This window comes from Lontra canadensis, unplaced genomic scaffold, assembly GCF_010015895.1.
Source record: "Lontra canadensis isolate GAN:19392208 unplaced genomic scaffold, GSC_riverotter_1.0 scaffold50, whole genome shotgun sequence".
NCBI classification, from domain to species: domain Eukaryota; kingdom Metazoa; phylum Chordata; class Mammalia; order Carnivora; family Mustelidae; genus Lontra; species Lontra canadensis.
The window spans coordinates 11,136,117-11,208,205 of record NW_022631044.1 but is presented as its reverse complement, the minus strand read 5'-3'; the positions used below and the strand labels follow the sequence as shown (position 1 = coordinate 11,208,205).

General features: G+C 42.1%; 1 long non-coding RNA gene across 2 annotated transcripts; it reads left to right on the top strand.

Annotated features, from left to right (window-relative positions):
* Positions 1-25,980: 25,980 nt before the first annotated feature.
* On the top strand, positions 25,981-70,137 carry LOC116877241. Of its 2 annotated transcripts, none has more exons than XR_004384591.1 (6): positions 25,981-26,032; positions 43,970-44,058; positions 51,936-52,045; positions 53,595-53,721; positions 56,619-56,669; positions 69,834-70,137. It is a non-coding gene; the product is annotated as an uncharacterized LOC116877241 (long non-coding RNA). The 2 variants fall into 2 exon arrangements; XR_004384590.1 differs by lacking the exon at positions 25,981-26,032 and adding an exon at positions 29,735-30,211.
* The last annotated feature ends 1,952 nt before the right edge of the window (positions 70,138-72,089 follow it).

The window sequence follows — 72,089 nt, the reverse complement described above, 5'->3', positions numbered from 1 at the left end:
GTCCTGCCTCCTCCTCCTCCTTCTGTCCTCCTCCTTTTCTCCTCCTTCTCCTTCCTCCTCCTCCCCTTCCTCCTCCCCCCTCTACACCTCCTCCTCCGCCTCATTTTCTTCTTCTTCTCCTTCTTCTTCTTCTTCTTCTTCTTCTTCTTCTTCTTCTTCTTCTTCTTCTTCTTCTTCTTCTTCTTCTTCTTCTTCATCATCATCATCATCTTCTTCATCTTCTTTGTCTTTTTTAACTAGCTTCAGAGCAACCAAAAGAGTGTCATTGCACGGGAGGGGGTCCGCGTGGAGAAGAATGGTTGGAGGGAAGGTGAGGAGAGAGAAGAATAAAGTGCAACTGGGAGGTCTTTGAAAAATAAATAAATAAAATAAAAGCCTCTTCAGGTAACAATAGTGATTCAGATTCTTTTGGAACCGAGTTTTTCAAATTTAAGTATTTCCCCCATCCATCCATAAAAGTCCATATATAGAGAAGGTATATAACTGGGTGAATGTGTGTTGTGGAAATATATATGTATGATTTATATATAATGGTGTGTATAAAGCTTTTCAGGGTTGGCTGTAGTGTAAAAAGTAATGACTTTATTACCTCTGAAAGGTTCTGTGGTTCACATTTAACAGTCTTCTGAATTACAATTCATTACACAATTGTGTGCTCTCTAACACCGGCACCCTATCAGGGCCGCTATCTGTTGTTATTCCAATAAATAACTGGCAACATTTTATTGATTTTCTTTTTTTAAAAAAATCATAGGAAATTAAGCACTTAGTTACAAGTAGGTCTGCTATGTTATTGCACTTGTTTCAGATTCCAGGGGGTTCCTTCCGAAACCACATCTTAAAACATACATTAAAAACCCAGTTTTGCAGCTGCTTTCCCTAGGTGCCAAAGGAGAGGTAAGCAGCGACGTTTCCACCATTAACATATGTTTAATTTCACCACCATAAAATGCCCAGAGTGAAATAGGAACTGCCCTTCGCTCCCGCCCCTCCCCCAGCCTGATTTCACCCAGTCCAGAAAACCTGGGGCTGTGTATTGGCATTTGATCCCTCTTCGTCGCGGACCGCCACTGCCGGTCCCTCGTGCTTGCGGGTCAGAGTGACGCCCCCTCCTTCATTGCCGCTGGATGCTCGCTAAAGCGCTCAAAAGTGGGAGGAGGGGGAGGGTTTGTATGCGTGTTAAAGAAAGAAAAATGTGTTGTTTTAAGAGGTTTAAAAATATTACATAAGTATTGATTAATGATGCAAGTGCTTTTGTTGAGGGGTGAAAGGTCACTTTAAAAGCGCACACTTGGATACACAATAAGTATATTTACCTTCCCAAAGTGGCTTTTAGAAAGTGATAAATTATGACAACGTTAAAATTATTTTCTGGCCATTCAGTTAACTTAATTTGGAGCTGTGGAACCTTTGTTAATTACGCTCCGTGGTCTCTTTCCCAAACCTTTGGTGACGAGACTGAATGTAAACTCCAGGCCACAGACGACCCCCTCCTCTCCCCTCCTCCCCCTTTTTATCTTGCCCGCGGAGGAGACTCCCCAGGACTTCCTGCAGTATATATTCTGCCTCTGATCTCCGTACTTAATAGCCAAGTCCTGGTTTATGCTTTATAATGTGTTGACAAGTTTTCTAACAGACTTTCTGAAATAATGCACATATATTCACGTCGGTTAGAAACCCACCGTATTTTTAGAGTCGAGTAGATCTATACCCTAATGCAGAGAGAGAGTGTAAATCATAGAGGATTTCATAGTCCTTTCAGTAGTTTTCGGTATGAAGTATGAGCTGCGTGGCCTCCAGACGTAACCTTTTAGAAAAAAAGGCAGTGCTTTTATTTTATGGTGTAAAGTGCTTTTAGCTCCAGGGCTCTGAACGTGAATGTGGTCAACAAACAGCTCCAAGAGGGAGACTTAATACAGTCCCAGCCCTCGCGCGGAGGATCGCCTGGTGCGGGGGACTCGGGCGGAGCTGGAGAATGAAGGGTTAAAGGTCTGTCTCGATGGAAACTACAAGATTAAAATAAAATATTCACTGTTTGCCTTTAGGGGGAAACACCTTTATAGGATTAAAGATAAATAAATGAATGATTGAATGAATGGTTAAAAATTGTTACAATCAGTCCCACCTTACTTTGGACTTCTTTCTTTTTCCTTTTTTCTTCTCTTTCTTCTCTTTTTTTTCTTTCCTTCTTTTTCTTTCCTCTTTCCTCCTTCTCCTTCTCCCTTTCCCTCTTCTTTTTCCTCCCCTCCCTCCTCTCCCTTCTTCTCCTTCTCCTTCTACCCCTCCCCCCTTCTTCTTTTTCTTCTTTTTGGCCTAATAGCAGCTCAGAAAATAGAGAATGGGCAGTCAGCTTGATAAAAATAAAACTTGGGTTTAGATTCTATACTTGACATAGGCTTTGCATTTCGAATACTTGAGGGTGGGAGTCTAGGGTGTCTTTAGGATGAAGAAAAAATTGATTTAAAAAAAGGGGGGGTTGTGTGTGAGAAAGGGGGTGGACTTTATGTGGGTGCCCTAAAGGGAAAGGTGAAAAGAATGGGCCACAGACCCCTCTTCTTCCTAGCCTTCCTCAACCCCCATCTCTCTATAACATTTCTTCCCCCTTTCTTGCCACTGTGATCCAGAGCTGAGGACCTAAGGAGGCCCCTGGGGAGTAGTGTCTACACCTTATGCAAGGGCAGACATCCCCCAGAAAGTTCCTGGGGGAACAGTTGGTTTGGCATTTCTCTAGAGGCTCCCTGGGCCTTTAGCTGGCTGGCACGCTACTTCATCCACCTGATTGTCCTGTCCCAAAAAAAGAAAGAAAAGAAAGAAGGGAGGTAGGGAGGGAAAGAAGGAGGGAAGAAGGGAGGGAGGCAGTGAGGAAGGAAGGGAGAAAGGGGGGAAAAGAAAGAACGAGAAAGCTGAATCTGCTCTAAATAAGTCTATACTTGCCCCTAGACTGGGCTGATGTGTGCTGAGTCAATAATGTATGGGTAGGGGGAAGCAATCTCACCATTTAAGTAGGAGGCCCCTTTGAAGACAAGAGGGAGTTCTGGTTATTAACACTGCTAGGTAAAATACTTAATTTGGTTCCCTACCATTGACATTAAAGACAGGTGTTGGACAATAAAGCCAGTCCAATGTACTGCTTTAAAAACATATAAAATTAATATACAGTAGATGCTCAATAAATGGTTTTGGAGTGAATAAGTGAATAAATCCTATTACCATGTGAATGAAACCAACATGACCATTCAAATTCTACTAATTTGCCCCAGAGACCAATAAGGCTTTGATCAGGCAACCCTATTATAAGAGCTAATTTTAGCCTAAAAGTGATTCCTACCGAGGATGGTGACTTCAAAAAGATCACCCCAAATATTAGAGCAACTGAACAATTAAGAATACAGTGCAAGATAGTTCCATGATCTCCAGCAGCCTACATAATCAGATATCTTCCAAATAAACCAGTATCAAGAATCCAATATCGAAAGATTCATTTTTTTAATACTGTTTTTTGGATCTGCACAAATCTGGTTTCCCAAAGGAGAGCACTTCTAAAGGAAAAAATACAATCAGGACAACCCCCCCCCAAAAAATATAGATATAGATATAGATACAGATATATCAAACTTAATTTTCTGCACCCCTCTTTGATTCCTTTTCTTTTAACAAGGGAATAATTTTTTCAGGACATGTTTTTCACACCCAATCACAAAACAAGCCTCACCTATTTGCTTCTTTGGGCAGGGGGAGGGATAAATAAAAGGAAAAGCAACATCACACACACACACACACACACACACACACACAGACACATCTGGTCTGACATTTTGTACAGCAAGTTTCAGCCCAATGTGATTTAAAACAATGTGAGTTAAAAACCTCTTAAAATTTGGGTTTATAATGGAAACGCTGACAGACTCTTAATTATAGCAGCCCTGCCAGACACGGCTATAATGAAATAGTTGTGCTTTCATTACTATAGAGGCACTATAGTTAAGGGTCTGTCAGTGTTTCTATTATAAACCTCAAGTTTAAGAGGTTTATAACTTGGGCGATTTAAATGGCACTGGGTGGAATTTAAGTTATCAGTCCAGATGTGAAGTTGTTTTATAAAAGACAGAATAACTTAGCTGAGAAAGCTTTTGGAGAGTTCTCCCTCTCTCTCTCTCCCTCTTCCTCTTCCCCACCCCACTCCTTCCCTCTTATCCTCTTTCTTTTCCTCATAGAACATCACAGAAATGTTTTTAGTGGTTTCAGATGGTCTTATTGTCAACTTCTAGCTATATAACTTCACTGTCTAAAAGGAAATTTTATAGGCAGTTAGTCCTTTATTTGGACAAGTACTCTTTGCTATTATTATAACTTTTTATTATTTTATCATCCTAGAATATACATACATATGGACAGAGAGAGGGAGGAAGAGAGAGAAAGAGGAAGAAAGAGATGGAGAGAAACAACTAAAATTCAGACTATATATCAAGGAATGTTGCAACCTCAGATACATACACAGATTCTGTGTTACTTTCTGATAAAAAGTATAAATTTACCAAAGAGAAATAAAGCACTTTAGATCTCCTTTATCTAGTCTATCAACAATGTGATAAAAGTAAAAGAGGTGTTAACATCTTATTTCAGAAAGTTGTGTCTTCCTGGTATCAACTGATTTGCTCAGAAAGTAACAGTCAGCATTGAGCTACCCAAGGACCATGTGTACACAAACATGAGATATTTCTCTGCTTGACTTTGTTCACAGATAAATGAAGGATGTACCTTGGATTATCTAATGAGTCAGAGTTTTGCAGTATGTTCTATTAACCTGGTATACTACCAATATAATATGTAATTAATGTTTGTTAGTGAGGATGTGGCTGATTCTATCATAAGAAAAACAAGGATGGGGGCGCCTGGGTAGCTCAGTGGGTTAAAGCCTCTGCCTACGGCTCCGGTCATGATTCCAGGTCCTGGGATTGAGCCCTGCATCGGGCTCTCTGCTCAGCAGGGAGCCTGCTTCCTCCTCTCTCTCTGCCTGCTTCTCTGCCTACTTGTCATCTCTGTCTGTCAAATAAATAAATAAAATCTTAAAAAAAAAAAAAAGAAAAGAAAAACAAGGATGATGGGTGGTAATGGGCGTGATGGTGGAGGAGATGACAATGATGACCATGGGAGTGAGAGATTAGGGATGGTGGTGCTTTCTCAAGTTAATATGTCCATGAGAGGGCAGTAAGAATGAGAAGAAAGATGAAGGTAAAAAGCTCAAGCCCCGGGCGCCTGGGTGGCTCAGTGGGTTAAGCTGCTGCCTTCGGCTCAGGTCATGATCTCAGGGTTCTGGGATCAAGCCCTTCATCCGGCTCTCTGCTCAGCAGGGAGTCTGCTTCCTCCTCTCTCTCTGTCTGCCTCTCTGCCTACTTGTGATCTCTGTCACATAAATAAATAAAAATCTTAAAAAAAAAAAAAAAAGCTCAATCCCTTGCTTCTCCAATTCTTCTTGTTTGGATGAGTTCAAATGAAGTTTTCAAATGCACGTTGCCCTGTGCCCCTCCCCCACACACAACAAGGTGTGGCCATGGCTGGGTGTTGTTAGCAGGCCCTAAAGACTTCATGCAGAAGGACCCACCAAGAACTGTGGGGCCACAATGTCTGCATTCAGAAATCTTTCACTTCCAGAAGAAGAGCAGTTCATTTTCCTCTGTTCCCTCTTAAGAAAATCAGACCACCGAACCAGGCCATCAGCTATCATTAGAGCCTTGATAATTCTCACCTCATAATAGTTTTAGTTGGTCTCTTCTGGCATTAATTAGGTGACAGAAGAGAAGTAGTCATCAAGACATGTCACCTAGCTCCAGTTCCTTCTCTGCCAATTTCTTATAAACCCCGCAAATGTGTAGCCCCACAACCACTCCAGAATTATACCAACCCTTCTCAGAGATCACTGAATAGTTGGAACTGTTCTGGTCCCTTTTTCAGAAATTAAGACACCTTTTTTTCTCTAATAGTTAATCATTGGTATTTGTTTTTCCTGCCAAATTCGGCAAAAGGAACTTTTCCGGTAGAAAATGCCTATCCTTATTTCATCTTTCTTTGGCAGCCTGGTAGAGGATAAACAAATCTCTCTAGTCTCCCATTTCTGATTGTATACAATTTGCCTGTTTTCTTTCTCTTGCTCTTAGAAAAAAAATAAAAATTCTTTGCCCAAGGTCAGTTATCTAAGCCTTCAGGTTCCTATAACATGAAGAATCTCGTCCTAAGAATTGTTATTCTTTTTTTATGGAGCACCGCACCGAGACATGAGACATGGTCTGTGCTCTTGGATGGCTTTTATTTTTAAGGCACTAGGGTGCACATAACACAGGCACAAGCTATCACATAAAGTTCATGAGTCACACACGCCAAAACCATACCGATGCACACTATCATCCTTGCCTTATATAACCTTTGGCTTCACATTGCTGATTTGAATAGTTCTAAACCTTTTGCAAAGACCTGTTTGAGGGAACACCGCTCTGGTCATTTCTGACACAATTTTTTTTTTTGGTAAGATTTTATTTATTTATTTGACAGAGAGAGAGAGCACAAGTAGGCAGAGAGGCGGGTAGGGGGCGGAGCAGGCTCCCCGCCGAACAGAGAGCTTGACACAGGGCTCGATCCAAGGTCCCCGAGATCATGACCTGAGCCAAAGGCAGAGGCTTAACCCACTGAGCCTCCTAGGTGCCCCCTGACACAAGATTTTTATTTTCTAGAGAAAGAACTTGTTTTCCCAGAAATGACAATGGTAAATAACGAGGTCTGGTCATGAATATCTGTGATAATCTATTGTTTTCCATTTTTATGATGTTCTAAAATAACAAGTTATTTTTGAGAAATGAGTTTTCTGTACTACATTCGTTTTGTAGGCAATACTATAGGCTATTTCTAGCATGCATTTGTGAATGCATGTTTCACTCTTTAAAACGACACTGTTTCAATTCCCTAACACAGAGTGGGCATTTAATACATTTCTTGAATCAAGGAATGAATTCCACAAATGCATTTTCAGATGCTGCTGCAGGTGAGAAAGATACAAGTATTTTTGTGTCTGCTCATTAATAAATTAAATATGCATACAGTGGAAAATTATATTATTTCACTTTTTAAATAGTTAAGAAGTATAGGCCATTTGCACTAACTGACACATTATAAACTGCAAGCCCATTTGTGTCAGGTGGAAACAATTGCATGTCTCTCTGTGTATATTTCACATAATAACTTATGTCATAAAAACCACCGCCACTGCCTCATGGCTCACTCGGGTCCTGGGTTGTCAGTGCTTATAGGGCAGAGCCTCTGTCATTTTCATCATTTCTCTCCCTCAGCACAGAGTAGGACCTTAGGAAAAGGTCTCGTATGTGAGTAAAGACTTACAAAGTAGACCACTCAGATTTTCAGGAACTTCAAAATCCTATCTATCCTGGATTACAACGTTTTCTTTATTGCTCTCAGTTCTCATATTTTGAAATGCAATAAAATATTCAAATAGCTCAAATCCAAATGCATTATAACACAGAGTAACTCTGGGAAATTAATTCTGGAGCCCAATTCTTCACATACTACCTTCTTCCATATTGACCTGTTCTAGCTGGTTCTAGCATGGCTCATGGAGCCTTATATTGACACCTACTTGCCTACCTATTCCAGTGATTTCTGTGGTCTTGCTTAAGGAGTAAGGGAAGTGTCAGCATGTGCTCTTCACATAAGATGGAAAAAGAACCATGACATTCTCCTGAAAAGATTGAATCTTGAACTCCAAGCTTAATTAGTAGATAAAAACACAAGATTAGTGGATTTTCAAAAGAAACTCCATTTGGGACTGTAAACATGCGGTGGGGGGGGAAGCATACATATTAATTATTTGGATATTAAGCACTTAAAGGAATTTTCTGAAGATTACAGATCTTTTGTTTGTGTTGATTTAATAATTCTAGAAAATTTAAATATGCTCATTTTAAAACATGTTTTACAGGAAGTCAACTCTTCTTCATGGGAATCTACAACTTTCATTTTTTTTCTTTTATTTTAGCATAAATAAATCACACTGAAAAGCAGCTGCAAACTAAAAAGGAACTACTCCTTTAAAAAAAAATTGACATAATTTTAGTTCTACTAACATCTTTAGAATTCCAAGCTGGATTGTTTTATTGCCACTGGTCTTCACATTTAAAGGTTTCAATCTCTTTAAAGCTAATATGACAAAGAGACAAATTTTAAGCTGAGTCCAGTCTTGTGTTTTTAGCTAATTTACCCTCAGTAAGACTAACATGATATCTTGTTTGTAGAAACATTCAAAGTTAATATACTTCTGACAACGTTAAGAAGTCGCGATTCATTACTCCCAATTTTTAAATATTCTAGAAGGAAGACACTTTTCACTATGGGAGCTAAAAGGGGCAAAAGAGCCCTGATTTTTAGGTGGTATCTTTTCTTCCTTTTTTTAGGGACAAGGGATCAACCAGCAGCAAGTAAATCAATCTGAATCCTGAGGTATGTATATATGTATATATTTTTTTCAACATAATATCAAATGCCTAAACATTGTGGATACACTAGCACTGAAATAATAAGATAATGGCAGTAATTATTTTAATAAGAATTGCCCTAGCCCGAAAAACAGATATATCGCTTAATGTTGCTCTGAAAGGTAGTACTAAGTACATACACAGCTGTGGTGACTAATGTGTACTAAAAGAATCCTTCCGCTAGCATTTTGGACACTTCTGTCACCACATATTATTGATAGCACATATTAATTTTACTACATGACATTTTTATTTTGCAAAGTCTAATTGCAGGAAGAATTCTTTTCACCCCCTAGATTTCGATAGACGGGCTACAGAGAAGGCTGTATGTGGTGGAGGTCCACTATCACTAAAGAAGTTTGCTGATGATTGGGATAACAGTTCTGGGAACCCTGTTCACTGGCCTTTTAAGAGGGAAGGCAATTAAGTACAATAGACTTGTGATAAAATCAGGATGAGGTCCTGATGAAGATACATGTAAAGCAAACGACTTGGAATTCAAGTCTCCGCCCCATATTCCTGTGTTCAGGTATTGCCAGTTGAAGATTGCCCAAAGCCTTTCACTGAACTAAAGCCCCTAATCAAATATCACACAGCCTGCATCTTGGTCCTGAGGCAGAGATAACATTAGATCTTTCTGGGTGATGCTTAGTTTGGCAGAATGCTTTGCAGAGGTGAAGAGAGTAACAGAAATCTGGCATCCAGAACCAAACACGCCTGAGTGGCCCATGTACAGTTTCCACAAAGAAGGTCAAAAAGGGCTGTGAGGAAAGGTGTATCAAAAGTATCCTTGGAACTCAGAGCCAATAAAAATGAAACTATTCTCTTCTGAGACCTAATTAACTTTTATATCCAAAGCTACACTGCACATTTGTTCATTGCTTATGACTGGGACGAAAAAAATATATGTGCCATGGAACCAGGCTTTGAAATGATCTATTGGGTGGCTTTTCTGTGTCTGTAAGGAATTTTCTGTTCTTTAGAGGTATTCATTCAATGAATAAGTAAGTCTATGCTAATTTTTTTTCTCAAGATGTTAAGTATTTTCCTATATCTATTTTCAAGGAATCAGGGACTTAGTCCAATAACTTCCAAAATATTCCCTTCAAATCCTAAAACAAAACCACAACAAAAATGTTCCAGAAACAAATTTCATGCTACAGGCTTTGCAAGGATTAGTCTCCTATTAGACTCACTGTTCCTATATGATCCTTTTTCATGTTTTAAAGGAGGATATATATTTTTCTGTTACCTTTCCTGACTGTAAAGCAATCACAGGAACCTGCAGGAGGCACCATAAATATGCAAATTTCTGAGAGATAACTGTTTTCAGTGGCTATGCCTCCAAGTAGTCCGGGAAACAGGAGAGCTGAAGCTGCCTACTTCCAAGTAATTCGTATGTTGGTGGTGCCCCCTGCTGCAATCACAGGTTGTCCAAGAAAGGGAGAATAAAATGGAGAAACATTTAGATCTGGTTAATATGTGAAATAAATGCCCCACCACCCCCAGCTATACCCACGTTCAGAGTTCCTTCTGCCAGTCACAGATACATTTCAAACACTTTCCTCGGCCTAAAACTGTAAAGATTTGCTTTTATCTCAAAACCTTTAAATATGCGGGTTACGTGGGAATAGGTATTATTTTCAAAAACAAAACAAAACACACCATACCAAGATCTGCCACCACATTTTTTTAAAGACTGAAATATCTTAAGAATTTTCTAGAGGTTACCTAATGATAATAAATTCTGAATGAGAAGAATATCATCCTACTCACTAGGAGATGGGAGTAGGAAGGGAAAAGTTAACGTGTTAACGGTGTGTAGAGCTATAATTCAGTTTTAAATGGCTTTATTTATTGAAGGAAAATTTTGTGGGCCATTAGCTCATAGTGTGGACTGGACATTTTGATATTCAAAAATAAAAATGAAATAAAATAAATAAATGAAACATTGGAAAACTGACTGCCGTAGCTCTACAGTCACTGTTGCAAATTTTCATATTAAGACTGGGGGGGGGCTGGTGATAGAACAGAATAACAGGATACAATTCAGACCTGTGCCGGTCTATTGAATACATAATATGCATTTTTAAATTGCCTGAATATATATTCACATGACAGAATCTAATGGGTTTAGGAGGAGCCCTCGCTCTTGATCAAATCATAAAAACTGTTATAAACTTGTCTATCACATCAGGTCACACACACTTCTTTTAAAACTGTTTTTGTCTTGTTTAAATACTAGAGTAGGAATAGGTAAAGGAAATTAAACCTTAAAAAACCCCACAACCCTCAGTTACGTGTTAGAATCTCTAGATAGAGCCACAAAGGTAAGCCTTGATGATACAGATACTTCTACTGTTGGACACTCCCCAATATTCCCCAATGCCCCAAAGTCCCCCACCCCCAAGCTTTGCTATTTTTTTACCATCAGTTTCAGACCTGCAGGCTCTCTCCTAGTGTAAACCTCTTACAGTTGCTGTAGTGGAGTTTGAATTTCACCTTAGCTTCGCACTTCATTTTCATATTCAGATCTTCGCAGCTAGAGCACAGTAGAGGACTGAGGAAATTACCTATATAATTTTAGCAATGAGTCTGCCTTTATCTGCATCGTCCAGGAATCTTGTATCCTGTCTGTAGCGCCCTGGCCTGAGAGCCTGTGAGAAGAGAGAAGGAGAGGAACTGGTGGATATTAGTTACCAGGCAGAACGAATTAGAAATAGATCTTGATAGTAAAGATGTCCATCTTTCCCTTATTCAAAACTTAAACAAGCTCCCATTATTCTATATGATGAGGAGAATTTTTAAGCCCCTGCTCTGGACTTTATTGCTACAGAAGGTGAACTGTGAAAAAAAGAAAACCAGTGCACAAAACAGCAGTTGGGAATCGAAGCTCCTCTTTACCAGAACCCCTGCCATATATGTTCTGTCACTCACCTTCTAGACACTCAGTACAACCATTCAATCTATTGAATCAAGAGACTGTTTGATCTTATCTGCATCTGTGAGCTGACTGTCAACCTACTTAGACTGCATATTAAATCATCTATAGTAGCTGTATCAAGCTGGGATGATCTGTTAATTCTAAATTTATTAACCCTTGGAGTGCAGTCATCATGTTTAATCTAGTGTAGCCCACATTTATTTTACAAGACTAAATCCTTCTTTAAGATAGAGCTATGCTGTAGGTTAAAAACAGCTAATGTGGGTTTCATTATGATAATTGGGGGTAGAGACTGTCTGAAAAATATAGGTGTGGCTACCCTAACAGGCTACGTATGTCTGGTCCCAAGCACTCTTCCTAGGCTGGGTTTGCCTGTGAGATGAAATTTTCTCCAGAAACTGTTCTGTCTCTAAAAAGAATGCAAAAGAAAAAAGAGGGTGGGGAAGAAGTGAGAGAGGAGGAAGGCCTCTGACAGATTTCCAGTGGTCCAAAGCCAGAAAGACTGTTTTCCATGGTAGTGCCAACCGCCAATGTAATGCTTGAGGAATAAATTTCCAAAGGCACACACCTAGCAGAAGAGGCTAACAAAATTCCTTAAGTGAGTCAAACTTCTTGATCAGTAAGGACCACCTATTTCTGGATAGAACAGCCTTTTTTTTTTCCCACATAAACCCTTTCCAAAGAAGAATTTCAAGCAATTCGAAATACAAGGTAGTTCTGTTGAAAAGAAAAAAAAAAATGTTCATTTAATATGTTAATCTGGTCTTCAGACAGAAAAAAAAAAAAAAAGATATCCATCTCTTCTACTTGCCCATTACTGATGTTATCAACATATTCATAGCTTTTCTTTCAGACACAAACTGCTAGGCATGCTCCCTTTTTTGGTAACCACGTGCCTGATATCTCTCTAATGTAGCCTAATAACAATTTTAGCATTCAGATGAAGCGATTTCATTCTGTGACTGCCTTTTCTATTAGATTTGATTTTGAGAAGCCCCAGTGGGTGCCTTCGAGGCAGAGATCTATCTGTGAGGCTGCTACCGACTCAATAGCAGCCTGGGCTAACCTTGACCTTTCCCGAGACCCCGCTCCATCTGGTGCCAGCCTGCTTTCCACCGCCCCCCCCCTTTCTTGCTTCATAGTCAACATTGATCAAGGCAGAACGGAGCGCCTCCTCTCCTGGAAGGGCTGGGCAGGCTCAGGAGGACAGCACATTTCAGTATATGGAAATGATCAAGCTTCTTATGCAATCATAAATCTACATAGGAGTCTTGTGATTTGATATTTCATTCACCTCTAAAGATTTTTTTTCTCCCTCCCAACAGGGATTTATAAGCTCTGTAAGAGCTCCCGGACAACGGCTTTCCCCAACACCTGGAAATTATCAAGCTTGCTGCTTGCTGAATGATGCTAACAGCTCTAATGCTGCAAATTCATTTTTAACAACTCACTGGCTTTTATCTAGGATTTGTGTGTGTGTGTGTGTGCGTGTGTGTGTGTGTGCATGCACGCTAGGGTGCGCGTGCGCGTCTTTCCTTAAGAAAAAATCTACCAAAGCAATGGACAGTATCAAAGACACCAAAATCAAATCCGACTGGAATATCCTACATCTCCACACCCATCTCCATTATGTATTTGTAGATAGATAGTTTTTTTTTTTTCCTATTTGTGTATTCTGTCCCCTTCAACTGCTTAAGAGGGCAGAGATAAAGAGGAAAAAAGAGAAAGAGGAAAGAGAGAGAGATGGAAAGATGCCACAGAGGTAACTGGATGTAACATTTGAATTGAGCTTGAAACCTACCTCTCCCCTCCCCAGGCCACATTCTTCCTTTCCCCAAACCCACCCAAATGGTTCCTTCTCAAATCACCCACTACAGTACACAGATGCCTCCTCTGCCTCACACTCTCTTTCTTTCCTCTTCTTCTGTCTGTTTCAGGGGCTGGGTGGTAAAGAGGCTGACTGAGGGGGAGTCACGTGGGCAGCCCGTGGGCAGCGGCAGCAGCAGCTCAAAAGAAATTGACTGACTGGCCGCTTGGGCGCATTTCAATATATGGAAATGACCAGAGGCTTCTGCAATAAATCAGCACTCAACACTTTGTCATTTTTCTAGTTCTGCTTCATTTTCCTATTTTCCTCTTCTTCTCACAGAAGCCTCATTTCTTGTATTTTACCCTCCTGCGTCTCTTCTCACCTCCAACCCCCCCCCCCCCCCTCCCAATATTGGCGCATCCTCGCCAAACGCCCCCCCCTTTCTGTTCTCTGGCTCCCCTGTAATTGGAAACATCCGGTCGACGACGATTGTTTTCTTTCCCTTTAATTTTTTTTCCCCCTAACAACATCGGGCAGTGTTTGCTGCCGTGCCTCAGATTTTCTTCGACCACAGGCACCCGGGATGCGCTTACTCAATCCTCAGGACCGGGACCTCAAGCCCCTTGTGATGAAGAAAAAAGAAAGACGAGGTCCTTCTTTCACCTTTCCCCATCCCAGCGCCCGCTCCCACCCTCGAGGAGTTCCCTTAGCAAACTTAAAAGAATATCAGAAGCAACTTGTGCCGTGAAATGCCCAGGATAGCGCTAGGGGGTAGCCAGAAGAAAAGGGAGGGATGTAGTGGGAATCTAAGTGGGTTTGCAGGTTACTGCTTTTCTTTTGCAGATCCTGTGGTGCCCTCCACCTAACCCTGCCCCTATGCCTCGGGTCTTTTTTGAACTAAAGCCGCGCATCCCTGCAATCTGCAATTACTCTGGATGTTTCTCAGGAGCTCAACACAGCCTGAATTTCGTGGCGCTCACAAAAGCGAAATTAGCAAAACCCCATCAGCGCGCCGGTTTTTTGTGTTGTGTTGTTTTGTTTTTTTAAGTTCGGTGCAGATGCAACCATTACCTAGCTTCCTCCACCCCCTCTCCGGCTCCTACTTGAGATTTCTAATCTTTCAACTTGGGACTCTCTTGTCGACTGGGCAGCCTCTCTTTTTCCTTTCGCTTGGATCTGGGAACAATAGGCATGTAAAGGGTCAGTGGGCATCACCCTATAAAGCTCAGAACCTAATTAATTTTATTAAAGGAGGATCTGTTTATGCAATATGACAGCCTGGGGGAATTAACCATTTGAGGACACATACGCTGTTCAGACACCAGAGATTGCCTCTTCACATCATAAGCTAATACTTCCTGCCCCATTTGATGCTGGGCGGCACCGTGATCCGGGTCTGGTTTTTTGTTTGACCTTGTGAAGAGCTTGTCTAAACCCGGGGTTCTGCACAATTCGAGGGACGCCCAGAAAATCCATATATTCCCATTGCCAGATGACAGTTGAAGTGCCCACCCATTCACAGTTAGCTGCAGTGACGGCTCAAAAGGTCTCACTGTTGGGAATGTGGGGGGTGAACCTCTCACCGCGACCTAAAGTGGATATTTGGAAATACTCTACTTGGAAATCAAATCATATGAAATCCAATATGCCTTCTCAACAGCAAAGGAAAATGTAACCGTTTTAAGTTGTTATTTTTTATTTTTTCCTGCCACTCTGGCAATTTGAAATACATTTTTAATAACCTCCTGGAAAAAAAAAACCAATTTAATAGTTCAGACATATTGTTCCTTGACTTAATATCTTTGTGTATTCCTTAATTGCCCAAACAAAGTTTATTTCATTTACAAAGGCTAACTTTGTGTCTCCTGGGAATTCTAATGTCATAGTTGTTTTTTTTTTTTTTAATCATCACCTTGGATTTTGTTCAACAGGGATCTAGAAATGTATAGCATATGTATAGAAATAGATATGATAAAATATTCAAGAGCTCTCTGAAGGAAAATGTGCTTGAAAATAACCCCCTCTTTTATGGAATTTGTTTTGATTTAGATCTATAGATAGTAAAAAGAATGAAAGAAACTGTGAATTACACTGAATATAAGATGTTTATCACTTTAATATTACACTTCCTAGCTTCCATATTACAGGGCTTTAGAATACTCCCAAACTTTCAGATTGAAGCTCTGCCTTATACGGTCTGCGGTCTGTCTGGAAAGACCTGCCAGCACATGCCAGCTAAAAATGAGTGTCAATTAATAATAATAAAAAAGATCCCTTATTCCTACACTCATGTAATTTAACAGGTTTGCAGAGGAACATAGGATGACAACAGTTGTGAGAACATTCCAATATATGCAGTTCTAACAGCTTTCATTCTAAGACGGCAAAGCTTCCTAAAATAGAATGGCTTAACATTTCTTTTTTATATTAAAAGTCCAATCTACACTTCACATAAAATGTTTTTTTATCACAAAAATATTTGTCTCTAACAAAATGCACTTTTTGTTCTACCAAAAAAGCAAACATCTTGAAACAGATTCTCCCAGCTTTTTACAGTTCCCCATTGCAATTTTCTGTACTATTTTCAACTGCCCCCTCCCCCATATGAGATACTCCGAACACTGGAATAAAAATAATTACAATTGAAATACTGAACTGGAATGTCCTGTTTCCCAATATTGCTAACAAATTCTCTAATTCTTAAACTGCTCTCTGTTGGAACTAGGCAAATTGGGGAACTTACACTGATATGTCTAAGTGCAGTTTGTTGTTTTAAAAACATATTGTACTGATTAATAAAAATGTGAAATAATTTGAGTTACAAATTTTGAACTACAAATCGCCATCTGCTCAAATGGGGGAAAACCAAAAATTGCCGAATATATTTTCTCACCTCTTTTTTTTATGATAACATAAACAACATTCCTGAATAATTAAAAAAAGAAACTGACTACACTTAATGCATTTTTATAGTTCAACAACTGCTTGGTGAGTCCACCTTCTCAAACGTGCAATTATTTCTTTTCTTAATTACTTACATATGTTCTATCAGAAGATGCAGGTTCTAGTGCTTTTCCTGCATATTGTTCAAATCTGTTTAGCTCTATCTATTAGATTACAAGCAAGCCTCTGGGTTGATGTGGTAAAATAGACTGCAATGTTCAGGAACCCCAACTTGGTCTTAGATATTAACTACGTCAGAGACCTAAGGAAACACTCACAGTATCCTCTGAGGGTAAGGAGAAAATAAAACAAATTTCCATGAACCCAGAACCTGTAGGGAAAAGGGATAACCCATCAAATAGAGACATAGATACAAAAAAGGATGATAAGCAATTTAGCTTATTACTTATGGGAAAGAAAGTGGGTGGGGGGTAGACCTGCCATCCATGGCTACTAAAAGCAGTTGTTGATGCCTGGCAAACAGGATCCAATGGAATTTACTAGCCCACCAGCAGAAACCGTGAAAAATCATCTAGGTTGGGCCGAATTGTTGGCTTTGAAGCAAGGAAGAGGATAAGCAGGACTCACCAGGGCAAGGAGTTGAACAGGAGTTCCAACACAGAGTTGAACATACTGCTTTTAAAACCATATCCCAGGCTCACACAGAACAGATAAGCATGTTGACTTTTAATCATCCTAAGAATAAAGAATTTCAATTCTGTTCAGTTAATCATAGAATAATATGATCACTTTTTTTTTCTTTCCTTTTCTAAAACCCTGACGATTCTGGGGCAAGGGTGGGAGGAGACATGCCCCTTTTTATTGTAGAGAGACATTTGCGCCATGATCCGAAAGCCAAAACCTCCTAAGTCATGCCTGCATTTATCGGGCTGTGTCAGGCAGAGGGAAGAGTGAGCCAAATCTGTCCAGTTTCAGGGCAGGTGAAAGTCAGGCTGTGAATCCTCAGGCCCTGGGAAGGATGTAGAAGTTGCTTTCATCACCTTGGAATGAGGTGGAAGGGAATGAAGAACTGTCTCCAGATAACTCTCAACGTCAGCTGCTTTCTCTCTCTTTCTACTCAAAGTGTGATTCCTGGAACAAGGCAGCTGTTGCTTTTGTTTCGTTTTGCTTTTAATTCATAACCGATGTCTCCAATTTATAGAATATTGAATACTGTGCATGATGTGAAGTAGGCAGGCCTCTTATTTGGAATGTAATACCAGGTCTTTTGTCTGCCACACCCAGGCTCCCGTACCAAGTGTAGAGGGGAATGAAGACAAGTTAAAAATAAATAAATAAATAAATAAATAAATAAATAAATTTATTTATTTCATGTCCCCATGTCCTCAAGGGCTTCATGGTCCAGGGGAGAAATCGACACACATCTGACCACAAAACAAGTCAGACTGAGGATAGGAAATAAAGGAGAGATCAAGGAGGGGATCCCAAAGCAGGGGATTTATCAGCTCCTGGGGAAGGGTGGGTAGGGCTTTGGTTGGTGGGAAGATGGCGGGAAGAGCACTCAGGAAGCAAGGACTTGTCTGAGCCAAGACCAGGCACACAAACGGGAGTGGTGAGTTTGGGGCTATAGTTCACCTGGTGTAGCTAGAGCACAGAGTGGAGTGGCAGGAAGACGTCTGGAGAGAGAGGTTGGGGCAAGTTTGGGAGGGGCCTCAAATGTCAGGCTTCATAGTCTTGACCAAATTCCATAAGCAGTGGAAAACCATCTGAGGCTTTTGAGAAGGGTGGGGGTGGCACGCTCTTTGGAGAAATAAAACCTGGAGGCAATTTGGAGGATGGCTTGAAGCAAGTTGTTCTCTGCCATTGAACCTATTTTCCTGTTCGCCAATCTACAGAAGAAGAGGTCCATATGCAAATGACGCAACTTGGATGGAACATTATCGTGGCTTTCTCCTTCATAATTGAAGATGATGCTCTCGACAGGGATTTCTATTTACATGCACAGGATGACTGACTTTCGAAATCTTCACATATAAAAATCTGTTCTTTGAATGCTTCTATATTTGAAATCTTAATGTCAAGAATCTAATTTGCCTTTCCCCATGTGAGTCCTAAAAGTGTTTACCTCCAACCCTTACTCCTTCCCCTGACCCAATCTGCCAAAAAGGAAGACCCAGATTCATGAAGGTAACCTCTCTTTTCTACCTCGAAAGAATAAAGAGCGGAGGGTACCGAAGCCTTCGAACCACCCAATCATATTTATTCAGCATCCACTATAAGCATAGCTCTTTGCTAAACCCTTTTTTTAAAAGATGAACCCAAACACAGATTTTAAGGAAACAAGGATGAATAAATAATACAGGTCATTATCCATTTTTTTTTTTTAAACCTTAAATCAAATAACTGGAGAGTAGCTATTGTGATCTAATCCCTGGTTGGGTGGTGCTCTGGTTTTTAGCACAACATTCCTAGTACAGCCAAGCTGCGTTCTGTAAATTAAAAACCTTTTAAAAATTAGATTCTATCTTTACAGGACTGGAGAGACCAATTTATGGAAACTGGACCATGAGGTTTCGTGGCTTTTGTTTTATTTCTCTGGTTCCACCCAGTAGAAAATACCAGTATGAAAAATGGGACACCATGCTGCATTTCAGATAGCCTTCTGCTAATTAGCAAATTACCCTGTCTCATCATAAGGGCTGCCAGCATTGTTTTAGTACGGGTCTGCTAATATTCCATTCTGAAGGCCCTAATTTAAAAATCTTGTATCTTGGCTGCTAAAGTCACTGCAGGCTGAATCTTGTCAAACAGGAGAAGACTTTGTTTTCCAGTCCTGGACATGGAGCATAAATGGTGTCATTTTAAAATGCCTGGAATGTGTGTGTGTGGAGCTGGGGGAGAGACAAGAAAATTGTCTTTAAATGCTTTCCTTTCAGCACACCTTTGCTGTGATCCCAGATCAGAACCTAGTTCTCTTGAGAATGAAGACTTGCTTTGACATTTTCAGTGAGGAAAATCTCAAGTAACCCATATGGATTTCTCATGCAGGATTTAGCCAAAATATATATTTATATGAGATTTAAACAAAGTCGTTTCTATTGTAACATTTACAATCATTATCGGTTTCTCTGTTAAATTATGTGTTTTGTTTTAAATTAAATCTACTGTCAATAAGAATGAGCAAAAAGTGTGGATTCCAGTTATGTAAACACATATTCATATGTGTATTGGCAAATTTAACATAATACATTAAAATATACAGTATGTCCACTTTAACTAACATCAAAAGTGAATAATTATGGTCTGACTTTTGGAAAATGCTAGGAGGAAAATCAGACTTACATCCATAATTCCATTTTCAACTATTCCATTGTGACTTGGTATTATTTTTATATGGTTCCTTACTTCAAATATCAGATAGTAGAAGATTTCATTCATCTGACATATCATATATACCACAGTGTCAAGGCCAAATGCAAAAGAAGATAGCCTGAGAAAGCATTGAGCCAACCCCAGATCATCAGGTTTCACTTTCTCTGTTTAAGGAATTATTTTAATGTAGATTGTAATGTAGATTACATTATTTTAATGTAGATTGGTGTATGGATATGATATTAGTCAAAAGAAGTGATACTTATAAAAAGCTATATCCCTTGGTAACAATTTAACTCAGAAAATTAGTCTTGCTAATTTTTCTCTTTTTGCTAGCTGTACTTTCAGAAGGGGTATATGTTGTAGGCAACTTCGGTTTAAATGTAAAAGCTGATTAATCCCCTGAGTTATTCTTTAAATTACAGACCCCTAAGTGTGGCTTTTCATCTTTGGCAAAAATTTAAAAGTATCAACTTAAAATTTAAACCCATCTCTATCTAAGAAACAAGTTTAATAGTTTACAGTCTACGGCAATTTAAGTGTGATGACTACTTCTGGGCTCTGTAAGCATTCATTAGCTTACTTTTCTCCCATTAGCTTGCAATAAAAATAATAATATTTGCCATTTAGTAGGGACTTTTCACCCTCAAAGTGCTTCACAGGCATCAAGTGGTTTATTTATTAATAATCTATGTTTCTGCCTAATAAACTAGATTTCTATTTACAATCAAAGGGAAAATTAGAAAATGTTCTGTGTGTGGTGAGTAAAAGGAGTTGCTAACAGACTATCAAATTACATATTTATTTTGCCCTGCCCATTATAATTAGATAGGTTTCTGCCAGCCTTTAAAAATGTCAGGGTCCTAGGCAATGAAGTATAGAAGTCTGTTTCATGTCTGTTTGTTTTTCTGATTTGGTAGGAAGTAGGTTTTTTCAAAGTTTTTACCCCTCAATTTACTCATGTAAAAGAAAACTTGGTTTCAGATACTATAGAATAGACATCAAAGAGATTTCTTTTCATTTGTATTTATAAGAACATATCAGCAGTTCCATTCTGGAGTGGGAGCAGGGAGCCCTCTAGAACTCCTGGTGTCAGCTCAGCGGCCCTGGCTTGGGTTCTGCTCCAACCAGAATAGGAACTGCAAACAAATATTTTAAAGACCCATGGCCTCCAGGACATTTGAATTTTGCAGTCTTCAGCTCTGGCTTCAGGACAGTGGGTGTGGGTGGGGAGGGGTTAGCACTACTCCTCAGTAGGTGACCTCTACGGGGGAAATCAAATAAGCTGGCCAGGGGGTGAGGGGGGAGCGGTGTTCAATGACATCCATAGACGCAGCCATAATGCACCTTGAATACATCTTTACACTGTTTTTCAAATTGACCTTCTCATTTCAAGACATGCTCTTCCCTAAAAAGGAATATTTAGTTAGAACCACTTATGCTTCTCTTTGGACTTGGCTATCCAGAATTCTCGTGAGGAGCATCAGAAATGCTTGCAGGTTTCAGGAAATTCCTTTGAGAAGGCACAGCATAAAACGAAGGTACTGACTGGTTTACCAAGAGGTTTAAAATGGCTCAGTATCCAGCAACTGAAATATATAAATACACAAAACAGCGGACAGCCCTCACACATTGAGAAACGCATTGTATTGGCACTGTGTACTCTCTCTTAAGGCTTAGAGATGTTTATGATAATGGGATATTACCTTACGTGTGGTGATACTTTACAATTTTTACAGTATTTTTGCATGCACTTTCCTTTTCAATTAAGCATACTTTGATCTCCTTTCACATTGATTTTTGGCTTCTTTGCTCTTTAATATTTTTGTTGTGTTTCTTCTAACTGATAAGAATGGAGTAGTGTAAACAACTTCCTCATATGTTTGCACGATGCTGCCTTGTTATAATTACGTGTGTTTTTCAAAGGTCTCTAAGCCAGCCATAAAAATTTGCTCAAAGCTAAGTTTGAAATGTTAGGGTCTTCTCCTGTGGGTGAACTCTTTCAAACACCATAAGAACCTGAATTTTGATCACTTGAAAACATAGACGCTGGAAACAAACCCTCAGAGAGGATTTCTGTCTCACAAAGCGATTTCGTCCACCTCCCACTATTATTTGTGCAAAGAATGGATGTTTTCAGAAGTTAATTTTGGTCCTTTTAAATGGCTGAACAGAAGCGTGTGAGGCAGAAATAGGCCTTCTGATTCACCTTCAGTTTTAAAAGCGCTAATTTCTGCCTTCTGAGTGCCTTTAGAACAACTTGTCCCCATCTTTGGCATCAGAAAGCCGGTTTCCAGTAAGAGGGGAGGAGACACAGAGAGAGCCATCCCCCTCACCCTGCACACATGCCACCCATCTAATGCTCTTTCTGAAGAAGGCAGAGAACTCTTTGCAAAATCGCCACAGGCAGAACAGAAGTGGAGGGACATCACTATTTCACAAGGCCTTCTGATGAACAGCCAGTTACTGTGTCTCCTCAAGGCAGGACTTTAACTCCCCTTTATGAGTCCCGTGGAAACAGAAGACTTAGCGGCCAGGAGGACTCACCTCTCTCTGCAGAAAGCCATTTGCTCTCTCGTCCCTCATTTCTTTACACAACCAGCATTCATATAAAACAGAATTGCGAAGTTGGCCAGGATAGGGAACAAAATTGCAATTCAATTGCTTTTTTTACATTTTGTAAAATAATGGCAATAAATTAAATAATCAAAATATTTAGCTGTGTAAACTGGCTTCTGCCACTTGCACAGTTACTTCTTTTCATGAGGAAGGTTGCTTTACATACCAATAGGTGTTTTTAAAAATTATCTCAATGTCTATTTAGACATGCTGCTCCAGGAAGGTCTTCTGGTTTTTTCAGCTGAAATTAATATTTGCTAATAAAAGAACTGTCAGGGCTTTGAAGTAAACATTCATTTATGTACCCAAAAGAACAGAACATCACCAGTTTTCATCTGCGCACTGTCCCTCGGTCCCAGTCAGTCAGCGATCCACATGGCTGCCATGCTGGCCAGAGGTGGGCATCAAGCTCAAGATAACAGGGGCTACCTCCTTGAAAAAAGGACACAGAATAGTGAATTAATTCCTTTTACCAGCCCTATATGCTCCTGGCAAAAATAAAGGCAGTGTGTGGGCTGGATTCTGCTTTTACTCATAAAGTTGAAGGTGTTGGCTATAAGAACGACTGTCAAAAGGCGTTTGTACCATAACCCATGAGAATTCAGGGGAGGGGGAGACTCCAGAGGAAAAACTCAATCTCACACCTACTAAATTTTCATATCTATTTCAGGCATAAATGGATTCTAAAATTTTGTGGCTTGAAAAAAAAAAAAGTTCAGTGAACACAGCAGAAACTGCAACACTGAGACATTTCAACCTGGAGAACTGGAAGCTGTGATGGGATCGGGATCATGGAGCCTCCCTGGGCATGTTTATGATCATAGTCCAAATCACGCATCACTGATGGCATTATCAGCCAGGAGCGGCACCCCAAAGGCACCTGGACCCTAAATTCGCTTCTCAGGCCTTCTCTCTTGCACCTGCCTTGCTTCCTCGGGAAGGCTCAGGCAATAATTGAAAAAAAAAAATGAGATTTTTGTAATACTTTTCAAGGATTACCAAGTCAATTACTGAGAGGGAGAAAAATAAAGGGGAACTAGTTGAGCATCTCATGCTAGGGCACATTCAATTCAAACAGCTCCCAGGGAGTTAAAATACTCTCTATATGGCAAACAGTGGGTGCCTACATGTCGCTGGCAAGCCCACAGCAGTTTAAGGTAATATTTTGGTCAGCAGGTGTAGACCCCAAATGAACAGTGGTTTAAGACCTGGATTGTAAGAGGCAGACATGTGCCAAAATTAGAAAAGCATTCTCCGGCTATTATTTAACATTCTACATATGTGAGATACAGAATGAAAGAATGAGAATTATCTTAAAATCCCTGCTAAAGCAGGGCCTGCTTTCTCAAGGCAATCTCAAGCTTTAGTAGTTCAGACAGATTCTCTAGCTGACAATTAATATTAATGGGTAGATTTCACAATGTGGCATTATCACACGGGAGATGGGTGGGCACACCATCTGGGTTTTGGCAGGTATTAGATGTAATCAAAGGGATTACGTGGCTCAGGGAGAAATAGAAAACCTTAGGTTTGTTTAGTCTCTTGCCTCTTTTGTTTGGACGCAGCTCTAGGTGTGCTTAACTATTTTCCCCCTTGTCCTTTATTTGTGGTTGGGAACATCTCCAGGGGAAAAACAAAACAAAACAAAAAGGGATGGACAACCCACAAAGATAGTTTGGATATGGTATCACAGCCCATTTTTCCCTCTCATAAAAATTCACCAAATATTTTACGGAATGCCTACTATGGGCAAGGAGCCCCACCAGGACACTTCCGCCAGCTTTCCCTCTATAAGGATGTCAGTGTGCACAGGTCGATTTCTGGATACTTTAGAATAGGTTAAAGGGCACTCTGAATCTGCAAAGATAATACAAGACAATTTCTTGGTCCATCTTTACCCCTTCCCTCATTTACCTCCAACAGACACACACACACACACACACACACACACACCCCAATGTATTTAAAAGATCAAAAGGGAGAATCCACCTCAGATTGTAGAATCCACATCGTTGGATTGCTATTGGAAACGTTCAATAAACTAGACGAATAAACCATGTTTATGCTCAATAAAAATAAATGGAAGTTGTTGATCGGTGTATACTCTTGGAGAAGACAGGTGATTAGGCAGTTTTGGGCTGCAGGTAACTTGTGAATTTTACATTTCACTACCTCCTTGAACATAAAAAAGACAATGATGAGTGAGAAGTCGGCTTGCACTCTCAGACATTCTGTTCATGAAGAAACACTTCTAATCCTCCAGTTTCCCGATCAGGAAGTGTCTTCCATCCCACGGATACACACTCTCTGAACCTGCAGTGATACTGTCTTACTGTCTTTTTTCATTATTTCTCACATACCCAGGGAGAACAGCAGCAACAGAACCCCAACCTCCACCAGCCAGTGATGCAGGCACAGGCCCTCCTCCGGGCCTGGTTACAAGCATACAGACTGAAGAAGAGCCCAAATTCTGCTGAAGTTGTTTCAGAGTTTGATTAACTTATCTCAAGAAACCCAGCATGTGAGAGGTGTATGCTAAGTCACATGACAGTGATTATGGGCCCCAATTTTCTCTAAATACAGATCAAGTTGGGCCAGTCCCACTTGGCAATAGCAGCAGGATCTTTTAAAGACCCATTTCCTCTTTACCTTTTTTCCAATCCACCTTACCCAGCACAGAGCTCACCCCCCTACTCATCTCCCCAAACAACAAAGATAAACTCAGCTAACACCATTTTTTCTTTCTCCCAGGCCAGCTACTTCCAGGCATCTTCTTGGGTGCAACAGGCACGCGCTCCATCCTTTATGTGAATCTAAAATTTTGCTGTTAACAGCATAACTACATCTTCAACCACCCAGACGAACTTGAGCCCTTAAGGGTCCAAAGCGCACGGCCATGTACCCACATGCATGGAAGCACATGCAGCTCCTCTAAGTTCATTAAAATTAAATACAATTAAAAATTCAGTTCTTCAGCCACACTTCAAGCACTCAATAGTTACATGTGGCTCATGACTACCTGGACCATGAGGATACAGTACATTTCCATCATCGCAGAAAGTTTATGGGATAGTGGGACTAAAGGCCAAGAGAGCAGAGAAGTTTTCCTGAACCCTGCAGATGAGAGCCTGGGAGCCAGACCCAGGCGCTCACTAAGTTTGCACTTAAATCTAAATGCTCTCTCCTTCTCTGCCTTTGTGACACCCAGTTCCTACCGCATTTCAAGAGGGGAGTCAGGGCCATGGTGAAAAGCCTCCATAGAGCGGAATTCTGGGGCAAATTCTTTGCTAAGGGGAGGACGAGGAGGGAAGCTTCCCGGGCAGGCGTTTGGGTCCCACTCCCGCGCTGCCAGCTTCTCGCCCTTACCCCCAGCTCCAGCCCGGCCGAGCTCCGAGCGTGGGAGCCGGGTCGGGACTCGGGTGGATGCCTGCCCGCGCCGCCTGCGCCCGGTGTCCTCTCGCCTGTCCTTTAGTACAAGGGCGGGCAGCGCAGGACAAAGGCGCAGGCAGCAGCTGCCCGGATCGGCGCGCAGGGGCGGCCTTGGCCACTCGCAGCGCCCGCCGCCTCCGCGGCCCGGCGGGGGAGGCCCGGCGCCCGCCTTTGTCTGCGCCACCGCGGAGGGCCGGGTCCGCAGGAAGCGCGCGCCATCGTGCGGCCGGATCCGGGCACTGCAGCCCCGGAGGCGCGGCGCGACCTTCCCGCGGCCAGAACCCCCAAGCTTGGCCAGAACCCTCGCGGGGCCGGCGGTGTCATCGCGACGGCGACCGCTTCGGTGGCTCGGGTGCGTTCTACGAGCTACGCTGTGCGTCGGGGAAACGCATCGCACTTCTCATAAAGGCGTCTGAGGTAAGGCCAACAGAAAAAGTAGAAGGTGGACATACTTGTCTCCGTAGAATGAGTAAAAAGAATCCAGTCAGATCAAGAACCCTTGTTAGTATGGTTGCTTGCGTCTGTGTGGAACAGCTCTGAGGCGTCGCAGAAGAAACTGGGTCGAGTACTTGCCCGGTGAGCTAAGACGGCCGCGGGTCTGGGAACCAATGTAAAAGGGTGGCTCCTGGTTCTTCCGACTCTGGTGCCAAAAGCACATCTTTCCTGTTCAAAACGAAAGCGTCTGGTAACATAAAGATACGTTTAATACAATGTGTCTGTGGTATGCACCACGTGCAGAGGTGGCTGGAGCCAGAGATGAGGTAAATAGTTAAACACACCAGCTTCCTGCGCTCTGGGGGCCCAGAGTCTACACACACAACCGCACAAGTCACAGGAAGGGAGTTAGCCCACATGTCCCACGGCCCTTGGTCAAGAGGAGGTTTTCCTGGGTTGAAGCACCCTGTTCAGCAGGTCTTGCTGTCTTACTTGGTGAGGATGCAAAATGTATCCGTTGTCTTCACTTGGTGGATCAAACGCCTCTCACGTGGCTTTTGCCTCAGAAATTGCTCACTGGGGAAGATACGCAGAAAAGGAGCATTGACCCCCTGGCTTACTTTCGAAGGCAGAAATAGAGTGATGCTCTATCTCTTTCCAACTCAGTCTTCCCTCCTAAACTTCCAACTCCATCTTCCAGCATGGATTCCAACAAATTAAACCTATGAGGTCATTTAGCAAGTTAGAATTGGTTATGGTTAAGCTTCCAATCCCCACAGCCTTGATTCTGTCACATATTTGTTGAATTGGGCCTTGTGACATAGATGCAGACAAGACCGGCCCCCAAGAGCATTAAATCTAGCCAAGGAGTCAAGGTATATGCCACAGACGAGTAGAGCTCTTCCAGGCGGGGACTATACCATCAACTTCTTGGTGATCCCAGGGGCCAGTCTAATTTCACTGAACCAAACTCTAAACTTGTTCTTTATTTACCCTGGAAGGGCTCCATGAGGTCAAAGAAATGATACGACAGGAAGATCAGCTTCCCAGCAGTTGGGCTGGAGGGAGTATGCTGGACAGCAGGACTGGCCTTCGGGTTTGAAAGAGTCTCTCCTGATTTGTAAAGAAGACTTGATCTCCACGCAAAGTGGAAACAGCTAGAGTCCTGAGAGCAGGGATTGAGGAAAGAAGGCCTCGCCCAGGAGAGAATCCAGTCAGGCTGCCAAAGCATGACCTTGGGCTGAGCAGAGGGGTCTGTGTGTGTGGTGTGTGAGCTTGCCAGTGTGGCTGGGTCTGGGCAGTGAGCACTCAGGAGCCCTGCTTCACCAAACCAACCTGTTGGGAGCAAAAGGACTGATTTGGGGAGCAGGTGAGTGAGACCTTCTTGAGTCACAGTCTATTGCTTTATTTCTGTCCCCCAGATGCAAGTTTCCAAAAATGCAAATCCTAACCCCCATCCTTCTCCTGGAGCTCTGACAAATCCAAAGCACAAGCAGGAGGGGCTTGGCAGGGCAGCATGAACCTGATCAGCATTTCCTTCACAGCGAAGGAAAGCACTCCAAGTGTACTTGAGCACTGCATGAGGCACAAATTAGGTGAGTTGGATTTCCTGTTTTCTTCTGAGAACTCAAGGTGGGTGCATCCTTGCACTTTCTCTGCTTCTGCCATAAGACCTCTTGTGGACCTGCCTTGGTCCTGCTTTCCGTGGGGTAGACAAAAGGAATTAGTAACAGTAAGGAGCCCACTGCCTAGAAAATCTGCTTAGCCAACTGGAATATATTGATAATCTAAACCATCTACGTGGGGCAGGGGACCAAGTCAACATGAAGCAGATTCAGATTCAGTGTCCATTTCCTGAGTACCCGCTCAGTGTCCTGCACTGTGCTGAGCACTTGCAGGCAGGGAATCATCTTCCATTTTGTTTATTGGGATTCCTGTGACCTAACAGGGTGGTAGTGGACCCCTATCTCTCCATAGCTCTGGAGAAGACATCATTGCCACAGCACAGTCAGGGTGTGGTTGGACAGCATCCTTGGAAATTGCTTACTGATCAGGTATTCCGCCTTGTAAGTAGTTAAGATGCCTCTTCCCTCAACTGATGGAAGACTGATTGGACATACCAGGAGCCAGAGACGTCTTCCAGATCCTTCTCCAACCTTGTCTTCTCTCCCCTCAAAAAAGATTGCTGTCATTGGCTCCTTGAGGAAGACTTGGGCCTTGGTGCCTGTCCTCCCAGTGGGAAAGCCCTTTGCCCTCTCAGTGGGGGAGCCATGAAGCTTCCAAGCCTTGCCTTGGGCTCCCCTTGGGCTCCTGGCTCGTGGGAGGCAGAGGTTGGTGAGAATTAATTGTAAAGTGCATTGAGAGGCACAAATGAAAACCAGTCCCGCGGCGGAGAGATTATTACTGTTGGCAATTTGGGTTTTCTGAAATAGCTCTTAGGATTATGACTGTGGCAGCCCAAACCCCAGAGGTGAGCTCAAGGCTGATAGATTTTCTGAGTGGCCCCATTTTGCTGCAGCCTTCCAGCTTCCCTTCCCTTCAGGGCGGGGTTGAGCGACAGCGAGGTGCCTGGGCTGGGGAGCTCTGTCCCCTCTGAAGGCTGCAGATACCAGAGCAGCTGAAGGCTGACCCCCACGTTCTTGAGAGAGGGTCCCCGGACTCCCCGGCATAATTTCCTTCTCACTTCACGGTTGCGTCCCTGTCTGAAATGGCAGGTGACCTAAGTGGGAGCGGTGTGCAAATTGATTTGGAGGCGATCGATGGCTCGGGGCGCGGCCAGGGCTCGCTGCCGTGTCCCTGACCCTCTCCGAATCGATTCACACACCGTTCCTTCTCAGCGCACCTGCCACGTCGGATGGAGAAGGACGCGTGAAGTGAGAAGAAAATTACGTGTTGTTAGGCCTCCGCGGTCACCGCCGCTGCCACCGCGCCCTCTCCTCCCGGCCCCCCACCGCATTGCAGGCCGCCACCACTGGCCTGGGGGAGCCAGAGAGCCCTCTCCATGGTTGGAGACGCAGCCTGGAAGGCCGTGACACCGGGGGGCGGGGGGGGGGTGCGGGGGGGGGCTCACACTGGCGCCACCACTTGGAAGCCTCGATCCAGGTGACCAAGAAGCTCGCCCTCTTCCCCAACACATGGCCTCTAAGACGTTTGCATGGAACTTTCCTCTCTTTCAAGATCATTGCAGACCAACTTGGAAACAGACCACTTCCTTGGCGGGCCCAGAGTCACTGGATACTCGACTTCCATTCATTTGAATCTATTCACTCACCCATTTCGACAAGCCTCAGTGGAACCCCCAGCCAGGGCCCAGCACCAACCAGAGATCAGGCCTGCATTATCACCAATGCAGGCTGCCAGCGAGGAAACAGAGTGTGCTCACAGGTGCACCTGAGGAGAGCCCAACGCACCACAGAGAAAGAGAGCGAGTAATATAATGGGAAGATTCCTGTAGCTATTTAACACAGACCTCATCCACCCACGTCAGTCTGTCAGCCCCTAATCGCTGGTTCCTGGCCTGCTAGGAGAAGAGGAGCTCGCACCAGACTGTAAATAGACTGTGTCACTAAGTGGTTTTTTCATAGCAAGACTTTCTCAGTGAAGGAAGCAGTGCATTTTACATTCAGCTGCAAAGAATTCCTGGATCTACACTTTGGGTCAAACCCAATCTATCCCTTAGTCACAACAGGCATCCTGCCTCGGTCCCACAATAATGTTAGGGGCAGGGGTAACCTAAAAATGCCCCCTGCCGCAGATGTCCACATCCTAATTTCCAGAACCTGTAGGTTTTACACAGCAAAAGAAACTTTGTGGGTGTGATGACATTAAGGATTTTGAGACAGGGAAATTATCCCGGGTTATCTGGGTGGGCCCCAAATAATTGTGAAGCCCATTAGAAGCGGGAAGCCAGAGGGGAAGAGTTGGAGAAGATGTGCTGATGGAAACAGAGTTCAGGGTTGGAGAGAGGTTTCAAGATGTTAATCTGCTGGCTTTGAAGATGGAAGAAGAGACCACAAGCAAAGGAATGTGGACAGCTCGGAGAAGCCGGGAAAAGCTGGCACGGCTTCTCCCTGATTGTCTCCAGGAACGACCAGAACTGCCAGCACCTTGACTTCAGCCCAGTGAGATGGATTTTGGACTTCTGACAACCAGAATTGTAAGGTAAATAAACTTGTGTTGTTTAAGCTGCTTAATTTGTAATTTGTTACAGCAGCAAGAAGAAACTAACATGGGGCCCGCAAAAAATGTGTTCTTTTCAGAAGAAGAAAAAAATGATTTTCAGAAGAAGAAAAAAAAGAAAATATTTTAAAATCTTATCACAGTCATCTTTATACCAATGTAGTTATAAGATAGATTTTTTTTTTTTAATAGAGGAAGGTGTCCCCAAAGGCAAAAGTGCCAGGGGCCCTAAAGTCACAAGCAACCTTGATTTGAGTAGCACTGATCACAAGGATTCCCACCCCCACTTAGCAATTCTAGACCGATAAGACAGATAAGAACGTACAGTCTGAAGCAGAACCAAACAATCCACCAATCTTGAAACAGCCATTCTGGCTACTTATTATAAATCCGTCAAAAACCAATATTTCTAAATAGAATTTTAAAATGTGCTAAATTTATTCACCCAAACACATCCAAGTGATTTATTTATAATAAAGGAGGCTGAGTCTGCCTCTGTCTTTCTCGTACGGTCTTCCATTGTGCAGAAGTGGGCTTCCCAAAAAATTAGTGGTGTTTCCACATTCATAATTGAGGATTCCTTTCGTTTGAAAGGCCCTGTTGGAGATTTCTGGATACTTGGAAGCTAAATAAACTAAGAGGTTTTTTCTGTTGTTGTTTTTTTTTTTTTACCTTTTAATCCTGCTTCTGCCTGTTCTGGAGCTACTGAAATCAAGATTCTCCCACAGGCAGAGAACCAAAGTGATTCCTTTCAGCAAACTCTTTGACTTACTGTCCAGGTTCTGACACATTCCTTTGCCAACAACAAATAAGTGAGAACACTTCCAATGAGCAATGGCACCTCTTCTCATTTGTAGACGGGAGCGTCAGCCTGAAAATAGTGGCCAAGTGTTTTGACGCAAAAAGCAAGAATTTCAGGCCAACTGCAGCCAAGTAGGCTATTCTTAGATGTGCATAGGAGGCTGAGAGGTCTCTGTGTGGGTTGTTGGGAAATGGTTAGGGATTTGTGACTTTTAAGTGGCTCTTGAAAATGTTTGGAGATGAACAAGCCCCTGCAGATCCTATTCGTCACAGATGCTCCAATTCCCCCTGACCTTCTGAGCCCTTCCTAAACATGCACTAGTTTCTGAGGTGTTCCTCAGTAATTCAGAGGTCCATGCAGATTGATCCTTCCCACTGCTGACCCCCTATGATCCCTTTATTCAATACTGTACTTATCTTTGGATCATGTCTTGGTCCATTGGGCTGCTAAAACAAAATACCACAGACCAGATAGCTAATAAACAACAGAAATCTACTCCTACCAGTTCTGGGGACTGAGGAGTCCAAAATCAAGGTGCCAGCATGGTCCCATGCTGCTGAAGGTCCTCTTTCTTGCTCATGGCTTGTGCCTCCTTGCTGTGCCCTCACATGGAAGGGGGCTAAGGATCTTTCTGGAGACTTGCTTATAAGGCATCAGTTCCACTCATGAGGGCTCCACCTCATGACTTAAGCACCTCCTAAAGGTCCTAATACCATCATCTTTGGGGGTTAGGATTTCACCATATATGTTTGGGGTGGAGGGACACAAACATACACACTATAGCAGATGATATCTTAAGTAACCCTTGAGTGTTATCTTCGCAGAGTCGTACTGATACCATCTTCATCCGACTTCCGTTTTCCAAGTGTGTGATGTGTGCGACCACACCCTCCTATCTTCCCCTGACCTCCGTGCTACCTTACTTGCCTACTTTTCCTCACACCTCACTGGCTTCTTTTCATTCTCCTTTGATGTTTCCTCCTTTTCTAATAAACCTCTAAATGTTAAAGTGCCTCAGTGCTCTGTCTTTTGTTCTTCTAATTCTCTGTCCTCCTTCTCTCCCTAGACAACCTTCTCCAGCTCCATGGCTTCATGAACCCTGGCTTCATGATGACTGCCAAATGTCTCCTTCCTGCCTGGACCTCTTCCCTGAGTTCCAGACTCATATTTCCAAACACTCACTCAACCACTCCATGTGGCTATGGTGGCGGCTTTGCAATGAGTCCTATTGACTAGACTGAGCTACATTTCCCAGGCTCCCCTTTCTGTTATATTTCCAGATAGGCTGGGGTACAGGAGAGATTCTTGAAAGATTTTGGAGGGTGGAAGGAAAGCAATAACCCCATTGTAGTTCCCAGGGATTATTGCTGACCTACTGGCTCAGTTTTTGGCATGAAACAGCAGTGAGGCCTGCAACTGTTCTACCTTCCTCTGGACCTTCTTTTGGCTTCTCTGGATCCTGAGTCAGATGTCTGTTTAGCTCTGTGACAAAGGGCCCCAGCTTCTGCAGGATGCCTACTCTAGAAGATACATATTCTAGTGCCTCTACTTCTCTGGTTAAACTCTGAGAGATACAGATGTCCAAAAGGTGCCTCAGACATCATGTGGCCCAGGCAGAATTGTTCCATGACCTCTCCCCAGAGTACTCTCCACCTTAGTCAACACAAGGGAAACCACAAAACAAATCATCAATTTGTCCTATTAGCTCTATCTCCAAATTACATTGCCCTCCTGGCTGCTTCTCACCACACTCATTTCTACAACCCTAGTTCTACCCACTTCCATCTCTCATGTGGACAACTGCAACCGTCTCTCAACTACACTTCCAGCTCCCCTCTCCCTCCATTCCTTGTAGTCCATCCTCCACACAGTAACCAAAGAATCTTCTTAGAGCTTAAATCACAGAGTTTCCCCCTACCCATCATTTTAGAACCTCCCATAGCTTCCCATTGCAATCAAAATATAAATAGAAAATTCTAGAGGGTTATACATACTTTGGCCCCTGATGCTCCGTCCTTATGCTCACCCACTTATTGTCTGTCTTTAGATATGCACCACTCTCAGATGTGCCTCTACCAGCCCAAGGGTCTTGACACCTGCTCTTCCTCCTGCTTTGATTGCTCTTTTCTCAGATCCTCACATGGTTCCATCCTTCTTACTGTTCAGGCCTAAACTGGATGTCACCTTCACTGAGACATCCTTTCCAGCCCCACTCCCCCAGTTATGTTCTACCACATTACCCTAGTTTGTCTTCCTCAAAGGACTTCTCTATATGTGAAGTTATCTTGTTGATGTATACTGTTTATGTGTTTCTGAAATGCCCCTATCAGACTAAACAGAGGGGAGTGATTAGTACATAAGCATAACCAGCCCCCAAATGTTGATGCTTCAACCAAGTTGCTCATCATTCTACTCTAGAAACCGTGTCTCTTTGGACAGATTGGGCAGATCTGTAGCTGTATCCTTTTTGTGATGAGAGAGAGGATGCAAGTTAGAGGGGTAGAGGGAGGTCATTGAATAATTCCAAAAAACATAATTGCTATAACATATATGCAGACTAATTCATATTATTAGTTCAGTGATGTGTATTTACAGTAACATAGGATGGGAGATGAGCTTCATAATGGTAGCCCATCACATTCTTTGACGTCCATGTCAGTCTTACCTACCAGAGTCTGTGTAGACTAGCTGCAGTTGAAATTCCCATTTCCTCATCACTTCCTTTGAAATTTATCTGAAGTGAGAAGGAATGGTTTGCCCATACAGAAGTGTCCAAAGATGTGGCTGGTGCAAGAAGAAACTCAGCAGAAAGAATCTGAATCTACACTGGGGTCTGCAAAGACCAATATTTCCTTTCTTTTCATTAGATTATAGAACATTAGAGCTCACAAGGAGCATAAAAGATGATGTTATGGGCTGAATTGTGTGCCTCCAAAATTAATTTAAAGTCCTAACCCCCAGTATTTCAGATTGTGACTTTATTTGTAAATAGGGTCATTGCAAATATAATTGGTTAAGTTGAGGTCACATGGAAATAGGGTGTGCCCCCTAATCCAATATGACTTGTGTGTGTGTGTGTGTGTGTGTGTGTGTTTTAAAGATTTTATTTATTTATTTGACAGACAGAGATCACAAGTAGACAGAGAGTCAGGCTGGGTAGGGGGAGGTGGGGGGGGAAGCAGGCTCCCTGCTGAGCAGACAGCCTATCCCAGGACCCTAGGATCATGACCTGAGCTGAAGGCAGAGGCTTAACCCACTGAGCCACCCAGGCGCCCCATGACTTGTGTTTTGATAAATGGGGAAATTTGGACAGAGGCAGGCACACATGAACATGTAGTCAGAGATCAGCCAAGGAGTATCAAAGATAGCCAGCAAACCACCAGAAAGTAGAATAAAAACATGCGTGAGAATCTCTCAGAGCCCTCAAGAACCAGCTCTGCTCACACCTTGATCTTGGAATTCCAGCTGCCAAAACTGTGAAACAATAAATTTCTGTCATTTAAGCCCCCTGATTTGTGTCACTTTGCTATGGGAGCCATAGCAAACAAATTTAGACAGCCTGGTTCAACTCTTCATTTTTGAGCAATAGTTCTCAATGGGGGAATTCCGCCCCCCCACCAGGGAGCATTTGGCAATGTCTGAAGACATTTCTTCTGGTTGTCACATCCAGAGGTGCTACTGGCATCCAGGGGATAGATGCCAGGAATGCTGTTAAACATCCTGCAATGCACAGAACAATCTCCCCCAACAAAGAATTATCTGGCTCAAAATGTCAATATTGCCAAGTTTCAGAAACCCTCTTTTAAAGATACAGGAACAGAGTCCTGGAGAGTTCAAGTGATTCACAAGGTCACTAAGAACATTAGGGCAAGGGGAACCTGGGTGGCTCAGTCATTGGGCATCTGCCTTCAGCTCAGGTCATGATCTCATGGTCCTGGGATTGAGACCCTGGGTTCCCTACTCAGCGGGAGGCCTGCTTCTCCCTCTCCTAATCCCCCTGCTTGTGTTCCCTCTCTCACTGTGTCTCTCTCTGTCAAATAAATAAAAATCTTTAAAAAAAAAAAACATTAAGGCAAAACTGGAACCAGGGTGCAGGCTATTGGCCCAGAGAATGAGCAAGAAGAGATTAGTCCTGGCAAGAACCCTGGGGAAACCATGTTCTAAAATATAGGTAGAGGAAAAGAAGCTGACAGGGCAGGCAAAGAGGGAGGGGGGCACTAGAGAGGAAAGAGGAGAAGCAAGAGTACTTGGAGCTCCTGGGCTTGGGGCCAGAGGTAGACTGCAGAGGACACTAGAGCAGAAGCTCTTACAAGACATCAGTTAGGAAAGGAAGAGAGAAACATACGGATAGCTGTAGGGAGACTGGGTGGATGGGGGATTGGGAGTTTAAGATAGAAGGGACTGGAGCATTGAGAGGAGCCCACAGAGGGTTGAGATTGAAGGTGCAGGGTAATATCAGGGGAGTGTTACTGAGAAGGGAGCAGGGGACAGGGTCCAGAGCCCAGAGTGGGAGGATTAGCTTAGACACAAGGAGGAAGGCAGAAGAAATTAATGGAAAGTGACTTTCAGAGGGAATAGGTTTTTCCATTCTATTCTGCCTTAATCTTATCTTATTATACTTTGAGCATAATATTTGCTAATAATTCATTAATGTGGAGGAGAACTTTGGGCCTTCTGGATGCGTTCAGGGATATGATGGGAGCACCAGCTCAGGAAGGCTTCTGGTCTTCTCTGTTATTCCCCGAAAAGCTACTGCTACTTCCTCCCAAGCACGCAGATCTATCTGCCTTACGAAGTTTCCAACGCCTGGTCCTACAAAAGCTGATGGATGCAGAAACAAAAACAGTGGGAATGACCCAAACTCCATAGGAAAGGGTTCAGTAACATAGGGATAACTGGCTGGCCTGGCTTCATGGCCGTGCGACCCATATGGTCACGCAACACCCTGTGCTCAGAAGGGGTTCTGTGCTTGGGGCTTACGGCTCTGTGGTCACAGTCTTAAAACTATCAATCTCATCTTTGGCTTTATGTTTTGTAAGTGAAGTCTGATGGGACAATGGAGAAGGCACCAAGGGCTTGGAGCCTTGGCTCAAATGCTGGCCTGCCTCCTACTGCCTCCCCAGGATGGGCTCTTGGCCCCTCCCTCTTAACCCCACCCAGAAAGCGCTGCCCTGCCCAGAGGGAGTGAGTGAGAGGGCATGGGCACAAGTGGGGTTGGGGAGCGGGGTACAAGCCCTTAGCTACCAGTGAAGGTCTGCACTCTCCCTGAAACTATCCCCATACACGAGGGTGTGCAAGGTTAACTAGCAAATAGAAAACACCTCAATGGATCAAGAGAGAGGGAAGAAGAAAGGAAATGGCTTTTTTCATGGTTTTTCAGCAAGGGACCCCTCGTTTTCGTTTGGCAGCAGGCCCACAAATCATGCAGCTGTCCCTAGTGACTGGAACAAAGGAAGCTGAGAGAACCAAGAACAGAGTTTCCCAGAGTTTTCAATCACTCTTTCCCCAACTAATAGTTATCAAGCACCTAAAAGACTCTGGAGTTACACGACTAAAGAGACACAACAGTTGGGGAAGTCAGTGAACTTTGAGACTGGAGAGGGCTGGGCCCGCATGTGTGAAGACAGGCCACTGCATTGCAGGGTGGCGAATATCATGAGAAGTCTGCCCAGGGACGGTGGGAGCCCTGGGAGGGGCCTCCACCTGCTTTGGGAAGAGAGAGGAGGCTTCCCAGAGAACACACTCTCTGAGTAGTGCCCTGAGTGAGAATTATTCAGAGGAAGAAAAAGGAGCAGCGACCCAAGGACTCAGGGAATACATGGGCAGTTTGGAAGATGCCAGTTGTTCCAAAAAGCTGGATGACAGGGAGAAGAGAGCTCAGAGAAGTCAGCAGCACCAAATGAGGGGTCTTATTCTCCATGCTGAGGACTTCTGGCTTTATCTGGAGACTGTGGGAGCCACTGAAGAACTTTAAGCTAGGCTGCCCTACCCAGATTTGTGCCTTAGAATGATGGTACAGCCCTGTATGCAGAATGGCTTTAGGAACCCAGACTGGAGCCAGGAAAAACACTGAGGTTTTGGTTTCCATCCAGATCCAGGCAAGAGGCGATGAGAGCCTTAACCGAGGTGGTGGCAATAGGAATGGAGAGAATGAGCCTCCTGATTGTATGACCTTGAAAGATATTTATAAGATGGAATGGAAATGGAAAGGCATCATGATGGATTCACTGGGGTGAGGGGTAAGGTAAAGGGCAAGTCTTATATTTCTGGTTTGGGCCAATAGGATGTTGTTGCAAACATTGTTCATAAAGAAAATCAATTCACAGGATAAGTATATAGGCAATTTTTTGAGATGGTCCCCAGTGATCACCTCCTGGCACTAATGCCCTTATGTAATACCCCTGTCTTGACTGTGGGCTAGATGTAGTGACTTGTGTGTAATGAATAGAATATGGCAATAGAAATGAGATGTCACTTCCAAGATTAGGTTATGAAAGACCATGTGACTCCTGTCTTGGTATCATTCGCTATCTCTCTCTTACCTTCCCACTCACTCACTCACTCTGAGGGAAGTCACTGCCATATTGTAAGCTGCCCTATGGAGAGCCCACATGGGGAGAGACAGTAGCAGCTGAATCCTGCCAACAACTATTTGAGTGGGCTTGCAAGTGGATCCGCCCCAAGTAAGCCTTAAGATGACTATTGCCCCAGCCAATACCTTGCAGTCTTGTGAGAGACCAGAGCCAGAAAACCCAAGCCACACCCAGGTTCTGGATCCATGGAGATTGTGAGATATGCTTTGTGGTGATTTGGTACACAGTAATAACCAACCAATGCAATAAGCAAGATAGGGTAATATTCACAAGGAAAAAGAAAAAAAATTTCAAGCACACTTAACTTCTGGAGCACTAATTTACAAATATACCTTTGCTAATTATGAATTATATTTATGTATTCATTTGACAGATTCCCTAAGGACCTCTACTAGGTTAAATTCTTATTTGTGTATATTCTCTCTCTCTTTTTTAATAACACTTTTCAGACCACATGACAACTTATCTCTGTATTAAAGATCTGTATGAAGCTATAAGAACTTTGAAGACGGAAATCTTCTTCCATTCCACTTAGTATCCCTAACACTTAGCATGACATATAGAGTTATTAGTGGCTAAGTGTGCTAGCTGAAAGAGATTCCAGTTGTTGAATATTTTCAAGATTTCTATAATCACACTTTTGTTTGATTCAAACATTCCATCTTTAATTTAGTTCTATTCCCAAGAGGAATCCTGATATAAATTGAATCCTGGTAAACTGAGACTAGCAGAGGCAGAAAGATTAAGAAAATTTTTACTTCCTCCAATGCTATTATTTGAGATTTGTTAAAAGTAGGAGAGTATAATTTCCTTTTTATTTATCCAGACGTAGATTTTGAGGGAACTTGGAATTGTGAGGTGTACAAATATCTTTCTTCTAGTTGCTAGAAATTCCACAGATTTGTGAATTAATTTATTTAGCAAATGACTTTGCTCTGCCATTTCCTATGGGAGCTTAGACCAATCCCTTCACATCTTTACACTGAACATCTTCATTTGTAAAATAGGAGGAGAGGTGGCCAGATTGTATGGTCTCTAATTTCTACTTCATGTTTCAAGTTCTCTAAGTTCTATAAAATGTACTGAGAAATTGTGCTCATTTAGGTACGGGACAGACCTGAGTTTGAATCTCAGTTCTGCCTCCCAAGGACTGTGAGTGAGTAACTCATTTTGGCTCTGTGAGCTTTGTTCATTTTCCCTAAATATAAAAGGGGGTTGTTGGTAAGAATTAGAAATAAAACATGTAATGTATCTGCTTAAAAAAAGAAAAGGTAGCAATGACCAGTGTGTCATTCCCCATGGATGGGGAAATACAAGTGAAAAATATAGAACATTGTATCAGCTTTCTAGAAACTTCTAGTCTGGTGGGGGATGATCTTTTAAAATACCTCTGGCCTTTGCTCAGGTAACTATTATCTAATCTGTATTAACCACAAACATTTTTCATTAGCATGAAATTTTCCCTAAACTTTGGAGATTCAGCCTGCACGCTCATCCTAACACTGTTTTTCCCAGCCTCGATACCTGCAGAAAGCAGGGGTTTCTCTTCTCATTTGGCTTACATCCACTGCCCTGTAATTTGATTCTTCCTCTTCATCCCTGGACTCTGTCTTTTCTTCTCAAACAAGAGGGACTGCTTTGGTTTTGACCAAGCCCTTCATCTTCCTGAATTCCTCCGCTACATCGTTTCTAACGCTTCCCTTTTCCAACATAAATAGTCCTTGCTTGCTCATTGTCCCACCCTGCCTCACCTCTGGCTCCAATTAGAGCAATATTTATTTTTCCCTTTTAAGAATCTCTCTAGCCTCGACTCTTCAGAAATGAGGCAACCCAGCTCGTGTTAAAAGCCCTTTATTATGGTCACAGAAAATCTGCTCTGACAAGATCTACCTCGACAAGATTGTGTTCCTGGAGATCCTTCTCTCGTTTTATCTGTCATCTCACTTTCTAGGTCACATCATTTCCTAGCATCTAAAGTGTTGTCTGTTTATATATATTTTAAAGAAACGGAGGGGTGGAATGTAGACTGAGTGCCTGGTGTGCTGGAGTGAGGAAGAGCCTCTTCTAATACCATTGGGCAAGGCACTCTGCCATCTTCTGGAGAAGGAAGAGGAACAAACACACACATAACCTCTTTTGGTTTGGATTTGATGGGGATTTTAGTTAAGACAGCCAATAGCACCCCAAAGCCCAAATGTAGACTTGGGATGGTAAAACTAGGACTCGGGTCCAACCCTCAGGGAAGTAATATGAATACCTGCTGGAATCTTCCAAAAGCACAGACACTTCGAGGGACTTGGGGCCATAAGAACTCTGGGATGATCCTACGGGTGCCACCCCCTAAGAAAACAGTCAACAGTAAATCAGCTTGCATCAGGTTGGCGTGATATCATCATACTAATGTGTTGTTCTTCAGTCCAGTCTGTCACCTCGCTTATACTAATACTGATATCTGTTTGAGTGTTTAGTAGCTTCCTGCCATGTACTAAGCAGGTGACAAGTACTATTATAGGTACTCTTCACAGCTGCACTCAAAGGGAGGTTCTAGTATTACCATCCCCATGTATAATGAGGAAACTGAGGCCCCGTGGGCTTAAATAACTTGCCTGAACATTCAAAGTGAGTAAAGAGCAGTCAGGATATGAACTTGGGTAGTGTACAGGCTCTTTGCTCAGCTCAGTTAGTGTTATGGACTGAATTTGCACCCCCTCACCATGAAGATATGTTGTAATCTACCCTCAGTCTCTCAGAGACTTTAAGGATAAAATCTTTGCATAGGTGACCAAATTAAAGTTAGGTCACTGGGGTAATCCAATATGACTGGTGTCCTTACAAAAAGGGGGAATTTGGACACAGAGGCAGACATGCATAGAGAGAAGATAATACAAAGACACAGGGAAGAAAATGGCCATCTATAAGCCAAGGACAGAGGCCTGGAACAGATTCTTCCTCACAGCCCTCAGAAGGAACCAACTCTGTCAACACCTTAATTTCAGACTTCTGGCCCCCAGAACTGTGAGACAATACATTTCTGTTGTCAAAGCCTTCTAATCTGTGGTACTTTGTCTGGAAGCCCTAGTAAAATAACAGAGTCACTGATCCTCATTGTAAAGCAAAGACACTCTAAAATTCATTTAACAAAAACTCTTGGTTTCTCTTTCAATGTGATCATTTATCTGCCTAGGGTTCATTCAAATACTCTTAAATCCTAGGTCTGCCGGGTCTGGACTAACAGGGGCTAAAGTATTCTTAGGCAAGGGTGAGTAGTATGCGCCCAGATTCTGTGCAGCAGCAGCAGGGCCCAGAGTAAGCTCGGGACTCCACTGAGTTTGGGTGGAAGGCTGCCAGTGTTTCCAGAACACTCTCACCGGCAGGGGCAAGTCCCCCTGGTTTGCATAAAGGAGAGAGCTCTGTGTAATTTTAGAGTCAGCACCTTGAGGAATACTCAAGAAGGGCCTCCTCCTAGCCACCAGTCTTGTGCCTGGGTCTTCAAGAGAGGGGGCTGTGGGTGAACAGTGTGAGAGTAAACTTACACATAGCATCTAAGTAGCATGCTGCTTACAGATAAATCCCCTATTAATCAAACATGTTGACTATAACTGGCTGGGGTTTCCACCAGAGTGTGTGTTTCATCAGCTGTGGATTCAGGGCCAGATTCTTAGAGGAGTTAATTGAGCCTTAGCATCTTAATAAAGCAGTATCTGATATCCTCTGATTAAACAGTGTTGGTCAACTCGACACTTGTTCTTTCTCTGCTCTTCCTTCTCTCCTTCCTTCCTTCCTTCCTTTCTTACTTATCTATCTGATCCGGGTATGTCCTTTGCATATTTCCATTCCAATATGCTTGTATTCATAAGAAGGTGTTTTAGGTTCCAAGGGTTGCCATAACAAATTACCAAAAATTTGCTGGTGAAAACAATGGAAATGTATTCTCTTGTTGTTCTGGAGACCAGGTATCCTAAATCAAGGCGTCAGCATGGAAGGTTCCTTCTTGGGGGCTCAGAGGGATATTGTGTTCAGCGTCTCTCTCCTAGCTACAGGTCGTTACCAGCAGTCCCTTGCTGGCTCTCCTTGGTTAGAGGCAGCATAACTGCTAGTTCTGCCTCCATTGTCACATGGCATTTCCGGGTGTGTCTCTGTGCCCAGATTTCCTCCTTCTTATAAGGGCACAAGTCATGTTGGATTTAGGGCCCAAACTAACCCAATGTGACCTCAACTTAACTTGATTACATCTGTAAAGATTCTATTTACAAATAAGGTCATATTCACACGTTCCAGGTGGACTTGAACTAACTTTTGGGGGACACTATTCAACCCTGGGCAGAGGGCAATTACCATCAAACATGTAGTCAATCCCCTTGCTCCCTTCCATGGGCCCCTTCTAGAAGCCTCTCAGATCAAAACCAGCGTCATGGACAGGACAGCAAGGCTAGCTGGCTTCCAGAGTATCTTGCCTCTACCACTCAGAATCAGCTTATATCTGGGGATAGGACCTGAGTTGAAAGTTCAAGTCCCCAAACAATAATGAAATGTGAATTCTGCTCAAGAAGGAATTCCACCATGTTGTCACCCTAGGATATCACAAAATTTTCAGGGGGCAGTTGTGCCTGCCATAGTGTAGATGAGCCACTTAGATGCTCCTACAGACCACCTGCTTTCTGTTTGCTTGGGGTCTGGTTGCCAAGTCAGCTCACAGACCCTGGATGTTATTTATTTTGCTCTCTTTGGCAACACTGAATCATATGATAGGAATCTAGAGGAGAATGACTGGGTGAATTTGTGGCATTTATTTTTAAGACTGGTGGAGTCCAGCGAATATCTAGTATTGTCTGCTTTCTTTTTTGTTCTTTTTCTCTTTTAAAGAAAATATAAATTTACAGTTGTTAACATGGAAAGCTGTCTAAAAGCTATTATGTTGGGAAAAAAAAGTAGGTGGCAAAAAGTACATATAACTTGATCCCCATTGTGTGCAAAATAAATATGGGAATACATTTAGAAGTAATAAAATAACAATAATAATAACAAATATTGAACAGTTTACTCTGTGCTACCCTATTACAAACATTTTATATATTTTAATCCTCACACAGCCCCATGGAGGTCCTATTTTTATCCTACTTTAGAACTTTCAATAGAGTTGACTAATCTCCTACATATTAAGTATGACAATATTGATATTCACAAATCAAAGGGAAAGGAAAGAGTTTCACTTAAATATTTAAAAATAGAAATTAGGGGTGCCTGGGTGGCTCAGTCATTAAGCGTCTGACTTTGGCTCGGGTCGTGGTCCCAGGGTCCTGGGATCAAGACCCACATCAGGCTCCCTGCTCTGCTGGGAAGCCTGCTTCTCCCTCTTCCACACCCCTTGTATTCCCTCTCTTGCTGTGTCTCTCTCTATCAAATAAATAAATAAAAATCTTAAAAAAAATAAAAACAGAAATTAAATCCTGTGACTCTATAGAAAATCATAAATATAAATTTCACATACTCTTCTACATGTTTTTAATTTTACTGTACTTTGGGGTCTTGGAGCTGGGGCCATATTTGATTCTTCCCCATGTATAAACTACTTTACTTGGGAAAGTACATGGTTTTTGAACTCATATTCCCATCCTTTGATCCATTCAGTTGTTGGCCATTCTCTCATCAGATTAAAAAGAAAACAACCTCGTGGGGGGAAAGGGGTTAAGAGCTGCTCAGAGTTTCGTGGGGAACAGCCAATTCCTTCATTTCCAAGATCTGCTGTGTACTTCCTGCTTCTCTCACTGGGGGCAAATAAAAAACAGGAGATTTAAGAGACAAATTATCCCTGAGAAAGCCCCCTAGAACAGAGTAAAAATAATTGAAAAATGATAACAAGTGGCTGAAATGTTTGGAGAGATAAATGTGATTTATCATATAGCACATAAGCACAGACGTGAAATTGTAGCTGCAGACTTCCCTTAACATCTGGGTGACCTTCAGAGCATCCATAAAACTTCCACCACACGCAAACACCCATGCTTTTCTGGTGGGAGACGAACCCTGATTTGTGTTCTACTTCCTCAGATGCACCTTTTAATTTTTCCTGTTTTGTATTGAAATCCATCTGGAGAGGCATTTCTTAAGAACTTGAGCAAAAGCTGAAAACAAAAGTGGTTCTGAATCCATACACTGTGAAGTCAAGGCTATCTATGTTTTTGAGTCTTCATGTATGGAGATGTGAAAGATTGCTTTATGTAAGACATGTTTTCTTCTCAATATATTTGCTGAAGAAAGAGGGGAGGAAAGAACATATGCTTATTGGTTCATTGTTATCAGTGAGTTAGTTTTAAGTTTCTGTCGCACTATTTTCTCTTCTTATAGCTGATTTTCTCACCATTCTGCGACAGAATATGAGACAAGCACCGCCATGAAAGAGATAAAAGTTTCCAAGAACAGCCTAGTGCTCTTTGGTATGGAAATGGGGGGTTTATGCTTCTTTGAGGTTTGTTTTTTTTTTTAAGTTTAGCAGCCAAGAATTCAAGAGTTAAGGCTGATAAAACTGCATTAAGATTATCTCACCTGCCCAAGTGTGGGAGAAAACATGAGTCCAGAATAAATTGCTTTTCTCAAAATAGAAAGACTTTTCTGGTTTTATTTGGCCTGGGAACAAAGCTGAAAGGTAGGTGGGGCTTCCCTTCCAACATCTGCTTCTTGGATTGCTGGAAGCTCAGAAACTGGGAATCCCCCAAGCACCTTTATGGATGAGGTGAGGATTTAAGCTCCCCACAAAGAGCAGGGGGCAGGACATGGGGCACAGGCTGCACCGGGGCAGCTCCTGCATCCTGCCTGAAGCTCAGACTCACGTAACATCAAAAATACTGATTCAAGACCTGGCACCTCTCTTGAACAGAATGGGGCCCCAATCAATATTGCTGAATCACAATCTAACAGATGTAGCTGTAAGTGTTTTAAAGACACCATACTTTCCACAAACAAAAATGTTTTTCATTAAACCAATACCAATCCCAACAAGTGTGCTAAGGGTGCACATTATATACAGTATTTGGTAACCATGTCACTGTTGCCATCCCCATTGTGGCCTGTCATGCAGGCCTGTCCTGTGACATACATGTCACTAACACACAGTGTCTATCACACTGGCGTGCAGGATCACCAAACCCACCTGCGGCTAGAACTCCTTGGGTTCTTTCCAAATCAACATCTCTAAATTCCCTCACTGTTCAGGTGAACCGATTTCTCAACACCTTTTAGCGTACATCTTCCAAACCCACCATCTTTCCAAACCAGTCCTGTTAACCAGAAATCAATTCTGAAACATTGTTTAAAATTTTAATTTACAATTTAACTGCGCATACCATGGGATCATAGACCAAAAGCCCAAATGGAAAATAATATTTTTAAAAAACAGCTCTGGGTAAGAATGACCTTGTAAAAATGTATTTTGCACATGTTCCATTGGTGAATTTTTGCTGTCCTTTTTTTTTTTTTTTTTAAATGGGAAGCCGTCATTTTAGGGGATAATACAGTAACCTCAGTTAATTCATATGCTGCTGTTCAATCGGAGTCTGAAAGCTGAAGGCCACAAGGTTGTGCTGTAATGGAAAAAAGCTTTTTAACTAAAAGCTAGGAGACCTGGGTTCTAATATCAGCTGTATGCTGCCTCGCTGTGAGACAGTGGACGAGTCGCTTAACCTGCCTGTGTCTCAGTTCCTTCATCTCTAAAATGGGGATAATGGCCCTGTCCTCGCACTCCTGGGGTTCTTGTAAAGACAAAAAGCGGTGATGGAATTTGAAGCTCCTCATGAATGAGGAACACTGTACATTTGCCATGTGCTTGCCATCGTACCGTTTTATCCGTGCCGCCATCAGACCCCAGGCAGCCTGGCTTTGCTTCAGGGCAAAGGAAGCTGCTCAGTACAGGGCTGGTGAGCCTGGGCATTGAGTCTGACCAGCCTGAAGCTTGAATTCTGGCTTCCCAATTTCTAAGCTGAGTGACCTTGGGCAAACTGAATAACCTGTCTAACTCTCAGCAGCTGCATCTGTGAAATGGGCATAACGATATCTATCTCTTTGGGCTGCTGGGAGGCCTACATGTGTCATGGAGACGAAGTACACCCAGTGACGGCTTAGGAATAGCATCATCATACTTTTGGGGCCTAGTCATTTAAGATTTTTTTTTTTTTTTAAGTAGGCTCCATGTCCAGTGTCGAGCCCAGTGCAGGGCTTGAACACACAACTCTGAGATCAAGACCCCAGCTGAGATCAAGAGCAGACATTTAACTGACTGAGCCACCAGGCACCCCAGGACAACAGGCAAAGGTGATTTTGTGAGCATGCAGTTCACTGGAATGGATGCCTTAAATCTTAGCATGAACAAGTCTATTCTGAACATGGACTATGTGGAGCTGCCCAAATAGTTATTAATGACTCTGGGCTTAAAACACGAAGTTAAGAAATTTTGAAAACAGAGAATCTTGAAAATTCTTTGCATTTGCCTTAAAAATCTGACTGTAGCAAAGTTTATGTAGTAGAGTATATGTTCAGATTCTTAATAACAACATATATACTTATTTTATATATACATACCTATTTGTAGCATATACTTCAAATGCTAGTAATACATACTAATAGTATATTGACATACTTATTTTTAGTAAGATATATATATATTCATATTCAATAAACATTGACTATAATTCAGTGCTTCTACTGTTTTCTGCATGCAGTTAGTTCTCAGGTTCCCATTTAGATCCTCAAACTAGTCTTCTCCATCAAGTTCCAGAGCAATAGTTCCAACTTTGTGCTAGAAAACAGTTGTCAAAAATTCATGCAGCAAATATATATTGAGGGCCTACTGTGTGCCATTCAAGCACACAGGGAGCTTGCATTGCGATAGGAGATGCAGAAGAATAAGTGGATGACTAGGGTGTGAGCAGAGCCACACTGCCTTGGTAGGGGGTAGGACAAAGCCTTCCAGAGAAAGTGAGGTATAAGCTGACATAGGTGGTGAAGTCAATCAGGTGTTGGGGGGGTGTTTAGAAGAGCATTCAAACAGAAGGAACAGCCTGTGTAGTGACCTTAAGGCAAGAAAAAACTTACTGAAGTGACTGGAGAAGCAGTTGTTTAGTGTGGAACAAGATGATCAGATTTCACACTGTAGAAAATCTCTCTGGGAACTATGTATATTTGAAAAAGGCAAAGACTGGAAGTAGGGAGAAGGTAGGAGGCAGTGAGGTACTCTAGGCAAGAGATGATGGATGGTGCTTGTTGAGAGCCAGAGAGTGCAATGGAGAGGGAGAGAAGCCGGTGGATTTAGAAGAGTGAGAGCCCACAAGGAAGTGTAAACAAATTAGTTGTGGTCTTAAGCAGCTAGGACTGGAAATAGAGATTTGAAAATCACCATAGGAATCATGAAAATAAGTAAGACCACCCAGAGAGAGTATAGAATGAGAGGAAAAAAGGGTCAAGAATGGAATTCGGATAAATGTCAAAGTTTAACTGATGACAAAGGAAATGGAGCAAAGGTGCAACTAGAGAAGTAGAGAGAAATCAGAAAAGGGTAATTATCTAGAAGCCAATGCAAGAGAGTTCTTCAAGGAAGGAAAAACATTAGTGTCAAAAACCCAAGAATAAAGGGGCTCCTGGGTGGCTCAGTTAAGCATCTGACTTGATTTCAGTTCAAGTCATGATCTCAGGGTCATGAGATTGAGCCCCTCACCACGCTCCATGCTCAGTGCAGAGACTGCTTGAGACTCTCTCTTTCCCTCTGTCCTTCCCCCTGCTCATTCTCTCTAAATAAATAAAGTCTTAAAAAAAAACAAAACCAAGAATAGGCAATGGGGAATTTACTTGCACATCAATGTTCACAGCAGCATTAGTCAGAATAGCCAAAAGGTAGAAACAACCCAAGATCCCATCAAAGGATAGATGGAAGAACAAAATATAATGGAATATTATTCAACCTTAAAAAGGAAGGAGAAACCCTGACACATGCTAAACATGGATGTTTAAGGACATTATGTTAAGTAAAATAAGCTAATCCCAAAAGGACAAAAACTGTATGATTCCACTTACATGACATAGCTAGAGTAGCCAAATTCATAAAGACAGAAAATAGAACTGTAGTTGCCAGGGGCTAGGGAGAAAAAGGAGGGGGAGAGTTATTGTTGAGTGGATACAGAGTTTCAGTTTTACAAAATGAAAAGAGTTCTGGAGAAGATGGTGATGCACAACAATGTGACATGCTGAAGCATACATTTAAAAATGGCTACAATGATGGGGATCCTGGCTGGTTCAGTTGGTGGAGCAACGGACTCTTGATCTTGGGGTTGTGAGTTCAAGCCCCACATTGGGCGTAGAGATGGCTTTAAATAAATAAATAAATAAATTTTTAAAAATGACTAAGATGGTAAACTTTGTTTTGTGTATTTCACAATAAAAAAGATACATAAGCAATAACTGAAAAAAAAAGAATTGTAGAGATAGTTACACAATTCTGTGAATATACTAATTGGACATTTTAAATGAATATATTGTATGGTATATAAATAATATCTCAATCAATCTGTTAAAAACAAAAACCCAAGTGTAGTCAAGTAAGAAGAGAACTGATCAATGTTCATATGACAGTGGGAATAATTGATCATTTCAGGTTCCAAGGGGGTTCAGGTGCATGGGGCAGGAGGGAAAGGGAGAGAGCAGGGTCAGATGCAGGCCAGTTTGTCGCCAGGATGACAAGAAGCTGAAGGAATTCTGATTTGATGATTTCAAGGATTCTTGGCAAAGTTGGAGGCTGAGAATGAGGAGGAAAATGGTGGAACAGGAGGAAATCTGAGGAATGTGGAGAAGGCCTGAAATAGCTCCTCAGAGAATGAGAGAGAGAACCGATGGGCAAAGGCCTTGATATGGTTAAAAGTATGCATTTGTAGTGTTTCCAATATGGGAAGCCCTCACAATCCATTTGCTGGGGAATCAGACTCTCTGATTTCTCTCCTCAAATGCCTTCTTCTTGAGACTTTCTTACTTTCTTTTCTCCACCCTCCACCCAAAGTCATGTTCCTCTGAGGAACAACCATCATCTTGCTCCAGGCTGTTCCATGTTTGCTGCCATCACCCTATTTGAGGCCCTTGTCTGAACTATCACATTAAACCCAGCAAACTCCACTGAAGAGTCTCGCAGAAGCACAATTCCAATCATTTCATCTCTTCACAACTGGCTACCAAAGGCTGTATGATGTCCTCAACCCATTGACCAGGTTTTCTATGATAGACCCCAACCATACTTGACAGGCTCGACTCCTCACTCTCCCTCAGCACACCCTAATCCAGAGTCACATTGACTATTTGCTGTTCCTAGGTTTCTGCATGGTATTCACTCTCTCTAGACCAAAATGCTCTCTCCACTCACCTCTACACGGTAAAATCTTATCCACCATTCAAGATCAATTTCTTTTCAAAACTTAAATGATTCCCTGAACTGGTTCTATCCCAGGACTGGAGTTAACCTTTCTTTTCCATGGTTCTTTGCTAATATTTCTCTTATTCCATCAATTCCCATCCTTTATGTGAACTAATCAGGAACAGAGACAGTGCCTTATATGGAGTAAGTGCTGAATAAGCATTTAGTATATTGAGTTACAATAAATTAATGAAGTGAAGAGAAGCCATGTCTGAGTAGGACTTCAAGGAGTCCTCTTAACCAATCTGGCAGAAACAGATGAGCCTATGAGCTCTGTTTTCCCCAAAACATATCTTTTTAATGCATTTGCTACATTTTTTTTATTGTGGTAAAACATATATATAATATAAAATTTATCATTTTAACCATTTGCAAGTGTACAATTCAGTGCCATTAAATATATCCAAAATACCATGTACCCATCACCACTGTCTACACCCAAACCTTTTTCATCATCCCCAGCATAAACTCTGGATACATTGAATAATAACTCCCCTTCCCCCAGCCTCTACCCTGTGTAACTTTTATGGTACTTTCTGTCTCTATGAACTTGCTTGTTCTCATTACCTCATATAAGTAGAATCGTACACAATTTGTTCTTCTGTGTCTGGTGTATTTCACTAAGCATAATGTTTTTGAGGTCCATCTATGCTGTAGCATGTGTCAAAATTTCATTCCTTTATCTGACTGAAGTGTATTCCATCACGTGTAATATACTACATTTTGTATATCTATTTATCTGTTGACATTCGCCATCTTCTGGCTCTTGTGAATAATGTTGCTATTAACATTGGTATGCAAGTATCTCTCTGAGTCCCTGCTTTCAGTCCTTTTGAATATACATCTAGGAGTGGAATTTCTGGGTTATATGTAGTTCTATGTTTAACTTTTTGAGGATCTGCCAAATTGCTTTCCATAGCGGCTGCACCATTTTACATTCTCAACAGCAGTGCACAAGGTTTCAATTTCTCTACATCCTCACCAACACTTGTTGTTTTCCTTTAAAAAAAAAAAAAATTATAGCTGCCCTAGAAGGTGTGAAATAGGATCTCTCTGTGGTTTTGATTTGCATTCCTCTAATGATGTTGAACATCTTTTCATGTGCTTATTGGGCATTTGTAAATCTTCTTTGGAGAAATGTCTACTTAAGTCCTATTTTTGAATTAGATTGTTTTCTTTTTGTTGTTGTTTGGTTGTTGTTGCAAGTGCCTTTTGGGGGCACCTGGCTGACTCAGTCAGAAGACCATGTGACTCTTGATTTCAGGGTCATGAGTTTGAGCCCCATGTTGGGTGTAGAGATTACTAAAATAATAATAATAATAATAATAATAAGCTTTAAAAAAAGTGCCTTCTTTTTTTAAAAAGGTGTCTCAGAAACATACAACATAGAAATGACTCAAGTTACCTCATGCTTGGTGAGAACCAACAATCTAGTATGGAAAATTTCCATTTACTATCGAGCTCCCAAATAAACATATCATTTTCTCTGTATTGTTTTTATTTATTCAAGTGTTGGAATTTTCTTAGATCCCGAGAATTCCTTCATTGGGATACTTGAATCAGGCCTTCCAGGCAGCAGCCTAGAATACCAATCTGTGTATGCCATTTCAACATCACAGAATAATCTGGAAATATGATGTTGGTTAACTCAGATTTCACCCAGGACTCAATGTAGCTTGCAGAAATATAAATTAGTCCCTATTATAGGGTAAATTATATCCCCCCCCAAATTTATATGAAGTCCTAATTTATTTGGAGATAGGGTCTTTAAAGAAATGATCAAGTTAAAACAAAGTCTCTAGGGTGAGCAATATCCATTATGGCTGGTGTTCTCATAAAAAAGGGAAATTTGAATACAGATATGCCCAAAGGAAGAACACCACATGAAGGTGAAACCAGAGATTGAGAAAATGCTTCCACAAGCCAAGGAAGGCCAAAGATTGCTGGCAAACTACCAGTAGCTAGGAAGCCAGGAGAGAAACATGGAACAGATTCACCCTCAAAGCCTCAAGAGGAACCAACACTGCTGACACCTTGACCTTTCCTTCAGTTTCCACAACTGTGAGACAATACATTTCTGTTGTTTAAGCTGCCCAGTGTGTAACGCTTTGTCAAGGCCACCCTAGCAAACCAATCCCTGCATCAATAGACAATTGTCTGGAAAGGAAATTTTAGAAGAAATCCCTGGTAGCATGTGGGAGTTGTCTGGTAAGGATGAATGGGACAGTTCCAGATCTTGATTATAGAGGTGGTTACACAAATCTACAAGTGGAATAAAATTGCATAGAACTACACACACACACACACACACACACACACACACACACACAATCAAATGAGTGTAGGTTTTTAAAATGGTGAAAATTGAATAAGGTCTGTAGTCTAGTTAACAGAAATATACCAATGTTCATTTTCTGGTTTTGATATTATACCATAGCTGCACAAGATATCCCCTTTGGGGGAAGGTGGGGGAAGGGTACATAGGATATTTAGTGTTTTTACAAATTCTTGTGCATCTGTCATTATTTCAAAATAAAAGATTTTGAACAAAAATATTTGGAACGACATTTCTCACCAATGTTGTTCTCTTGAGTATCTTTGCGCTGCATCCATATAAGCTGCACACTGACAGAGATACCCCCCGAAGGTCAGTCAGCTGATGGTCACATTCAGGGAAATTCTAAAATTACATAATAGCACACAATAGCACAGTGCTATGATCAGGAACAAGTGATATATTTTATCTAAATTTTAAATACTTTAAGACTTCTCCAGAGAGTGGTCAAGTTCAGAAAATCACTAAAAACAAAAACAGAAAAGAGGACAAGAACAGAAAGGTTAGAAAACATTATATTGGATTTCTTTCAGAGCAGTGCTCCTGCTTCAGCCAGTAGAAGTGAATTAGTAAGAAAATTGGCCTGTGACTACAGTTTTTATTTCTGGAAAATCAGTGTCTTCCACATCCTATTAAATTCAAGGTAAGCAATTTTTTAAAAATATTATTTTAAAGGGAAGTCAAATGACTGGCATGCCTGGGGTGATTTCATGACCCTAAACCCAGCTCTGGAGGTACTTAGAAGCTTTTAAAAACAACATGTCTTTAATAAAACAAGTTGGATGTGGGTGCAGAGGCATGTGAGGGTCAGATTGTTGAGAGATCCTGATTCTTCTTGGCTCTGTCATCCCAGGGCTCTCTCTCATCTCCCCTTTTGCTTGCTTGCTTTCTCCTCTTTCCACCCCTCTATTTTCTTATTCATCGTGTCATGAAGGGATGCTTGCAAAGGGTCAATTCCACCCAGCATGGTTCTAGTGGAGATACAAATCACCATCAGCAGCAACTACGAGAAGCAGAGAAAAATTATAGGATGCTTTTCTCAAAGGGAGTTTCAGAAATAGAATATGTCACAAGCATCCCGAAGATTGAGACTTGATCAACACTTGAAGGGAATGAAGCCACAACTCCTGGGGCTGTGTCTTTGGTCAAAGGTAGCCATTATCCTGGGACGATTAACTCCAGTGTCTTCACTGAAAACAGGTTCTTCTCCATTTGTCAGATGGAAAAATGAAATTCTTCCATTTTCAAAGAAGGCAGTTACTCAGAATATTTTTACTCAACAAAATGATTTTATCCTCACCTCCTGAGTCTGAAGGTTGCACTGGCTGCCTCCTGGGGTAGATAGTTCAATGGGGAGAAATCTCTCATCTACACTCTTGTTGCTTTTGCACTTGGCGTTCTGTCTGTCTCTTGGGGGCCTTTAATGGAGACATGTTCATTGTGATTTCAATATAGATGGATTTATTTTTTCCCTTTGCTGAATAAATTTATCATGAATGGTCTCTGCAAAAATATAATGGTGGCTCTGCCTGCAATTTTTACAAAGTTATATACCTTCTTGTCTATGAGAAGTTTGAAAGCAATAGTTAAATATAGTTATTCCATGAAGGCACAATTGTAATAATAACCAGAGTTTTGGCAAACATGCACCAAAGTATATCAACTTGATTCCTGCCTTTACTCCCTTTATCTCTGTCTTTAGCCTGATGACGTATGTTACATCTCACCCACGTCCCTGTCAGTTTACTAACATAGACGTACTGCCTACGACACCAACATTCTTTTTATTTTGGCACAGTGTGCTTTCTGTAGCCAGTGGACTTCCTGATTTTGCCTCAATTCCAGTCCTGACCTTGCTGTTAACCAGCTGTGTGACCTTAGCCAAATCACTTAATATCTCTGGGCCTTCATTCAACAAACACTTATTGAGTATCTACCTTGTATGAAGCATCGTGACAGCAGGCTAAGAGGAGGCCCCTACCCTAAAGAAGCTTCAAATTTAGTAGGAGAAAAATAAAGAACGGGAGGAGGAAATGAAGAGAGAGAAGAAAGACAGACCAAAAAAACCAAACCAAACCAAAACAAAACTGGTGTCAAATGAAGCTTAGAAAGAGAGACTGTATTTAGCTTATCTTTTTGTACCAATACCACCAAAAGGAAAACACAAAGTAAACTGCTGTCCCATGTCCCAGGCCAGCCCCTGGTTCCCATTTCTAGAGAACTGCCTCACCTACTGGAAAAGATTTAAGCATCAGAGTCTGCTGACACAGGAAAAGGAGGCAGAAGGAAAGGCTGGCTATACTCAGAGAACTTCAGGAGGTAAGGGAAGAAAAGTCACACATATCAAATCAATGATGTATTGTTTTTCAATTTTTATGTGTATTGTGAATATTGTTCATGAGTATTATTTTAAGTATTTTTTTAAAAAATCCTGATTAATTTTTATTGCAAACAATCCACATTCATTATAAAAGAGAAAACAAGAAAAGAAGAAATCTGAAAACGCTCACGATCCCATGCACGTAGGCAACCACTCTCAGTACCTTTTTTTTGGTGTAGATCATTTAAACACACATGTAATTATTTTAAACACACATGTAATTATTTCACTTTACAAGAGTGGGATTATACTATCCTTGTTGTTCTAATGACTTCCTCTATAGAAAGGAAAAACCTGTATTTTAGACACATTAATAAAAATAGTTCTTATGTGCTGACTTTCCTAAGTTAGTATATTTTAATTACTCTCAATGAGAAATCTTGTAAAGCAAACAAGAGTCTATGTCGATGGATGACACATTTTGCTCCCATTTTCAAGGAAACATATTTAAAAACCAAGAAGATATTTAACATGGAAAGGCTATAGTGTATGCATTTGTTTTTAGTGTCAAAGTTCCAAGAATCATGGACCTTACTGCATTTATTTTCATTCAGCTTTGAGGGTCAGGAGGAAAAAAGATTTATGAACTAAGATGTTTAATGATTACAAAAACTGCATCTGTTTGCTCCTAAGAGTGATCTTTTTCACATGCCATAAAGGAGTTCCATCACATTGATAAATTGTTCCCAACCATTTGAATTAAGGATATAAAGAAATTTGTTCTCATCAGGCCATGAGCTTTCACTGAGTAAAAATACATAGTTCAGATTTTCAATTAATGTAAATATCATCATTCCCTGAATGGCAAGAACCACATCTAGTATAAAACTTCTCTCCAAACTGACACATAAATTCACAGACTCACCTGCTCATCACTTGTGATGATCAAGAAATTGTCCATCTTTCAGAGAGATCTGACCATGGAGGATGGCAGCTTTCTGTTCTCTTGCATTCATATTCAAAAGGAAAAGAGATAAACGTTAGAGGCTTTCTAGAAAGGTTCAAGTTCAGTTCCATCGTTATACCATGGCTTCCCTTTTGAGAAGGGAGACTTAAAGCAGCCACAATTTGATGCCCTTTTAGGGGTGCCATGATTGTCTTTGGTTATGTGCCTTTATGTAAAGGAATTCATCTTCACCTCCCCTGACATTGATGTCTCATTAGGTGGAAGACAAAAGTGACACTGTCTTTGTGGGTAGATCTCACCCAGCCTCAAACCCAGTGGTAGACTCTAACCTACAGGGGGATGTTGGTGATAAGAAAGGATGCAATTCAAAAAAATAGGGAAAAGGTTGCAATTCAGAATGCCATTCATACACATTGTTGTTGAAGACAGCTCCAAGTTGGCCTTGTCTATTTTGGGTCGACTGTATTTTCTCTGCGTTTAATTTCACAGAAGTGGAACCCTCTGGGTTGGGTTCTCCTCCCTCTGGTCTTTAAGCTAAATTCAATTCCTGCTTCCATCTTCCTTAAACAACTGCCCTTTCCCTTGAGTATTCAGCATTATACTCCTCTTCAGTGCATCTTTTGCCACCATCTAAAGGAAAACAGGAACATCAGAGGCTGTGTTCTGGAAGGACTCAGGAGGAACACAAAATATCTCTTAGACTGGATGTTGAAAAGCCGTTGACCCTGGGGACTCTCCCATGCCCCTCCCCATAGAACAAATGTGGTTGTGTTTGGCCAGCATTCCATCTGTGATACACTGATTCTGATCTGGAAGTCAAAATAGCTCAGGAGGTTATAGAGAGAGCTCACCTTGAGCAAGAACAGCTCTTATTTTTGGTAGACATATGTAGAAAGCTTGGATTTATGCCTTATTCCAGGAAGCTGGCACTCACCTGGCTAAGTATTTCTTGCCTGCCTAATCAAGTCTGGCTCTAAGGCTACACACCAACCTGTCTTTCTCTATCCCTCAACATTCTAGGAACATATACCATGTTGTGTCCATTGGTAACTATTTGTATCATAGGTCAAATGCTAAACAGAATCCATGTGCTACTCCCCAGAGTGTATTTGTTTAGTAGTTGTAGTATTTGCTCAGAAGAAATTTCAAGGCTTAATTAAAGCAGATGAAGAAGTGTGAATGGTGGTTAATGTGACCACCCAACAGTCAAGATTTCATTAAACATGCATCATACAAATCCAGCTTTGTTGCCTGCTATTGCATAGAGTAGTCTATAATTAGGACTACTGCTTAGCATTAGTGAGTGTAGGATTGCAGAGGTAGATAAGTGACAAATACTATCTTTACTCCCTTCTTTTCTTTTTTTTGCCAGGGCTTATGGTATTCATTCATTCATTCATTCATTCAACAAAACTTGTATTGAACACCTGCTATGTGCTAGGCACTGGTTAGCACTAAGAATTAGCACTGAAAAGACAGACAAATCCCTCCTATCCTGGAGGGGGGTATATGCGTTTGACCATGAAAGCTAGTTATTACATGTAAGAAAAAAGGGGAAGAGGTAAATTTTAGAAAGGAAATCCCTGTCTTTCAGTTTAAAAACTTGCCTTCTGAGACCATGCCCAGGCTTTGGGAGTCCAGTGGTCATTCATTCTATGCAAATGACTCAAACCTCACTCATCTTTTTGAAATACTCTTATTCTATTCCAGTCATTTGAAGGCTAGGATTTAAGAGCTTTTGCTTTCTTATTTTTCTGGCTGTCTCATCCTGTCTTTTAAACCATGACAGAAAAGGATTAATAGCCAGGAGAACAGAGGGCCTGACAACTCAATTCTGTCACCCAAGAGTACTTATTAAGCTGCCACCTGTACATAGCCCTGTGCTAGATGCTCTTGCTAATAGCATGTGTGTGTCTCTTCTCCCTGCAGGACCTTGGCACACACCAAACTCTACAGGAAACTGCAGCTTGAAGGCCCATGGTGAGTGTTGGGTCTAGGTCTTGGACGAGGCTTCAATGTGTGAAAAAGAGGTAGATCTGGGTCTGAAGTTAATTACATCCCAACGAGCTTGCACTCAGGGACGTTGTGGGGAGGGGCTGCTGGGTGATAAGGTGAAGGTTAATGACACTATTCCATATTGAAAAGTCTATGTTGTATCAACAGAGATAGACTTTTTTTTTTTTTTTAACAATGACATAATTGACCATAACTGCTCCGTGGGTGCACCGAATACAACCGTGGAAAGGGGTAAGTATTAGAAGCCATATACACACAAACACCCTTACATCTGTGTATACCCCAAGCACTTTGCCAAGGAGACTCATTCTACCGTCTTTGGGTTTTCAAATGACTGTGGCATCAGCTAAAATTGGGAGAACTTAACTTTTGGATGTTGCGTGAAACCCATTTGAAGATACCAAAATGCAGCAGCCTAGCCTGGAGAGGGTTTAGGATTTCTTACAGGGAGATTTTAAAGCAAGGTCATAATTTCTGCATCACAACTGGGAAAGGCTTGACAAGGAGTCAACAGGGCAGGTTTGAAAACTGTGTCCGCCTTGGTATGTCCCAGGAGTGGAATGCGTGCTCTGTGAATACTTGCCAAATGAAGCTCTTCAAATGTAAGAAAAATGGGCAAGGCTGCCTTCCATCACCCAAGGGCAGGAGAAGAGTGGACACAGGAACAGTCTCAGTCTCAGCTTTCTTTTCTCTAAAATGGGGCTGTTGCCTTAATTTTGAAGATTACATGGGACAATAACATGAAAATATTTTTCAATTTTGAACATGAGCATGGATGTAAACAACAATTCTTATTAATAGGTTAGCTTTCTGTTTAAATGTTTCAACTTACTAAGGGTAAGAGTGGAAGAAGGCTTTAAAAGGAGATGTTCTTTGTTTGGATACATAATATTTAAAATGCACGTGACTCAGCTCCCTCCTGCAGGTTGTTTAAAATGGAGTTTAAGGAGACAAAAGCAGGAGAGTTTCAAGGGTCGCCCTTCATGGTGGTTTACCTAGGCCTGAGGGCAGTCTCCAGATGCAGGACTACCTGGGCTAATGCCTGGATAAGTTGCTCACTCTCTCTTGTTCAACCTCCTTCATTCCATGACCTCTAATTTGAGTCCTTTCACTTCTAACAGAGTTCAAATAAACCTATGAAAATCAGGGCAAAAGCCTTTGAGGGACTGGCAAAGAAGCTACCCCTGTGGTTCTGGGTGAGATTTCAGGGGTGAGAGCAGAAGGAAAAATACTCTATCACATTCCATTTACTCTCCCAGCCTCCTGTTATCCATCTTGGAAAAGAGCTGTGAGTTAAACAATGCACACCCAACACTGCCCACCTGAAATCAGTCACCGTGTGACTCCCAGGCTTCTCCAACCACAAATATGCAAGAATAATGTTTCCAGAGTGTCAGTGGATAACATAAGTTCTACTGAGCTCAAACTTGGAAGGCAAGTAATCAAGGTGTTTACCTGATGAATGAAGAGGGGGGAAAAGGCAGTATCATTTCAAATATATCTAGCATTTCCCCATTAAACCACGAAACCTGCAGGTATTAATCATCAAAATAAATGTGCCCTGCCCTTAGGTGCGTGCAGCCTTGCATGAGAGAAAGCACCAGTACAGAGCTTCATTTCATCAAATTACCGAAGATGAAATGAATTTTGAAACAATATCCCAGGTGAATTAGACATTTAGCTACTTAACAAGATGCTTTGCTAGGACCCTCGTTTATTATTTTGAGACGTTAAGTCAGTTCCTGCCAATAATTCAGTACTGTCCTGTTCACATCTCCATTACTCCACGGGCAGAAGATTCCAGGGCTAATGGCCAGACCCTTTTGTATCTTGAGTTTGGCATTGGAAATGGTTCTGAGAGCATCCCACTGAGCCAAGAGTCAAGTTAGAGATCTCCTGTGCAGAAAAGGGGTGGGCATTCCATTATTCTGCAACATAGCAGAGTAAAATAAGTAGGATTTCATTTAAGCTGGGTTTCTCTTTTAGATTAGGTTAAATGGCCAAGATGCTAAAAGCTTCCTGTCGTCCAGGAGTCGAGTGCCTCTGTCTGCTGATTCTGACCATTCTGGCTGTTATCATATTCTGAAAAGCTTTTGATAATTGTCTTAACTGTAGGGAGACATCTCATGTGTCTTGCTAAGAACCGGCACATTTTCATATCGAAAAGGTACTGCTGCTCCTTCTATAAGTGTCTTCCTTCCTTCCGGGGCATTTTCAAGGCAAGACTGAGAGTTTTAAACCAAACTGTGATTTTGAGTTTCAAATGTTAGTCCTCATTTTGGGGAGGAAAAATGTTTAGAGGACAAGTCAGAATATCAATATTTCAAAGTGTACCCTCTAGAAAGATATCTGTTTTGGAAGGAAGTTCTTGAAACAGAGAAAGCTCATTTCCCAGTTAAAAAAAAAAAAAAAAAAAAGATACAACTTAGAAAAGGATAAAGCAGTAGTATCACCAAACTTCCCTCCCCCATCTCTGGTCTGACCTGGCCCACCAAGGACCACTCTCCTCTCTGATCGAGGCCAGAGGGAGGGGTCCTTCAGCAGCAGAAAATCCTCTTCCACCCCCTGGTTGATGCTTAAAATTCTACTATTACGACTTAATCCCTTTAGTTTCAGCTTTGATCCCAGTTAAAATGCAAATACCTCTGGGTGGGGTAACATTTTTAAACTGTTATCAGCCCTTTCCAGTCCACTGAGGAGGAAGGAGCAGGGCAAATTTCGCTAGGGTTGTGAGGAGAGGTCTGGAGGCCAGAGAACTCTGGAGGAAATGAAGTGTGAACACAGCAGGAGAGCTCCCAGGGGCAAAAACCAACCAGCCTCTCCCAGCTGCCGAATCAGGACAGGATCTGAAAACAGGACAGCATACATCTATGTAGAAATCCCTCCACCCAAGAAGGCGAGAAAAGCATTTGCTGAACAATGGGACAAGCTACCATTCTACTAAGAGATCATTCCAACTGTTGGGGCTCATTCTATGTTAATATAATGGCTAATCCTCAGGGTTCAGCCTTTCTGTTCTAACTTTAACTAAAAGGAGAAGTTTAGCCTTGTTAAAGCTATTATCTGTTCCTAAACTGCATAGTATATAAAATGTAAATGTGATCACACCACTCTTAAATTATTATAACAATACGCCATTCTGTTTTCTTCCCCTTGACATTTACAAAATTCATTTGGAAGAGTGGGATCTACCTCACAGAGATTAGTGATAAATCATGTATTTTTAATGAATATCAATAGGAGAAACCCCATGACATAGCCCACCATCTAATTTGATTAAACTGTGCTTAAGGCAACACTACCTCTCTGGCTAGGGAATAGCTCCATAATGACTTTGTGAGCATTATTGCAGGCTGTTTTAATGATTTAATGAACTGCCTCTATATTTAGTTCAATAGCCTTAAAATGATTAGTGTTTAAGAAAAATTAGCTCACTTTGATTTGATTCTATTTGATGGTAAGTTTAAATAACCTAACCCTTCAAAACACAGTGGAAAAAAAATCCTAGAATCACAGCCAGCTAACTGCTAGAAAACATTATGCCCATCATTAATAACCGTTCATTTATGTTTAGCTACAGTATCCAGCCTGACATGCTCATCCGAGGAGCTGGGCTGTAGGAACCGGGCTAATGCTGCATTTCATCTTCCCTTTCTACCATGGGGAAGGGGCGGGGGAGGGGTGGAGATGGGCAAAGCATGAAAGAGTCTTCAATTTCATATGTTGGGCTATAAGGAATTTTCTCTAGTTCAGATCCAAAGTGGGTATCTGTCAACACTTGGGAGACGTCCCAGGTTTCTAAAGGAGGAGGAGGGGAAAATTGGTGTGAGGTTTTGAGCCAACCCCTCCTGCTGTGATGTGGGCAGCCAGCATGGTTAGGCCTGAGCAGTGTGGTCAGGAAGCTCCCTGGGACACCCTGATTGGGAGTCAGGGAAGCTTTCTGCAAAGAGGACTGAGGCAGATGGCACTTTTTAACAAGGGTAAGTGATCTGAGAGTTGGTGTGACACGACAGGGACCAGAGCCAACTCCTTATTCCGAGGTGAAAAAGGTCATGGCACACAAATAGAAGTCTGTTCTGTCATATCCCCACGGGCCACCACAGCACTTCCACACCCCAAAACATGGAAAGTAATCGCAGTGTTGGGGAACCAACTACTGCACTTCATCTGAAACATCCAGGCCAATTGTCTTCTGATGGTGTAGAACAGTGTGAAATCATCTTAGAGAAAAGTCAGAGATTGGAAAGTCTACTATTTGAGAATAATCATAGGGAATATTTATTGAGCACTCACTAAATCCCAGGCTCTCTTTACTCTTCACATCATCTCTAAGAGGTAAATAGTGTGATTCTCCCCACTTGCAGCAAAGAAGCCAAAGCAGAGCTAGCAAGCAGCTTGCCCATGGCATGGCCACGCAGCTAAGGGGAGGCAGGGACAGGGTGGTGTGGGACAGACTTGAACCCAGGTCTGTTTGACTTCAGGTCCATTGCTCTTACCCACTTTGTCACATTGCCTTTCACGCCCACTCTGTTTCATGTGATATGCTGAGAGTGAGTATTCGGAGTTAGAAACAGGGACAGATTTAAACAAAATGAATGTGAAAAGAGGATTGGTGAATATCTAGTGATTCACCAAATGAGGCCGCTCACCCCAGTCTTCATTACTCAGAGCTGTCGCTGTGCGTTCCTGGGCCTTAGGGGCAAGAATATAATCCACTAACCGTCACCACTCCTTGTCCTTAGGAAAGGAGGAGAAATATTTCTCAATGAACCATTGTCATCTTGATGACAAAGCCCTGTATTTCTTGGCATGTATTATGTATTCCCAAGACACTTTTCCTCTCTGTCTCTGTTAATGTCCCCCTTCATCCACACCTCCAGCCCGCCCCTTCCCACATTCAGATATGTGCACACATGCACAGGCATACGTTTCAGTTCCGTTGGAAGGCTGTTACTGAGCCCCTAGTGTGGATACCATACACAAAAATAAATGGCACAGAGCCTTTGCCTAGGGCTCTGGACTTGAGGGAATACACAGTCTCCTGAGGAGAAGAGACTGTTTCAAATAATGGTGCACAATATCTCATGATCATAACCTCTTCCTTGGCATAATCCCAGACAACCAGAAACTTTTTCAGAGTCCTCTTGGCAAAAGTTTGTTTCCTTTCTCCCGTCTGGTATGACCCTCCCCAGGTCTCAGAGGCACCCCTTTTCTTTCCCACCCCTACTCCAGTCTTCAATCTTCCTTCTCTATCACTTCACCAAAAAACCTAGCCTTTAATTCTTGACTCATTTTCTCAAGGCCAACAGTTCTGACATGCTCCTTCTGGACTTGCATGTAAATAACTGAGAATAACATGCATCTTCTGATCCAACAGGGGCCATGAGCATCTATCCTATGCTGTTGAAGAGTATCAGGCCATTTGTGTAGGACACTGCTTGATGGCAGAGTGGTGAATTCTTATATATAGCAGAAAATGTAAATGAATGAAGTAAGCCATATGGGAATTGGCAAACCAGAGATTCACATTCCATCCAAAGTGGGCAGCCCCACTCAGCAACAGCCCTTTGTTACCAAGCAGTGATGCCAGGGTGACCAGAACACCCAAATTAAAAAAAACAAAAACAAACAAACAAACAAAAAAACACAAAAAACAACCCCACAAATAATGATTTTTGTAGGAAGTGTTCTAATTTTTTTTAAGTTAGCTCATTTTCTAAAACGAATGAATACCTTACAGGCCAAACAAGACATACCTGCAGTCTAAATACAGCCCGCACCTGCTAGTTTGCCACCTCGGCCCCAAAGTAACACAGCAGCATTGACAGACTAGCTATGTGAGGACCAGCATATGTAGGAATTTTAGCACGGTGGCCGCAGCTCAGCGTGGAAAGATGCTCTCCCTGGATGTTCACCAACCATGCTCCGGACACTAAAATAAGCATATAGCATCAGATGAGACTAACACGTGCCTCTTGGGGTGAACCAAAGACTCTAGATGTTGCTGCTAATAACTTTTCCTGTAAGCCACCCAAATCTCTAACTCAAAAAATGGAAAAAAAAAAAAAAAAAGCTCCCGGCTGTGCATTTGCAATATCCAATCAGAATTTAAAATTACTTGACCTACATTTAGATCTTCTGACTCTGGTTTTGAGCACTGTGTTCTTGAAACAGCTGCTGTGGAGTTGAGGATTCTAACCTTGCTTGTTACTTGTCTCTGTCCTGCCTCTAAGGGCTTCCTGTAATAATAAATCCAGTTGTTTTAATAGAAAATAGCAATTTTCACACAAGACATGTCTCGAAATTTGGGAAGCATTGTAGGAAAATAGGAACCGTGATTTTCTTAGAGTGGGGAATCCCATTAATTTCCCACTTGAAATTCCATCCTTTTCTGGCAAGTGGACTACTTACCCTGAAAACTGGGATAAAGAGATAGATCAGTGGGTTTGGACTCGAAAGGGAAAATCTCAACAGGTTTCCTGTATGTGCAAAGCCACTTGAAATTGAGTATGTGTCAACACAGATTTAATTAACTCCCAGCCAGGACATATTGGAAATGATCCCAGAAAGTTGGGACAAAAGAGAAGGTGTTAATTTCTCAGCAGGAGAAAAAGTACCTTTTAACTGCATTGGATTATGGCTCAGTACTGGGTAAATTTTCAGATGATCCATTTCAGGTGGACTGAAAACAGGTGGCAATAAAAAATCAGCAAGTCAGTCCCTGCCAATAAGTCTGCAAGACAGGACGGAGTCCAGTGATCAACACCACGAACGTTATTCAGTTATCCCATGTACAACTAGTCCCAGATTCCCTGATTCCAGAAGGGATGGCAATGCGGTATCCTCAAAAACTTAAAATCAGGTTTCTCTGCAAGAGTTAAAATAATTTTTTTTAAGTTGCACATATTGGTATGATTATCATTTGTGGGAGAAAGCCAAGAGGTTGAGAAGTTTGGGACTCTCAAACCCCAACTGATAATTGATATCGACTGAATGTTTGTGCCACCCCTACTCCCTGCCAAATTTCATATATTGAAGCCCTAACTCCCCAGTGTGATGGTATTAGGAGGTGGGGTCTTTGGAAGGTAAATAGGTTTAGATGAGGTCCTGAGAGGGGAGCCTTCCTGGAGGGATTAGTGACCTTAGAAGAAGAGAAAGAAACCCCAGAGTTCTCTCCCACTCTACCATGTTGAGGATACAGCAGGGAGACTCTCAGCACCCTGGGAGGGGCTCTCACCGGGAATCAAATTGGCACCTTGATTTTGAACTCCCAGACTCACAAGCTATGAGAAATAAATTTCTGTTAAACTACCCAGTCTATGATATTTTGTTGTAGCAGCCTGAGTTGACTAAGACACTTGGGGAAGCAGAATTGAATACGATTGTGATTTAATAAGGAGACACAAAAATCAATGATATTGTACATAGTTAGGAGAAAGCCTGGAACGTAGAAAGAGAAGTCTTTGGAGGAGGAAATTGGTGTTCAGGTGGGAGAGTCACTAAGACCAGGGGATGTGAACTTCCTGTTCCCTGGAGAAGTGGACTCTGGGGCAGAGGTGACTCATAAAGCCACACAGTGGGCAAGACTGAATATTCCCCCAAAACAGTCCACTTTTCTACACCATCATTCCAAACTCACCAAACAACCCTTTCAAGACAATTCAGGCCTCCCAAGCACAGATGCCAGGAAGGAGCTAGGCAGGAAGCTCTAGCGTTTCAGTCATTAAAAAGCAGTTCTTTAACTATTGAGAAGATGTCTGACTGCTATACATCAATCTCCTGTGAGCTTTTTTGATGTGAGTCTGCCTCCCCAAGTCCGATTAGCTTCTGATAATAATACAGCGAAGAGCCAGACCCAAGACAACGGTACATTTACCAACAAATTATCTTTTGGTTGAATAGCAACTTTGACTCCCCCTTACCCCCTTTTGTACCTAAATTGTTTTCCACATGCCCAGCCCTACTCTAGGTGCCCAGAGGTTATAAAGTATTGTCCTTGGTGTCTTGTACCCACCAACCTACTTGGAAAAATTAAATTGGACCCACAAAACAATTAGAGAACAATATACAATAGCAGGTGATCAAGTGTCTGTATGGCTCATCAGATAGCATTAAAGCTAAAAGAAGAGCACAACCCTTGGGGATTAGTATTATGACACTAGTAATCATAATATGTTTGATTTTATCACACTTCATCATCAATCAAGCAATTACACATATTTTATCTAATTTAACCCTCTGGCTGACTAGTGGAAGCAAGTGCTCTCACCTCTCAGTAAAGATGAAAAACCTGAAGCCCAGTGAGCCTGTTAGTTGGTTAAAGTCTTAGGTCTAGGCAGAAGCTGAGCCCAGTCTCAAGTCCAGGTCTTCTGATTCCAAGGTCAGTGTCCTTCTTCTTTTTTTTTTTTTCTTCAGATTTTTATTATTTATTTGATACAGAGAGATACAGTGGGAGAGGGAACACAAGCAGAGGGAGTGGGAGAGGGAGAAGAAGTCTCCCTGCTGAGCAAGGAGCCTGATGCAGGACTCGATCCCAGGACTCTAGGATCATGACCTGAGCCAAAGGCAGACAGACACTTAACAACTGAGCTGCCCAGGTATCCCGGTCAGTTCTCCTTCTGCAATACCCAGCTGAAAACAGAAAAAGAAGTGAGGTGAATCCTGAGGACCTTTAGCAAGAGGAGAAAAAGACACAAGCTGGTTCTGATATGCAGGGAAGGCTTCCTGAAGGAGACAAGATTTGGGGGAGAACCTATAGGATGGATGGGCATTAGAGAAAGGGAAGAGAAGGTCTTGGGCAGAAAGTCAGGCCTTCCTCCCTAAAATGACCTGAAGTGCCCTCAACTCCTGCCTTTACAATTCAAGACAAAAACAACAGTCTGTGCTATCAATAGATCCAGGTTTTGTTGAGTCTGAAATTTGTAATATTGAAAAAAAAAAAACAATACAAATTATAAATATAAAAATGCCCCGGGCCCTCTGGGACAGGCCCCTAAAAATCTTTAGCATCACATAAACCCACCTCTGGTCAGTCACTGACATTCATAAGACCCCAGACACTTTTCAGGAACCATCTGCCAATCTGTCTACAAAGCTGTGAAAGTCTCCTGTCCTCCCCAGAATCCAATTTACAGAAAAGTCCTGTATTACTTAGGATTTGGTTCAGTTGCAAGTAGTGACAACCACCACCACCACCACCACCACCACCACCACCATACCACCAAACCAGTGGCATAAATGAAAGAAAAGGTTACTTCTCCCCATATAAATGTGGACAGTTTGGTTTACATGGCAACTTAATGGTCATCCAGGACACAAGCTCCTTCTATCTTGTTGCATACTTAATGTATGGTTGCTACCTCACAGCCCAAGATGGCTGCTTGAGTCCAATAATCACCTATAGCCAACATAAAGGATCAACTTCTGGAGGACATGCATATTTTTCTCTTTAAGGATAGTGCCTAGGAGTTGCACATATCTCTTATGCTTGCATCCCATTGGTTAGAATTTAGTCACATGGCCATACCAAGAACTATAGTCTTTATTCTGGATGACCATACAAACAACTAAATGTGAAGGGTTCTATTACTAAGGAAAGAGAGGAAGTGTATAGTAAGAATCAATTAGCCACAGAACTCAAGTTCCTTTAAGGAAGACTGTAGAGCTCCCAGTGAAGTCACTAAAAATGAACATGATAGTCATTCCTCTACCACTTGGAAGCAAGATCACACCCAGGCAAGAAATGGTCCATTTCATGCATCCTGCTTCAGGCCCTAATGAAAATCACTGGAGAGGAAAGCTAAACATGTGCAGCTTTCACGACTATTAGTAACCTTAAGCCCTTGAAGGAGCTAACTCAAGTCTCTCTAGCAAACCTGGGTTCAATGCCTAGCTCCATCAAGTTACCAGATATGTGATGCTAAGGTTACTTATGGTTGCAAATGATGGAAATTCAACGCAAATTAGCTTAAATTACATATGGAATTTACTGCTTTGCCCCAACCCAGAAGTTTAAGATGCTGACTAGCTTCAAGAATGACTGCATACAATCACATGACTACGTCTCAGTCTTTGACTCTGCTTCCCTCCAGAGCTGGCATCTGTCCCAGGTGGATTGTATCATCAGGAGCAGCAAGTTCACCAGCAGGGCTTATAGTCTCCCCTGGAGAAGGAGAGTCCTTTTTCTGATTCTCTTAACCAGAGATCCAGAGTTAGCTCTGATTGGTCCAACATAGGAGATCTACATTTGTCCGAGCCCATCACAGTGTCTCTAACTGGCCAGGGAGCTGGGTGGGTTTGGCATCACCTGAATCACAAGGGCTGAGAGTGAGGGAGGAGTGGTTTCCCAAAGGAAACTGGGAGTACTATTAGCAGAAAAGGGAGAAATTATGCTGGTCAGGCAGAGGCAACAGAAGCTCTTTTTTTTTTTTTTTTCATCTCTTAGCATAACACTAACCAGATATGATAATTATAAGAATTAAATGAGATAACATGTATAAATGCATTTAGTATAATGCCAGGCATAGCAGGAGCCTCATAGATATATTTGATCTATCATAAAGAAATAGGGTCAAGAGCCAGTACAGAAACTTCAGAGCAGAAAGCCAGCAAAGGTGGTGATGGCTGGGGACAGACGGAATTGTGCAGCAGTCCAGAGGAGAGAAGTCCCATGATAAAGTATGGGTGTTCCCAGGAGTACACCAGGAACCAGAAGCAGGCCAAGCAGCTTCAGCAGATCAGGGATCAGACCTGGAGCTGAGACAGCTGTGGTAGAAGGGGCAAGGACCAGATATCAGGCAGGGCCCTGGAAGGAATCAGAAACCATTTAGAAGGCTTTGACTGAAGCATTGAATGAAGGGCCTCTTTAGGGAGGTGTAGTCAGAGCTAAGTGAACCCTAATGAGTGTGAAGGCCCCAGATTGCAGCCAAGAGGGTGGCATTTTCCATCCCCCCTCAAGGGGCCAGGGGAGGAATTGCTGAATGCCAGTGAGAACTGGAGGAAGGGGCCCCCTGGCTGGAGCTAACTTCACAGAGCGATACAACCCCTACCCGAACCAGAGCTCTCTCCTCCAGCTTTCTGTCTGCCTGCCCATGACTCCTCTTGGCCAACCCAGAGCACAATGAAACTAGGGTGATCAACCTGTCAAGGTTGCCTTCTAAGGACACAGATAAAGGCGGAGATCTGGAGGAAAGAATTAAATATCTAGTACAGGGAGGGGGTGGGGCGGTGAAATAGATGAAGGGAGTTAAGAGTAAACTTACTTTGATGAGCACTGAGTAATACATGGAACTGCTGAAACACTATATTGTATACCTGAAATGAATGTAACACTATATGTTAACTACAGTGAAATTTTTTCAAAAAGCTTATTTTCATATGTAATATATAGAATTTCTAATATCAGATCAGAAAATGTGCATGCACTTATAAGTCATAATGAATAAATATATTTCAACCTACACTAAAACATATTTTGTCACCAAAGTAGACAGTGTCTAGTATATAATATTTAATATATTTGTGTACAAAGTATGTATCTTTCACTTATCAACTTAAATAAAACTAATGCTAATTTGGTTTAAAAAAAAAAAAGAGGGCACTTGAGTGGCTCAGTCAGTTATGCATCTTCCTTCAGCTCAGGTCATGATCCCAAGGTCCTGGAATCAAGTACCACATTGGGTTCTCTGCTCAGTGGGGAGACTGCTTCTCCCTCTCCCTCTGCCTGCCACTCTACCTACTTGTTCTTTCTCTCTTGCTCTCTTTCTCTCTGTATCAAATAAATAAAAATAAATCTTTAAAGAAAAAAAAAAAAAAAGAAAGACTATCTAGTCCAGCCACATCATGGACCCTAATCCATGAAATCTGCTGCCCCTGACACAAAGCTACAGGGAAAAAGTGATGGCGAATTTTCCTCCTATTCATGATATCCCAGCGCTGAAAGAATGACATGAACTCCAGAAGGTCAAAAAAGTTTGGAGCCCCAGGGACTCTGGGCAACCCAATTTCTCATGGGCAGAAAACCATCCCCTCATCCCAGCCTTACCAAGACCTTTACCTCACAGGCCCTTCCCCAAGGTTTGAGCCAATGAGATGGTGATTGGCATCAGAGTTGGGGGCAGCCTCGATCTTCAGGGAGCTGGGCTAGTCTATGCCTTATTCCTGGAAAGAGCCTCTAAAGACCTGCACACCCATGGAGCCATGATCTCTCATAACTATCTCCAATCTCCTATGCCTAGTCTGCACAACTGGGCTTCCCTTCCACTCTCCATGTGTCTCCTAGCTCCTGGCATAGTTGGGACACGACCTAAACTCTAGCCTGTTTGGCCTGACCCTCTGAAGGCTGTTTTCCCAGCATGGTCCTGGTCCATTATACAATGGTGCTTACTAGAAGGTCTATATGGTGCTTTCGAGAAGGTCTATGTGGTTCAGAGTACAAATCCTGAAGCCAGTGGCTCCACCACTTACTGTGTGCCTTTGTGTAAGTTATTTGACATCTCTTTTCCCTGTTTCCTTTTCCATAAAATAGGGACAATAATAGTACCCACTTCATAAAGTTGTTGTGATAATTAACTAATTAATAGCTCTAAAGTGCTTAGAACATGTCTGACACATGGTCAGAAACTAATGACTTTTACCTAGTATTACTACATTTTGAATGAATGAAAGTTAAGCTGGTTGTGGCAGAAACAAGGGCTGAATTCAGAAAGCTGGTCTTGAATTATTAAACTCCTTCTCTATGGGTGGGAAAAAATGGCCAATATATATTCTCAATTATATTCTACTTGGGTTTGGGGGTATCTCCCTGGAAGGTTCCTTCCTTGATGATGTAAAGCCATGCTCCATGTGCTTTTGTGATTATGCTCATTAACAGGATGAGAAGTGAGGTTATTTTTGGTGTGTCTGGAGACAAATCAGAAAGTCCATAAGAACTAAATTAATCTTTCAAAAGTATCTATTGGTGATCAGTGTGTGTTTACACAGATTCTTTAAACATGATGAAGGCATCGTATGTGCTGCACGCTCTGCTGAAACCAACTTTCTGGAGGCTGAGCAATGTTTAGAGAACTTGTCGAAATAGCTCTTTTAAGCCAGCTTAATAAGCAATGCCCTCCCTGTCCCTCTTTCCAGGCTCTACTGTCACTGACAGTCCCACATGGATGGCGCAGCCCTAGATGGCAGTCAAGGAAGCCAAGGTTAGGAGAAATTGAGCCACCCTCACCATGACTTAATATGTAAAGCAAAGAATGAAACCAATCCACTCTCCTTCAGATCATGGTGAAATTTGGTAATTAAACTTAATTTATCTAAATAATTCAACCTCTAGAGCCCCACCATCTCCTTTTGACTTTAAAAGATAAAACAACAAAGATTCATTTAAAGTTATGAGTATGCTTTCCCAGTTCCTCTCTTGTCACTTCCTGTTTCCACGTTCAGGCCTCCTAACCATCAGCAAGTAGGGTAGGGTTTCTCCACATCACCTTCTGAGGGTCTCTCCTACCACTTCCCTGCCTGGAGATCTCTGACACCAGAGTTGAAGCCCAGAGTCCCTCCTCATACTGTCTATCCAATGAGGGGATGAAAGTTGAGTCCTAGAAGTGTTGGAAAGAATCTTACATATCAGCTAGAATCATCATTTCAACTCACTTGTTAAAGAAGCTGTAGTCCAGGGAGGAGACAGGACTTATACAATGGTTGTTTTAGATCCAAAAATGCAATTTAGATCTCAAAACTTTCATGTATGTTTGTATACATTTATTCCTCAACTGGGATATTTGATGAATATTTTTGTGTATCTGTGACCTGTTGAGCAGAGCCCTCCCCTCAGAGTTTTTATTCTCTCAGGGCACATAGGCCGTAAGTGGACCACTTCCACAAAGATTTACAGCCCAGCGCTCTGCCCCTAAATCTCACAGCTGGTATTTGGACAACAAATTTGACTCTTCTCATCTATAGAAAATGGTACATCTGCAGTTGTGTACACCACTTACAGCTATTCTGACAAGAATGACAATAGCACCACCACTCACTCTAATCCATCTGATCTGTGATGACAAAAACAAAAACGAAAATTCACATACCTAAACAACATCTGTCCCCAGAAAGGTTGTGTGAGTAAAGAAAGAGCGAAGCCTTAGGAACCAGGAAGACCTGGATTTGAAACTCTGATCTATTGTTAATACCTCACGGCTGTGGGGCACCTGGGTGGCTCAGTCAGTTAAGCATCTGCCTTCAGCCTCAGGTCATGAACCCAGGGTCCTGGGATTGAGCCACACATCTGGCTCCCTGCTTGATGGGCAGCCTGCTTCTCCCTTTCCACCACTTGTGCTTCCTTGTGAGTGCTCTCTCTCTCTCTAATAAATATTTTTTAAAAAATACCTCATGGCTGTGTAATGCTGTGTAAGAGACTTTGCCTCTCTAGCCTCAGTCATCCATAAAAAATTTCCTCATCTATTAAAAGGAGCTGATAATGCTGCTTCATAGGGTTATCTAGGATTAAATGAGATAATGGATGCAATGCACTCAACATGGTGCCTGACACACCACAGAGCTCAAAAAGCATCAGTAGCTTTTCTTTCTCTGCCAGTCCCTTTTCCATAGTTAGTGTTGGCAGTTCCATGACTGGTATCTTTGAAGAAATCATGGCATTTAGGAGACTTAGTAAAATAAGGCATCTAAGGGGAGGATCTGATCACAAGGAAAAGCTCAGAACACTTTTCCTTTTGTTTCCTGGAGTTTCGTTTTTTTGTTGTTTTGTTTTTTAAAGATTTATTTATTTATTTGACAGAGAGAGATCACAAGTAGATGGAGAGGCAGGCAGAGAGAGGGGGGCGGGAAGCAGGCTCCCTGCTGAGCAGGGAGCCCGACGCGGGACTCGATCCCAAGACCCTGAGATCATGACCTGAGCCGAAGGCAGCGGCTTAACCCACTGAGCCACCCAGGCGCCCCTGGATTTTTGTTTTTGTTTTTGTTTTTCATGAAAGCTACTTTCTTTGCACATTTATCAATAAGCGCTAGAGTCTGCCCTCTAGTGGTTGTGGCGCACAGTGCCAGTTTTGCTAATGACAATTCAGCGCCCCCAACTTACCCCCATCTGATTAACCTTCAGTGGTGCTTCTTGGCCTAGTCACAACAGATTTTTATCTCGACAGAAAAATTAAACAGGAACAGATGTGACTAAAGTTAATAAGGTTGATTCTTTAACATAGAGGTTAATCCTGGCTGCACATTCCAATCACACACACACAAATACAAAATCAATCCCTGGGCCCTACTCCAAACCAGCTGAATCTGAACCTTTGGGGAGAGGTTTTTAGAACCTCTAGGTGATTCTGATGAGTAGCCAGGATTCAGAATCAGAACTTTCAAAACTCTATTAGAACTTGA